Source organism: Haemaphysalis longicornis, unplaced genomic scaffold (genome assembly GCF_048455015.1).
Source record: "Haemaphysalis longicornis isolate Haplotype H1 unplaced genomic scaffold, Haemaphysalis longicornis Haplotype H1 scaffold_3, whole genome shotgun sequence".
Taxonomy (NCBI): Eukaryota; Metazoa; Arthropoda; class Arachnida; order Ixodida; family Ixodidae; genus Haemaphysalis; species Haemaphysalis longicornis.
In genome coordinates, this window is record NW_027526335.1 from 162,914,642 (window position 1) to 162,986,730 (window position 72,089).

General features: G+C 46.1%; 1 protein-coding gene across 1 annotated transcript; it reads right to left on the reverse strand.

Annotated features, from left to right (window-relative positions):
- Positions 1-11,812: 11,812 nt before the first annotated feature.
- LOC144175509 (beta-hexosaminidase subunit beta-like) lies at positions 11,813-48,420 on the reverse strand. The gene is made up of 12 exons (XM_077704588.1): positions 48,022-48,420; positions 45,364-45,479; positions 44,449-44,559; positions 42,281-42,382; positions 36,643-36,751; positions 32,946-33,153; positions 29,564-29,650; positions 24,717-24,789; positions 22,658-22,835; positions 19,549-19,639; positions 14,259-14,363; positions 11,813-12,065 (listed from the first exon to the last, which is right to left on the reverse strand). Exons 1-12 carry the CDS (start codon positions 48,239-48,241, stop codon positions 12,002-12,004), a joined length of 1,464 nt encoding a protein of 487 aa, XP_077560714.1. The 5' UTR covers positions 48,242-48,420; the 3' UTR covers positions 11,813-12,001.
- Between the last annotated feature and the right edge of the window lie 23,669 nt (positions 48,421-72,089).

Sequence of the window (72,089 nt, forward strand, 5' to 3'; positions counted from 1 at the left end):
CTTTCGGTGCTCTGCCAAAACGTCACTGGTAGATACAAATGTTATCCAGTCGGTTGTCAGGATGACAAATAAATGGCATTATCACGCAAAGATCTGCAAGGCAACATTTTAGTAGCCTCGATAACTGTACGCACAAACAATCTGCTGTAAAAAACTGCCATCATGGTGTTTGCCGAGGGGCACACCCAGACAAACGCTGACCTTATTTGGGACTTGGAGTATCATTGCAATGCTACCTACATTCCTCCAGATTGAACCCCGCAGTTAGCCTTATTCAATTTATTTTTCCCGCTACACTGCGGACACTATATAACAACACGCTGTCAGAAACGTGACCTCAAATTTTCTCACAGAACAAATTTCACATTTTTAGACTTCACGAGCACGAACGCGTTCGCTCTCATTTTTATTGGATCCATAAGGTCGTGTGAAAATTGGTCAATGTCCCTTAGACAACGCATGCAACGATAAACCTCTATAATTTACCACTTCACTTGCCCTCACAGCATGGTAAACTCTTTCTCGACTCTCGACTCCAACAGCCATCCTCCTCCGATGAAATCCAGATTGTTTTCAGCAACTCTGTTGGCCTCCGATGTCTGCGGGAAAAACAAATGTAGTGTTTTTTTCACTGAATCGCGGTAAGCATCCAAGAGGAAGAAAGATACCGTGAAATCCAGAAGAAAAATTTTATTCTTCCTGGTTTGACGTGGTCAATCTAAACTTGATTTTCCGGGTAAAAGCAGGGGCTGTTTTGACTTGGCACGGCATAATCCCATGCAGACGTTTTCTGTAAAGCCTACAGCCAGGGTGGCGCGACTTCGAGAGACAGGCTGTTAACGCATGGGTTTACTTTTTTTGTTGCAGAAGTTTGCTATTCAGCATAACGGGACATAAAATGAACAGGTACACTCTGGATTCCCGAAGGAATTGGAGCAGGGGGACATGATTGGTAACTTGTATCCACGCCATTAAATCTGGTGGACGTCTGGGGCGCGGGCCGCAGGTGGCGATGTGCACAAAGCGTAGGCTTCGCAGACCAGAGCAACTCCACTCCAGGTGCTCTGCTGTGGTCTCGTCAACAGGAGACGGGAAAAAGGGGCACATTGAATATTGAGGTGGCCAGGACCTCGTCACAGCTGGCGTGAGGGCAACTCCCAGGCGAAAACGTCTGAGCAGGACCTCATCTCGGCAAGAAAACCGGCCAGAGAGATACGTACCGCGCGGACGTAGGAGAGCACGCGCAGTGCGCCGTAGGCGTTCTTTTCGATGCAAAGCCTCTCTTAGTCGACCCTCCGTCATCCGGCGTCCACACCTCTCCTCCTACACTATAAAAAAAGAAATAGCGGCGCCCGGTTTCGATCTCACGACTCTCTGTCAGCAACGGGAGGTACGTGGCGCTCTTCCCACTGCGCTACAAAACCGGGACAGGAGCAAGTGCTACGAACGCGCCTTTTCTCCTTGACTCGTTCAAACTACGTCAAGAAGCTACTGATACAACGAAGGCACGTGAAGATGAACGTCAACGAAAACGACGAACTGAAAACTTTAGAGGAGGATGTTGAATTTCCAATTGGAAAGCTGTGGCAGGATGCGCCACGCGCCATCCAGCTCATCCAGAGAAGAGGACGGAGAGGACAGGCAGCGGGGTAGGAGCGTGAGCACGCAATAAAGAAAGACGAGAACCAGGAGGTATCCGATCAGGTAACGCCGGTGTCGGTCTCTTCGCTGTCTCTACATTTCTATGCATTTCTCTGACTCTACATGGGGGTTCACACTACGTTCCCATTCGTGCTGCGATAAATGAAACAACATAACGGCAACTGGAACCTACACAGAACGCCTATAATGCTTCGCATCCTCCTCACGGTACTCCACGGGAAGATGGTGTAATTTTTTTCACTGCCAAGACGAACACCGTTTGACGAAGGTGCAAAAGGAGCTGGATATTGCACACGCACGGGGTGTGTTCCGGCATCTGCAGCCTACATTGCGGGATGGCTGTTCCGTTAGGGCCATGACGCGCGCACCTACATGGGTAAGTGTCCACTATGTTCTGAGTTTCCAGCAGACGTTCGTTGAACGTAAATGTTTTACGAAGCCCTCGTACAGCTGCGGACGAATCAGTGAAAATTGTACACTGTGGTGAAGCGTAGTTGATTATCAACGATGTGTGTAGTAGAGCATCCCACACTGCAAGCAGTTCTGCTTGCGTTGATGGCCACTTCTCCGTTGTATGTAAGTGAAGCTCACTGGATCGGTGCCCACAGTCGGACAAAGCAGAGCGGTATGAAGTGAGGTATCGGAAGCACTGTCGTCGACAAACATCAGCGTAGAGGAAGGGCTAGTAATGTCCATATAAGGTGGAGTCGGAGCACCAACTGTTCGGGAGTGAATACGGGCAACAGGTCGTGTATCCGTTAATTGGTGGAACTTCCATGGGTGCCGTATGTTGGTGCTTGATAGTGGTGGGACTGGTGAACTAGTAATGTATGCTGCAAGAGCGGCGGAATCTGGGTCAAGGGCCTCTTTTTGGAGGCGGGCTTGTCGACACTGATGCACTAGCTCATCAAATGTGTTGAGTTGTGCTTCCTGTTGCAGAATAGGGACGGGGGTGAGGGCTGGAAGACCAGTTATAGCTGGCATAGCCAAATTGTTTATTGATTCGAGCAGTGCCCAGTCTGACTTTGTAAGAAAATGCAATTGAGCTTCATAAGCAATGCGAGGCTAAAGAATGGCTCGACAAGCATGCGGGCCATCTTGGAAGCCGCACCGCCGGCTTTTTGAGACATGCGACGGAACAGATGCAACGATTTTGAAGCTTGATGCTTTGCAGAGCGAATTCAAGGTTTTGCAGAACCGGTGGCCGTAATATCCAAGCCCAACATGCGTAGGGTAGATGCTGTTGGTATAGGCGCGCCTTGAACATAAATACAGATAGGGGAGGTTGCCAAGGTCCGACGGCCTCATGCGTTCGCCACGGTGAAAAGTGCTGTTTTGTTAGGAGAGAGTGTGAGGCCAAGATACCTGCAACAAGAATTGGTTTCATCTAGAGCTTGTTGCAGGCGGACACTTTGGACGTGAAGGTTGTAGTGAACAGACCATACAGTGATGTCGTCTGCATATATGATACTATAGATGTGTGGAACAGCACCAAGAGGCCAGGCAAGAGGTATCATTGCCATGTTAAAAAGCAAGGGGGCCAGGACAGATTCGTGAGGAACACCACGGCGGGGCTGTAAGAAACCTATGAGAGGTCCGTTGAGATGGATGGAGAGGGTGCGGTTTCGTAGGTAGGATGAAATGAAATTACATAGGCGGGATGGCAGGTGAAGTAGATGAAGTACCAGAATGAAGGCGGTGTGGCCAAGGTCATCGCACGCTTTGTGAACGTTCATGCCCACTAGAGAGCGAACACGGTGGGATCGGCGGCCAATAAGGATCATCTCGCAGAGGTGGCCCAGACCATCCTCTGCACCAAGGTGGGGACGAAATCCAATTTGGTATGTGTGATATAGATGATGCTCGTTGAACCATCACTGAAGGCGTGTGGCAATCATCCGTTCCAACAGCTTCCAAATCGTCGCCGTGAGTCCTCTTGGTCGGAGGTTGCGGATATCTGTACTCGGTTTACGGGGTTTTGGGATAGTGATAACATCCACTTGAAGCCAGACCGGGGGTTCGTACACTTGAGCCAAACCCGGTTTTACGTGAGTTTACTTGTTTGCATCAAATAAGTTAAAACGTTATTGGATCAAAGCTCGACAGAAACTCTAAAGCGCGAACCTAAAGAGCCGGACACGTTCTCTGAAATCTTTGTTCTACCGCTCGTAGGTTGATGGGATGGCACCGACGCTAGAACTTCCAGCGTCAGCGGTGGAGAGGCGGGTTTTAATCTGTAGTGTCGCGTCGACGACGGCCCGGAAGGGCGACGAGAACACGCGAGCTATTTGATTACAGAGTCACGCCAAAGGTAGTATTGTTTAAAATCACGTCGCATCTATACCCTAGAGTTAGCCTCCTTGTGGTAGAACCACAGACATCGAAACCGAAACTCCGGATACTAAATTCTTCCCCCTTTGAAACATTTTTTTGCAGTTCACTGGATGGAGCACTTCACCGCACAGTCACAGCAGACTCTGGTTCTGGCTAACACCTATTGCACTTCACGTTCACCACACGCACTCTGTACGTACGTACGGACACACACACACACACACACACACACACACGCGCACACACGCACACACACACACGCACACTCGCACAGGTAAACACGCGCGCACACACTCGCATGCACGCATGCACACAAACACACGCACACATGCACGCGCACGCACGCCCGCACACACACACACACACACACACACACACCCTTTTCTCCTTTTCTTTTTCTTCTTTTTTCTTTCCTTGGTGGACTGGAAATTGTAGTGTCGCGTCGGTGACGGCCGCGAAGGGCGACGAGAACAGACGTGCGCTAGAGTTGCAGAGTCAAGCCAAGGAGATTTTTTTTTCAGAATGACATTACATATATACCCCAGGGGTTATCCCCCTGGTAGTAGAACCACCGACATTGAAACCGAAACCCCGGATACTACCATATCCTATTGAATCAGATTTGTGCTTTTATTTGTTTACTGTTCGTAGCCGCCGGCCGATTTCTTGACCGAGCTCCGCTGCCAAGCACCACGCCTCGAGGAAGCGGGGGGCCCGAGGCATATTTGTCCTCGGTTTCACTGGCGTTGTTCAAGGAGCTAGAAAAGTCGGCTCTCTTGAATCCTAGAGAAGAGAATCAAGAAAAAAGGAAGATAAGATTACTGTCACTTCTTACAGGCAAATGTTTTCTCAGAGAAGAAATAAAATTGCGCAAGATTCAGAAGTAACATTGGTTTTTCTGCCCCGACAAGTTGTCCCGACTTTGTAGAAAAGTTAACACTGAAGCTTTCTAGGAGCGCAGGTGCAATATGCAGCACCGAGGAAAACTTTGTGCCATGTGTAAAAGCAATTGTGTTTCCCTGCATTTTCAATGATGTAACAAGGACCACGTCGGCTGCACAGAGCTGCAGTTCTATGCGAACAGAGCAGCGTTTCATATCGTCAATGTGGCCATTTGGGTTCACATTGCATCCGCTGCGGTTGCAGGCCGCGTGCGTGCACCCATACACGGTTATAGGCGGACAGATATGTGAAACCACCTCAGAAATTATTGAAACGGCGGAAATTCATAGAATGTGTGAACAGCGTATCAGCGTATATTTTGTATTCCTCCCAAGAACTCAAGTGCACTATCTATCGGCTCGTGTATAACTGAAATGTATGGCTCAGTGTACCAAGTGACAATATATTTCACAGGTATTTTTAGGGCTCCCTGATATTTTCTTGTTTTATAGTTAAGAATGCTAGTATATAGAAGCTGTGTTTTCTTAAATAAAAATTCAATTGATAGGCGCGTTCCCAACAATTTATATCCGTCCTTAACGATAAGTACCCACACCAGCTTTTTAAAAATTTCTCATTCTTTTCCGCGCCCCTCTAAGGAAGATTGAAACAGGAAGCTTAGGGTCTTATCACCTCGTCTTTGGACGCTTATACATCATCTTTCATAAAATTTACCCCCATGACAACTGCAGACTGTATCATGAGAGTCAACTTTCATGAATATCCATTATACGAGATACCTTCAAAAATTTTCTTATGCTGTCTTGTCGGCTGATGGATTGATCTTTTCCTCGTTGTAGAACACATTCTTCAACGCCACATTAAGAATTCTATCTTCTTCCCTGGTTTCCCCAGCGATGTGCGTGCACTGCCATCTCAGAAGCCCGCTGAAACCACCAAGTAAATCTAGTTTATTACACCATCATGTCTGTGTCTGCTCAGAAACTTTAATTTGCCATGTGCTGGGTTCCATTTCAAGCTGGGATTGCCTGCGATAAGGTGGCGGAAGAATCGACCGCGACTGCTGCTGTCCTTAAGAACACGGAGGACATAAAAATATTACGCCGCGCTGACCTCAAGCCCTACGTGAGACAACACTTTCGTAAAAATGACGAACAGAGTGAAGTGAACCGACAAACAAAAAACTACGCGTCGCAAAACCACGCCTGGGACCATACACAACTGTCGCGCACAACAAATTCACTGAAGGTGCCTCATACAGGTTCGTTCAAGAAACACATGCAACAACAACCCACCTTCTCACAGGATCCCCAATACCCCTGTGCAGCAGGTGCAGAGAGCGCACATCCGTAATGCAGATTCCAATAGAATGTAAGAAACATGACACAACACGATACAAACATTACGCAGAACTCTACCGGCAACACATTGCACCACACCTATCGTACTTTTTGGTAGATAATGGCATGTTTCCCATTAAACGGGTTTTTACACATCCATCAGAGGTTACATTTATACGACTTACCACACATATTCGCAACTCGATCCTTTACACCTACTGTGTTTTAAACTACGTATCACTGAACAAATATAGGGTTTACACTACTTGTATTTTCCTATTTTTGGCGCTGTATGCCCTCCACCGGCCTTGATTGGGTAAGTGTAATCATCATCATTCTAATACCTAAATCAGCCTAAATCACAGCCACAATTCGTACGTGTGTGGGTATGAAAATTTTGTTCAAGGGATAGTTGAACCCATCCCCGTCAAGCCTGTGCGTTCCCAGAACATTCCACCGCGTTATGCGTTTTTTTTTTTAAATTCGCAAAGTGTTATCTCTGTGTGGTGGAGCAAGTACGGAAGACAGAGAAAATGGGTCACATAGCGTCCCCAAGTAATCATATAAGCGGAACTCGCTCTGAAACGTTCACTTCAATAACCACTTTTCTACAGAAATCATAACATGAATCGGTACTTTATTGCCATGCTTTCCTACAAACTGCCATGTGCTTGCGCTATGACAAGATCCGTGTTTCGGTATGCCCAATTTTTGTAACCGTGAACCCAATATTTCATGTTCAATGCAGGGATGCTTTACTTTCTTGCGACCTTACCTCGAGTTGTCAACATTTTCAATTCTACTGAGAAACAAGTTCTGCTGTTTTTACGGTGAATGCTAGCAACCTTTTACAATGAATTTTTCCGTAAACGCGAAACGGTGTGCGTATTGCTAGAAACAGCTACGTAAAAAATCATTTTGATGTGCAAGATACAACCCCCTACTGAAGTCGTAGAAGTTTAAATTTTAAAGAAAACTTCCCACGTAGTCTAGGGGCTCGAGTACTGTTTTTTAATCATTCGAATCATAACACCTTCAGGTTTTGTTTCACGAAACGTACAAATGGAAATTTCTCACTATTTTTTACGTCACCTTCTGTTTTGACTACGTTCAAAAAACACTTGGCCGTCGGAAAGTAGTGATGCAGCTATTCACAAGGCTCATTATTCTGAATCAAGAGCAAGAAGTTAATGCGAATAAAAACTCCGTGCATTGTTACGACCTGACGCTCATTAAGTCGAGAACACTTTCTAACCTTTGAGATGTATGCCCACTACGTTCTCCCTTCCTTCCTACGCAGTTCTGCAGAACTGCCGCAGACATAGAATGAAATAATTGAGTAAATTTAAAAAACCGACGACAACTGAAAATAAAATGACACAGGAAACTGCAAATAATTCAAACAACTTCGAATAACCTCACACATTTGGGCAATAAGGTCGTGGTACCTAAGCTATTTTGCACACATGTTAAGAAATATACATCAAAACCTGGAGTATCAACTGATGCCCAGATACCTTTGCAAAGAGACTAAAATCAACCTGGAGCTGATCGGTCTCTGCCCACTGATAATGTATATAAGAGAATCAGAAATGATCCAGCAGGCCAATAAACGATACTGTTGAAGCGTTGCCTCCGAAACACTTGTAAATTTTAAGCAATTGATAATAAAAAAGTCGGTCACGGTTTTTCTGCAGCCCACCACAAGAAAAACTATACTTGAGGATTTGTGTAAGGTTACAAAACATTAGCCTTCGCAAAGGCTTTCTCTCATGCAATGCAGCCACTGCTAAAGCGCTCAAGCCTTGCAGCGATCGGCACAGCCATGTTCCCCTTCAAAGTCCCTTAGTTTCAATAAACTATTTTCATCAGACGGGCATCACTGTGCCTATTTTTATTGAAGAAAAACCTTTGTATGCAAGGCCTACTACGCCACCGTTCATTGTATAGCATATTTCCAGCACAACACATACACTCTATCTGTTGCTTACACCGCGCGAATTATTCTGTTCAACCTTGCGGCGTGCACTCCTGCTGTTCTAAATTTTAGCTATTCACTGGCAAACATGCAAGCATCTGCCGACTGCCTGACTACAACTAACGTCCTTACACAACTCCGGTACAGTTAACTGTTTCGACATGCGTCAGAACAGCAAGGTGTGTGGCTGACATATTCGATAGAAGCAAACCAAATCTTCGCAGTGAAAACGAACCTTGCCCGTTCAATCGAACCTTGCCTACACCGAATACACTGCTTCGAAACACGCGACACAAATCTAAATAATTAGCCGTCAGCTTTGCAAATGAAACAACGGATTTGGAAGCAGCCCATAACTCACCCAAAAATATTTTTAATGTTTTTATAGTCCAGCTTTGTTCAACTAAGACAAAAGACGACCCTGGGTAACGGGAATATCGCATACTTCAAGTGTCATGGTCCTGAAAGCTAAAGCAACCTGAAGTCCTCTTATAGCCGAGTCATAGCTAAAAGAAGTGAGAAAAGAACAGGCCCAGTCACCTCCAGCCACCACTCCTGACACGGCAGCAGCAACACCAACAAGAACGCCGTCCACTAGCAAACAAACGAACACAGTAGCCCAATGCTGAAAATTGTGCGAGAGATCTGGTTAATATTTTTATGCATCCCCTATCATCCATGGATTAGCCACTAAAACTAATTATTTTGAGCACTATCACAAAACGGAGCGCGGCGAGACAGCCCACCTGAAACCAGCCCTGTGGAAATAGCATGGTTACAGAACGGTTTCAACAACAGCTAGGTGGCTGAACGGCACGACATGTGAGCACAGGTAAGAAATGACGCGGCAGATAACTGCAGTTTTCTTCACCAACACTGTACGCTACGAAGAACGAAATCTGCGCAAAGACCTCAAACTGCAAAGTCATAACCTGATAATAGCATCAGCGTCCTATGTTACGTTCTTTGCTCTTTCGTCTGTGCTAAAACCTTGTAAATATCTTTCAGAAGCGGCCCACCTGCACCTGGCGTGTCTCACGATGATCTTTGGGTCAATTCAGCTTCACTGCAATGAGCAAATGCTCGATCTGAAGGGTACCTGGCCATGTGTGTCCCACGCATTTGAGAACAGTGCTCGCCAGGTGAGGTCCGGGAACTTGTCGGTCTGCTTGGCATGGTAGGCGAGGTGCATAAGACTGACTCAATGGAGGCAATGCGAGCACTTCGTTCACGAAAAACTATTCTATGCCTCGGTCATGGCGTCCAGTTCGCTGAAACACGCACAGCAGCAACGCCAACTTTACACAAGAGCCTCAAGAAAAAATGCTTCCCGTAGTCGGAACAGAAACTGGGTCACTCGCGTTATGAAGCCTACGTCTATCCGATGCGCCAGTCATATACCATGAAGCGGTTTTAACTGCAGCAGTATGATAACGTCTACTTTCTACTTTCTTCCTTCCGTTTTTCTTTTTCGTATTGTGCTTATGGCGTTCACGCCTCTGTGCGTATTTTCTCTATTTCTGTCCTAATAAACATTCAGCTGTTAGTCAGCGCTCGTACCGTGTCTTTCTGCTCCTTGTCTCGTTCCCTGCGCTGTATATCATGAAGCAGTTTTAATTTTAATGCAAACCTTCTTCTCTATAGTGATGGCGACAGTCCACACCGAAACACATTCCAGGAAAGCCAACGTTCTCTCATGGTGGTCATCGTCATGGGTGAAGAAAAAATAGTTTAGACGTGTATTGCTCCCCAGTCGAAAGCCATTTCTTCATAGTCCGAAGTCCAAAATCGGAATCGTTACGCCCAGCATGCTCAGCAGAGAAGTCAACTTCCACAATAAGTTTCCATAAAACTACGTAAAGAGCATGTAAAGTCAACACTTTATGCTTGTGCAATCACCCCTATTGGATACGTTCCAACAATTCAAGTCCATCATCATCATCATCATCATGATCATTGTCGTCATCGCCTTCGTCGCCATCTTCATCAGCGCACGTAGAAAAGTCGGCTTTGGCGTTACACGCAGGTATAGATATCCTGCATCGCGATTACGAGTCGGCGCACCAGCTGCTGCCGCCTTGGGACGACGACAACAAACGAATACCACACGATTTTGGACATTGATTTGACACGGTTTGCGGGGGGATTCGTCTTTCAACCAATTTTTTCGTTAGATCGAGGGGCTTTGATTTTTTTAACCTGCGCCAAAGACTCCACAAAAAGGCGCTTTCGCTTTTCTACAGCCAGGGCAGCCGGGATTGAATTCACGTCCTTGGGCTGAGCTACGAAGGTACTAGAACTTGTTCCATAGGTCATGCACGTTCACATTATGTGGCGAAGAAGGACAACCAGGTATATTTAGAGTAAAATATAGTTGGTGCGTAGGACAGGAAATTAAAATGGCCACTTGTCTGCTTGTTTGATTGGAAAAGTCGGAAAAATTCTTCCCTCGTACGCAACTCCACCGTGTGTGTGCAACACCATGTTCATCCCCCCACTTTCAGCTCTGTTCATGGTAAATAGATTGAAGGTTCAATATTTACGTTCAGAGTCTTCGCACGCAATTGTTTATGACCTTTTGTTTTTGTGGTTCTTGGAACTATTCATACCACTATCTTTTATAATTGTTTGCTTGTGCCGCGCATGTTTCCTGATGCGCACAGTTTTTATTCCGTGATTTTATTTCCGATCCAATCTCTGTCAAGTTCTTCTTTGCTTCTACTTTGCATCGTTTTGCAGAGTGCGCAGTTTTAAGCACTTGGTTTTTTATTGCCTTCTCTTAAAGCTAACCCAGTGTTTATTTTCAAATAAAAAACGGTGACATCTTCGGTTATCAACTTATATAATTTGCGTAAAATATTGAGTGGCGTGTTTTGTGCTTCTTAGTGTTGACATGTATGATCCATGGTCGCAGTTTTGGAAGGTCTGAACCGGCTTGCATACGTATACTACCTGTCCAGGCATTGTTGAACTCTCTTGTGTCCCGGCGGTTCGCTCTTAGGTACACCAAGAGCGGCTGCCATCTTCAACAGGACGCGGGTCAATTACAGTGTTGAAGAGAGGCCATATAAAACGAAACACTAAAACGAAAATACGGACTCGAGCAGTCGTAAGAACCGCAAAAACAAAACGTCCGAACATGTGTAGCGAAAGCTGTGTGATCCTTTGAAAAGTCTGTACAAGTGAGCAAACTGGATCGCATTTCTGTATGGGAGGTGCTACACGAGAGGTGAAGATCATGACGGATCAGAGGGAAAGAGTTAAGAGTGCGACCTGGCAGGCGTAGCCGAATGCTGTCAGCCTTCGACAACATTTACCACGAAGCAAGCAAATAGGTGGCCACTACCTGGCTGCTTTGCTCCAATGTGTGTTTGCAGGGCCTATCCTCGGAGACACAAGCAATCAAAAAAACGCTCTTTGATGCTTTATCCGCGATGTCACTGTTCCTCTTGGCGACGAACTCACAGTCAACACGACATGCGAAGACCCCTGAATCATCGCCAATACGCAAGTACAGAATATTTATTAAATATGTATCACTACACACCGTCAAATGATTGAAAGCTTTGGCGAGGATTGCGGGTGAAATGGCGGGGGAAATGAATTCGTGCGGTACGTACACACTCCACGGCGCAAGAACCTGTCCTTTACAACGGGGAGGCTCAACGTCACTACAGGATGGTGCAGCAAGGGATATAAAAATAAACTTATAAAAATATTAATTGAAGGCGATGTAACGAGTCAAGGTAAAAATTGTTGGAGAATGCGAGTTCCGTCTTGAGGATTAAGCCACAAAGTCGCACTCGCAGTAGCCTGGTCCTGTGAGAGGCCGTACTTCAAGGCCGCGCCTGCGAAGGAAAATATACAGCTTCAGTGCTGCGCAAATGACACTTCAAACACATATTTGCTTTTTTACGCCATAAGAACTAATTTCACATAAGTACCAAATAAGTATTTAGGGATGTCGCAATGACTCGTGATCAGTATAGAACTCATACAGGACGATTACAGTGGATTCCTTCACATCGCAGCCTCTATACCTTCAAGGGGTGATGGAAACAAAATGCAAGTTTATTTATGCGAACGCTTTGGTGTTTTATAGTCCCCACAGCGCTTGTGCGGCTGCAAACGATGCCTTATTCAATGAGAACTTAAGGAATTGAAGTTAAATTTTTGGTTCTCCCACCAAATCGTGCGTCTCGTGACGTCTCCGGTGACGTAACAAGCACAGGTTTTCAAGCGACCGTTAGTGCGCGGTTTATACTTATAAGTGCGCGGTTTATACTTTAAGCTTATGCGCCCTGCCTGGCTTGCATTGGCTTTTGCCGGCCTCAGCCAATTTCCAAGATGCACATATTAGGTGATGTATTCTAGGGCTGGAAACGACCTAGAGAGTAGCATGGCCATTCCCTTTTTTCCTAATCATATACCTCATCTTACGGACGTTTACGTTCAACGTTGCATCACCATAGTTAAAACAAGGCAGTTTTTCGATTGAACCAAGCTTCTGTTTTGTCTGCATGGCCCTTTTAAAGGAGAAGAGGTGAGCATGCCGAAAAAGGGCGGCAATTGAAACCCCTGCCTTTTATGGGAGAAAAGCTCATTTTTTATCATACTTCCCCTCGACCAACAGTGGCATTGCCACCACTTGTCACTAACACGAGGAAGATGTTTCTGATTACATTTGAATATGAGGGCTGTTTCTCTTGAGGCATACGTACTTTCAAAGTTTCTCCGCGTCGCGTTGCATACAAATGTTCCGCTCGGTCTTTTTTGTGACGCAAAGTTCCGCGAAGGTTTGTCCCCCCGCAGTAGAACAGTACGGAATAATTTAAACGGTTTAATGTGCGGGAAGATCAAGGCGCACGATGTTTATCGACTTTACATGAAAAGCACCCAGGGTTTCAGGGAATAAAATAAGCGGTGTTGTGGATAGTAGCGAATGTCTTTACCGACTGGGCCAACCTGGGATATGCGTCAGAAGGGCGTGCCAAACTAATCTTTAACTTCAATGTGATTGCCCCCCCCCCCCCCCCCGATCATTTTGTATGAAAACATGGTACGTAAGATATAAGGAACACCTTCACAGTTATGCACACACAAACAAGCATATGATTATCTTTACACGTTCACGCACGCAAGCAACACTCGTATCGTCATTATCCCCCCCATCCGCCTGCTGTTCGGCTTCCGGACAAAGTCATTTTTTCCCGATTTCTTACCAGTATCAACAAAACCCATTTCTTGTATTCCACAATCTTTATGCTTATTACCCCTATCAAGTTACCTGTCTTTCCCAAGCGTTGTAGGTGTAAAGTGTATGAGTAGCCGTTCCTCTACTCCAGTCGTCCACATTGTTTTCATCGGTACGATATAGCCGGCCTCATTTTACTTTCTCCCAACCAGATACCGGCCATTAATGAATTAGTTCAGCTTATTTCACGTTAGTTACTTTAATTTACAAATATTAGTTCACTTTATTTGAGATACAGGCTTACCTCAAACAACACTGCACCTCACCCCCCGACGCAAGTTTTAATTTCAGGTGATCAGTAAATCCCGTTCACCCCTACGCCCTACTCCTCCAAAACAAAAAGACGCGCAATTCAGCCCTACATATTCCCCTCTCTCTCATAGAGGCACGCTTTGCTCCTTCTTTCCATGAGATAGAGAAAATTACCCTATCAGGATCGGTAACACTGTCGACGTGTCGTGCCGAATGTGGGTGCAAAGGAACACGTTTTTATCTAAACAACATATTATGTCTTCTGTATCTCACCGTCATTTACTGATGTTTGTTCTTCCCGACAGTTTCACACGGTGCTTGGCAAGCCCGGTGCTTGGCAAGCCCTTTACACCCTAACTGACGCCATCCAGGGACAACAAGTCAGGTAGCTATAAAAGAGTCCAAAAAGTTCCGAAAACCAGTAAAAGCCCCTCCACATGAACACAAAAGAATTACATATCTTCTAAATTGGAAGAGTACCGACTCAATACGATCTAAATCCAGAAATACTGAATCAACTGAATAAACAGCTCACTTCAGCATCCTGCACCGATGTTTGTCCAATCTGATTCTTGCCGTGTCGACGTCGGTGTGCTCTTTCAGGCTCCAAAGTCTCTCAGCCGCCAGAGATGCCGCAGGCCTGGTGGAAAACAATAAATACCCCGTTAACGAGCATTATTAGTTTATTTTATCCTACTGGTTGTGCGGCCGTGAAGCCGCAGAGAAATGTTTAAAAATTCGGTGGCAGCTTTCCTGGTTTTCCTGAATGAGCCCAAGTGGATTCCCTATTACATATCTTTTTTAGCAAAACTTCTCGGGTTTTTTTCCACATCCTGAGTATTTTTACTGGAATGGGTGCACGTGTGAGGTTTCATTTGCGCGACAAAGATCAGGTAGGAAAAAAACACCGCATAACCTATATATAGCCATTGTCATTGCGATGCTATTAGGCTTTTACGTGTTCTGAAGCAAATATGCTTCAACCTGAATTTTCCTCACCCACCCGCATCCCCCCTCTTCGTTTCTGCACTTTTTTCTGCATAGCCGCGTCTACACCCAACTCGGCCCTTCAAACCGGACCAGTAGTTCCTTTTGTGAAGCTACGAAAATGACCTGCAAGACTCATGACAAATTTCGTTCTTCTCTCCCTCATGCAGTCTTCTCCACTAATCTTTCCTCGCCGCGATCCCACTAAGAAAGTGAAACACATTTTGTACCGGTCATCCGCACACGCACAATCCTTCATACCCCGCACTATCATTGATTGGAACGATTTACCCTCACACATAGCTATAAAAACTGATGTAACCACGTTCAAATAATTAATTTGCACTACAGTGACGTGCTGATAAAATTGTTGTGTTTTCTTTTTTCGCTGTGTATTTTTGATACTTTCGATGCTTTGTAAGTTGTTGCTTGCTCTTCGTGTTTTTATGTACGTTGTTGTTTTATTTTTATCACTTTTTGGTTCTTTCGCTTTCACGTGCAACGATGCGCTGCATTGCTTTGTTGCGTGGTAAAGCAAAAAAAACTTCTGGTTGCTGTTTATCCCTTTATCTCTTTCCTTTATGTATGCTGTACCTGAATGTACATCATGTACTCTGGTTGTTTTTCGAAGCCCCCCCCCCCCATGTAATACTCTTCTTTGAGGGCCTTTGGGGGTATTGTAAATAAATAAATAAATACTCTCAACTGCTCTAACCAACCGAGTTCACATTTTACAGTAAAAGACTTTACCACTACCCTTCCACTCTCTCCACAGTCTTCGGTTTGATCATTAAATTGCTCTTTTTTTTCGCTGTTTTTCTCATGCCCCATCGCTACTTTCCCTTGTCGAGTTCAATATAAAATTTATGCTGTGCAGCGGAAGAATGGTTCCACAAATCCTTAAAAACTATTCTGCTGCTTTTGTGCCAACCTAAGGGTTGACGAGTTGAATTCTCTTTACCAATCCCCATCCAGTTGTGTAGTCCCAACCTCCATTTTAGTCGACCTGAATGTTAAATTGTGACATCTGCTTCCTTCTACCTACCCATTCCCGCCTATGCAGTCACAGCCTTCATGCCTCCAGTAACCCTCTTTTTTAGTAAGATATAATGGAAGCCTACTGCAGAAACGGCGACAAACATGTCGCCATACTATGAAAACCGCATACGACAAAATGTAACAGCAACAAAAATCAAGGTTCAATCTCACAAAAATTGGAAACAGTAATATTTACGATAGTAGGCACCAGTGTATTCCTACTCAGCCAAACAATCATCACTTCGCTAGCCACTTCCATTAGCTTGAAGCGGAATGCCATTGTGTCTCATAATTCCGATCCAGATTATGGTCCAACTCTTCAAGAGGGAAAATTTAATGCCATTCCAGTTAAGGCTTCACATTACGCCTATTGTCTTTCCGCCAAACTAACAATGAAAGTGGAGGCGGGAGCTACCGAACGCTGCCTCCCGTAGTAGTACGGTCATGCTGCTGTTCATAACTCTACGAGATCTTACCAACCAGAAATCAAGAGACACTGTAAGCTCATTGGGACCATTGGGAAGCCTAAGGCGAGGCAGATCAAAGGAATTACCTGACGTCCTGACGCACCTCCATCTGGAAGTATTCTTTCTATGCCCTTTGACAGCACAGCTCACAGCAGGATTCGGCCTCGTTGTGTCGCACAAGATCGTCTCACTAGATAAGGTATCAAAGTACCGCCACTGAAGCACACAAGTTAACCGCTGCCATTTCGGTGTGTATCAGTGTTGCGAGATTGCCGCTGCTACTGCCTGTCTGCTCAATTCGACCCGGTCGTTTGTTAACAACCCTACCGAAGATGCAGAGAACCGCATCTCTGGACTCACTTCTGATTCTAAAATGCTCTTACATGCGTTATCTTTGATGCGTATTCAAAACCACGTCAGGCGCGCGTAGCCGCCGAGCAGGAAGGGAAAGCTAAGCCTACTAGAAATGACCGACTAAAACGCAAAAAGAACAACATCGTGGCTTCCATGAGCTCTCGCTGTGAACAAAAATGTCACGTGATGCGAATTGACCAATAATCATGGCGGCGGCATGGAACAATAAGAGAAAAGAGTGCCAATACTCTTAAACCTTGTTTACTGATAGTAGAAGATATCCTGGAGCTTATGCAGACGGATGCAGCCTTCAGTCATAGGAGGCCATAGAAAGACTTTTGTGAAGAGTCGACCAAATAAGTTATCTTGGAATTGACAAAGCGCAGACTTGCATGACACCCTTCCTACTTGCTAATTTCAGGTATCTATACTGTATCCTTCAAGGCGAAGGTTTACACGGCAAGGGTTATGTTCACTTTTTCTGGGGATTTGCAAAAAACCTTATCGCAAAACCAAATGCTCATGACAGCGTGGCTGCAACACTTCCTTTATCATATTTTTCGCAACACAAAAATGCGACGATTGGCCGCTAAGATGACGACAGCATTAGTGAGAGCTTTATTTACATGTAAATTCTCGGTGGCCTTGTTAACGCTCAAAGTTCCTCTCTGCTATAAACACATGCGCAACTATGCAAAGACTACGTCTAGATGAAGCTGCTGTAACTCTTCTCCATCACAACTTTCTTAACCAAACTTATAGCAAATTTCGTCGGCAGGAGAAGGTAGAACTGCATACTGGAAGATAAATGCCGCGCTACATGTATTAAAAGTCTAAAAAATTCATACTACGATATATTTGTTTCAACGTATCGGATTATTTCAGGAATGCTTTTCAGACAGAGAAAAAAGTATTCTGAGATACAAATAAAGCCCACAGCCACAGAAACACTTCATTGCCGCAGCGTAATCTACTAAAAATGTATTTGTTAGGTTATCGAAGTCAAATACATGACATAAAATTGAATCAGTGATACCAGCCGGCCATCAAAACAAATTTATAGATGTATTTCCAATGCGAGGAAGCGGCAATTACTGAACCTGACTACATGAGGCTTCTCATTTAGCTGTGCAGCATGTGTGCATCATTCTGTTTCACAGCTTTCTGGGCGTTTTATGCTGCGACGGTTTGATTTGGAGAGCGCGTTCACTCTAATAAGCCATTCCTAGTACGAGAAACTTCGTCATCACTGACCTAACGGAAACATTGAGGCAGTAACGTTTCTTTTGAATAGTTAGCTCTTTCTCTTGGTCTGAACACGCAGTTTTTATTCCTCCAATGCGACCGCGATATGCTTCAAAAGCCTGCAGGAAATTTTTATAAGCCAAATCCGCCATGCTCGAAGCGCAGAAATTTTGTCACGAGGAATCGCGAACTACACAAGAAAACGATTTCCACAAAGTAATGTGCCTTGTTCCGGCGTTCGCTACTTCCTTACTCAAAGTGAAACAGCGAGTAAATGAAAGGTGGAGAGGAGGGGACCGGTAGACAATACCCCGTAGCCCATCTCTCGCGTGTCAAATAGCTATGGTCGACAATCGCGTCAGGAGTGTGACTCGAAAGCGCACGATGTTTCCCAAACTTGCTGAATTTTTTATACAACACTGGAGCAAATGGCGACGAAATGCATTGTAAATGTACCTTCCTCGCAGATACCAGCGACGCAGTTCGAGGAAACCCAATTCAGTCCGAGTACGCCCACACATCATATACGGGAAGGCTTCTGTGCAAAGCCATTCATCTTTCCAGCGCTTTGACTCACTTTATAGAATGCGGAGACATGCATCCCGTCGGCACGTAGGCCGACTCTTTCTTTTCTTCGTGTGACTGACCGAAATCATCACGCACACATCTGTCTTAGGGACACAATTATATGCGCGGCCGCTTAATCCGCGCCTTCTTAACGTAAATTTGCCTGCCGCTGTAAGAAATCCATGGGCTGCAAAATTAAAGACACTTGTACCGTACAAGGCGAGTAGTCTCCGCAGCTTCGAATTCAAAGGTGTGGCAGTTGAGCATAAGCAAATTTTTAAATATTACTGTGCGCATAATACAACTCCCTTCCCGCCACTCCGACCACCAAACTGGTATGAACTTAAGACGGCAAAATGCCGGAAACAATTTCACTTTGAGCACTGAGATGACGGTATTATCAAATGCGGGGAAAAGATGGGATTGAGCTAGAGAGAAACTGGCGGGCATTGATATTGCAGATTCGGCGAACCGGTAGGCGTTATGTCTTGTCTGATATTTCAGTGACTTCAAACGCTGCTTGGCAATCACGGAAATGCCAGGCCTCTCCAGAGCCTACTACACTCAATTTAGAGCCGGCCCCTCGATTGCATAATGGTTGTACGGTGGCTATGTGACTCGTCACGGTCGGGCGAAAAGACCGCCGCAGCGATATAGCTGCAGTTGGGACCTTCATATGGTTGTTGGTTGCTGTTGACGTTCATACTTAATCAATTATTTTATGTGGCAATACTTTCGTAGAAAAGGAAGACGTAGTATGTCCTTTTCTCTCTATTCTTGCACAGCAACATGGCGCACAGGCTGATAAGACGTCAGTGGCTGAAGTATATAAAAGACGCTTCTTAATAAACGAAGAACTTTTGGGGCATCGGCTTCTTCAGTTTGGCCTCATTCTCTCACTCGCATCACTGTTCCCACAAAGAACACGCGACAGTCATGTTCCTGATCGTATGTCCTACAAGTTCAACTCTGTTTAGGAAATCCTCGTCCCCAATCTGCTAATGGCGTATGTAGCGAGAGGTTGTGAGGTGCTGCTACGGGCGCTTTTTTTTTGGCGACTCATCTATGAGAAGAATTATAGGTTTCTTTTGAATTGCAACTAGGACCTGATTATGCAATTACACCAAAAAAGTTCAAGAATCATTTTTGCCTGAGGCAAAAACTCACCAGGTTTGTGACATGATGTTAGTGCGGTCGACCTGTTGCCCCCACACGCATACTTCACCTCCAATCACAAGTGCTTTTTGGTGGTCTGTACCTGTGGCAAAAAGGGTAATTTTAATTTACGTCCATTTTTTACGATGCAAAAAAAAAACAAGACATTCATTCTATGCGGAAACCCCACCTGCACAGGAAAGGGGAAAGTTGTTAGAATTGTGTAGATGTTTCAAACTGTTGCATTGTGATTGCATTCAAAAGATTTGACAAGACAGTAGTAATACAAAAGCTCTACAGCTTTGTCATGTTGAAACTTGCGGTTTATGGCGGCAACAAATCGTAGCCGTAACCATCACCACGTGGTTTACAAAATGACCTTCAAATGTTTTGTACATCGCCGTGTTTAGACTTCACATACCTTCGTATATTGATTGGCAGCAAAAAGAAAAGTGACCACCTTCTGTGACGTCTAACACCTACGTGGAGCAATGATACAAGGAAGATTGATGGTTTGGGGGTTTATTATCCGGAGCTACGCCTGTGAGGTGATGCGCGCAGTAGTGGATGGCTGTGGCCTAGTTTTGACCGCCTTAAGGTCGTTAACGAGCGTCGAAGTCTTAAACAAGAAGAAATGATTCAGATTCCCGTCGCTGAATGTTGCTAATTGGGTTTCTGTGTAAACATATTGCTGCTCATCTTCTAAATACAAATCTTATAGGACATTTGCCATCTGGAGATTAAACTTCATTTAGATCGCTCAACAGCAGACGGCCATGTCAGCTTGGGCAGTCATACTATCCGAAAAGCACTGCTGCTATTAACGCTCAAATTAATGCAATTGTGAATCGATATGGCATTTCACGGACGAATACCTCTTTCTGTCGTCTCTATGTGCCCCATTGAGAACTAGATTCGAAGTTTTTAAACTCTTTCAGAAATGCTGTACACTGCCTCTTGTCTATTTGTTTTTGTCTAGCTTAAAACAGACACCCTTTCCCCTATATTCACCGTTATATTATCGGATGTCTTTGCGCTCCTCAAGGTGAAGAGACGCAACCAATATTTGCATCACAGTCACCAGCGAGTACAAGTCACCTCGCCTCTTCTGACAACGCATGGCTGCATGTATTGTACTAAATGCCCCATCACGTCACGCGTGTTTTCGAACAAATGTGACATGTCGGATTGTAAATTCCTGTATATATGCGCGATGAGAGACTACAAACATGTAAACACCACCATTTTTTATGGATTACCATGTGATGTAAAGTGACTATGCCGAATTTACTGAGAGTTCGTTAGCTAAAGAATGAAAGCCCATGCCCCAAATTATGTACGCGCGCCTACTTGTCTCGTTCCGATGTAATACTGTATGATTACGAATAGTCACAAATTAGTTTGCTTGCATCTTGCCAAATAAGAATCCCGGATAAGCAGTACTATTATTGCTCAAAAATTCTACTTTACCGGTGTATTTGGGCGGCATTCACTATAATCACACACAGCATTGCTTTCATTCAGAAACTCTGCCTGCACTCGTAAAGTCAGAAAAAGCTAAACGTTCTTCGCTTTGTAGTGGAAACAGAATTTCGATTATATTTGACGCGAGTATTGACGCGAAAGGCAGCTACAGGCCTGTCAACTGCCGGACGACACTAAACGGTGTTCTTCGATATAACGTGGCGCCGCGTTCAACTGTTTTCGTTTATGTCGCCACCATTTGAATCGGTCCGCTGTGACCGCGCTTTGCAAACAGTAGAGCAAAGAAAAGCAACTTTACTTTGAAAGTCACACTTTTGAATGAGGGAGTGTTGTGCTCAACAGAAAATCGTTCTATTCACTCGCACAACGTTTAAGCGCAGAAGAAACCGCTATATAGTTTATTAGTCAGGGCACTTCCTTCTCGGGGCCACAAAAGTTAGCTGTGGGGCATGTGGGGCATTATAAATACGGTAAACAATTGCTTGTGAACCGCGCAGATATTTTGAACATTTTAATAGCCGGGACTGAGTAAACTTCTACCGCGGCTCGTTCATTGTGTACTAAATATTAGTTCTGCCCAGGTAAAAACCAGAAGAATTGTGCGCCAACAGAGGAAATTGCCCTGATGAACATGCCGCTCTGTGTAGTGGGGAGGCGTTGCACAAATGTTTATCGGCGATGCGCACACGACCGTCCCCCAGCTAACACCTACGTTCTATGTCTATAACTGACGCCCAAATCTTCAACTTCATGTGCTATAACGAAATATTAACGGCAATGATATAAAATTAACGTTACTAGCAGTCGCTATGGCCATGGTCGTCATACCGATCACAGCGTATCACGCAGTACTTGTCAACTAGTGAATAATGAACCAATCTATTGCAGTTTTTTTACATTGACTACACCAAAACCAGGCTGCAACTGTTGTGTTCCCTTGAGGAATGGGGATCACAGCAGAGCCTTACTGATACGATTGACCTGTTGTTCCTTTTTTTTTCACATTCAACACTATCACAAGCAGCACTCTTGTATCTATGTTTTGCTTATGTCCGCTAGGATTCTTCTCGGAACCCTCGGTATCCACTCTCTCATTGGTGTATACCTATTATTTTTGCTGTTATAGGGGCAAGTTGTCATGCTTTGAGTATGTCTACTTTATTTTTCTCTTCCAGGATAGCGTCTTCCCCGTTAAGTTAAGCGTGATTCGCGTTCCTAAATTTATGATAAACTCTACCGCTCAGTGTATTCAACAGAAGAAACATTTTCGGGGAATAGTGCTTTTTACATGCATGAGATAAGACGGGCATTACTAGCAGCCGAAACATAAGAGCCATTCTTATTAAGGCTAACTTGCCTCTTTTAATGAAATGGTGGGGTAGGTCGTATCATGCGCAGCATGACGTCTTGGGAAGCAATACCGGCTGTGCCGGCATCCTCTCCGAATAACCAGTCTATTTCGCAGGACGCGTGCAACAAGTACGAAAAGCGAAGTCTGCTGGCCCTCCCTTTTACGTGACGCTAGATCGCTCAAGTGCTTTGGTTGATTCTACACAGTGTTAATTGTTTGCGTGGAATTACGATTGTGGGAAGCCATACAGGTATCCCTAGTGCCTAGAAAGCAAGAAGAGCATACCGGGGAAGTCCTCTGGATCGCAGAGGTATAGCTTTTCCCAGTTTCCCACGTAGTAGAAGGCCTGTAGGTCCCAGCATGCAGAGGCCACCACACGGTGACCCCTGGCGGTGATTGTGCGCAGCAGCGCGGTATGCTTCCTGTCCGGCCGCCAGAGCTGCACGATGGCGTCCTGGGGAAGCTACGAGCACGAGCAAGCACGAAAGAAGGAAGTGTCTGACATGGTCATGCCACTCAACTTCGCTTTTTAAATCGATACTCCTACTCATAGACGTTGGTCAGCATCTGAGTATGTTACCCCATCGCGCCAGCATCCCTATCAGGAACAGCAGCAGCCTTTTTTCAAAATCCATCAGCTTCCTGTCTCATGGCAGCAAGTGGCTAGTCGTACTGTTCCTGGTATTTAGGAGTGTAGTATATCTTCCGATCGAACTAACAAAAGAGTGGTAGGTCACTCCGGCATTCACTATGTAATTACCGAAAGCGCGAGTATAAACTAGATCGCGCTCTGCTCCTCATGAGAGGAAGCGCTCATAAACATTCTAAGGAACGCCTAAAACAATAGGATTAGCGCCCTATTTAGCTTTCAAGAAATTTCTGCTTTTTCGAGCAATTGTAGTATCTTTTTTAGAGTAGCGCATTGTTCTCGGCGTACTGAATACCGAAGTATTCAACAATACAACAACCGTGTATTTTGGGTCTGGCGTAAAACTTCCTGTAAAAAGGTGACAGGTCATGATAATCAGCAACCGAAAAGTGAGCTTGCTGCCGCACAGAATAAGAGCGTTCTGAGTAGGAGAAGGAAACTACAACAGTAGGAATGCTGGGGTTTATTAAAAAAGGGTAATGGGTAAGGCGAAAATGACACTACAAAAACTGAAATAAAGGAACCGAAGAGAGCTATACAGGAAACGAGGAGCAGATTATTTGCAGTCAGACTTAACAATCAGAAGATACGAGGGTGTAAAGGGAAGGAAAGCCGGTAATTTGTGAAGCAAGGCGGGTGCAGTGGACATAGGAGGCTGGAGGAGGCTGAAGGAGTGAATGGTAATGAGAGGACGTACAATTACAGGTAATTGGAAGAGTACAAGGTGAGGGTCGCAAAAGTGCGACAGAGAGGAGGAATGGATCGAAGGGGAATAACAGGGGAAGAGTGCGAGAGGCAGGTAGGGGAAATGCAGATTTGTGCACTTCACCCACCCATGAGACTTCGTAGGCGGCTATAGCAGAGGGGCAATTCTTCCTGAAACTCCCGCATATTCCTCTCTCGCTATCAAACCTACCCATGTTGTCATAACTCCCCCGCTACCCTTGCTGATTTACCTCATCGCCTATTTTACATCCCGGCAGATCATCTATCCGGCTCGTATCCCTCGCCATCTCTTTCCATCGCCACCTGGCTCGACTGGCTAACTCGGAAGATGAAGACGCACGTCGAGGAGTGACCCCCCAGGCGTTCGACATGCGGCCTATTGGTGCGGCCCAATAAAAATTTTTCCATACTGCTATACTATCAGTAATAAACACTTAGCCTTAATACTATACAAACAACAATTTTATAGGCCACAAGGAGGTCTAAAGGGTGATTTGGAAATTAATAGGAATACATTTTTTGAGTTAACATTACACATTTGTGAATGCACCGCGACAGTCAAATTAAGTTTCATTTATCTTGTTTTACATGCGCTGTATTGTTGGAGGTGTCGAAGCCAGGAATCTGCGATCACCGGATTCCTTCCAGTTTTTACTCCTTCGCCAATCATCCCTTTCAACATCACCGCAGCCACAAGTGATGCTGTAGGTCTAACAAAAAGAGCAGATTATGCTCTGTCACGTGCATATATGAGCGTGTTTCTGCAATATATTCTAACGTAACCGAAAGAATGCCACCATCATCCTCAATAATATTAAGCTTGCGTAGCCGAAGTCATTGCAGCTTTGTTTAAATTATTGGACAATGCACTGCACCGTTTCAGCATCTCTGGATAAATGCAGGCGCTGCACAATATTGTACAGTGACGAGGTGGTTTCAAAGAACAACGCAAGTTAAGAGCACACTCACCCGAACTTTGCTTGTAAATACTTCTTGCCAGACAACGGGGCTCTTTCTTAGTTTGCCAGCAATTTTGAGCAATCTGGAAAAAAATAATGCAGCACTATATGAAACCGTCGGCTTAAACCTCTATGCAAGCAACCTTTTAAACTACACCATAAACGCAGGCATGATAAACGATAAACCAAGCAAAAATTCAAGCGTAGTATTTAAACCATCACCGAAAATTTAGTCTCCAACCTAGCTAAACAATGCGAAGTGTTCATAAATCTCGCGACAAAACCGAGCTTCCAGGTAGCTGCATTAGAAGATTGGTTGGGGAAACTACTGTCATGCCCTCCTTCCAAAGAATCTTCAAATCTTACGTCAGGCCTTCCACCTTCCAAACCACAAATCATGGCAACTCCTATAGTTATACCATTTGGCAGTGGAATTGTCGTGGGCACTGACGTAAGCATGGCAACCTACAATAAACCGTTGATAATCAAAATCTCGGTCTTTCACAGATGTCTTGTGCCTTAAGAAGAAAAGTAAAGTATCGTTGCCGGCTGAACAATTCAGATATAAATCCTTCCACGACTCACAACCCAATCCTACCAAAACAACTATTTTGGTTCATCGCAACATCTCTGTTGTAGAACACACCCTCTAAAGCGAAATAGGGAGCGTTGTGTGGAAATTGTCCCCTCAAAAAAGCGTCCTTGGTCTCTTTATTCTTAACGTTTACAGCAGCCCTCCTCTGCAAAGTAATCGATTTCACCAGTCACTTTTTAAAAAAAGGTGTTGTTTCACGAAAACATGCAATCATCGTAACATGTGACTTTAATGCGCACCTTCCAGCGTGGGGCTAACGAAAGGGCCCTACCGAAGTCACATCATTGTGGGAAGCAGCACAACCGGAACAAATGCATACCCAACAAGGCTTGGCAACAGTCTTAGCGTCAGCACTACCCCAGACCTCAGCTTCAGTAGACATGTGAACCCTCAACCGAGTTGGGTAAACAACAAACAGCATCTAGCAGTGCCCATAAATAGTGCGCATCGCAGTACCCTTTAAAAACGTATCCTGACAGGTCAAATCTTCCAACACCATCAATTAGGACGCCTGTAGATGTTCCAAACAATCTCCTTGTCTCGCTAGGGAAGGCGTTTCTAAGTGCACGGACTGTCTGCTTAATCGCGTTAAATTGGCAACACGGTAATCATAAATTCATGCGAATCTCCTTCAACCAGACTGACGCCACGCTCCTACATAGCAAGCTAAAATTCGCATTCTAAAACACCTCTCCCAAAAAACACAACCGGAACCTTCGAAGATGACTCATCCAAATAAAAAAGCGACGAAATATTTTCTTAAATTTGTGGCCTAAATTTGGTGGGCCACATGCGGGAATAAAAATACAATTTCAATTAGAAAAAAACATCGAAAATCCTCCGCCATCTAATTGACTTCACAACCACTAATACAGCACAATTCCAACTCATAGTGCACCTCTTAAAAACAGCGTACGTCAAGAGCAAGATCTTCTAAACTGCATCACCAGAAAATATGTGCAAAGGGGTGCACCTAACCAACACTGCTCATCCACAGGCAAATTCAATGATGAATTGGATACCCCCTAATAAAGACAATGTGAGGGAGGCCGTAGAGTCGCTGAACAACAGATCGCCCTCTGGACCACATTTTGTAAGCCCCAATTTTTACGTAACCCGGACACATTTATCAGTGGAGGATGTCACGCGACTCTTCAAGGCGTGCTGCGAGTCTCTTTCTACCTCGGGACTGTAGGGTACCGCCAAAACGGCCCATATTTACAAAGCCAGCAAACTACCACATTTAAATCACCTTCGCGCCATTTTCTTGACATCGTGCTTGCGTAGACTCTTCAAACATGCTATCCTTTACAGACTAAATACTCTTGACGAACAGACACATTTCTTTCAACCCTCTATGTTTGGCTCTCACTAATTTGTCCACATAGGATTATATTAATTACCCGCCTTTTCTTCTGTGCGGACAACCAAGGCTCTCCTCGGGTTATACATTAAACGAGCATTCGAGCTTATCACCCATTCGGCTATTCTCACTGGTTTAACAAACTGGCATTTGGTAGAGCAGACTTACACCTATTTTTGTTCTTTTCTAGTAGACAGAACACTTACTCTAAACCTCGGCGGCACTAAAACGTCTTCCATCAGTTTAGGAAGCGCTGGAACTCCACAGGGTCCAGTGCTATCACCCTTTCTTTTCAGTATCGCCACGAAATTCCTTCATCCTTTACTATAAACCCTACCTGAGTTAAATCGTTTCTTTTACGCTGAGGACATCACACTATAAATCTCCAGGGGGAGGATGGACACATTCAAGACTAACTTCAAACATCTACAAAATAATTGAAAGATACACATCTAGCCGCGAACTCTCCCGCTCGCAACAAAAGTCCGAGCTTTTCGTTTTTAGGCCCACCACACATGACACCCCCAAAATCTCGATTACCACTTAATGAGCCACCATCCTCCCTACCTTCTACGCCATCAGGGTGCTTGGTCTGCACCTGCGAAGCAAAGGACACAACTGGACACCATCCGTGAACTCGAACGTGGCTTATACCAAACTACCGGACTAATACCTCGAACAGCTTTGAAGCACCAGTATGTCAGGAAGGGCAACCTCATTTGACTCATTCAAGCTGTTGTCCTGTACCAAATAGCATACTCGACCTCCTTCGGAATCATGAAACTAAGCCAACGAATTATAATTGATGGCATGATACCCAAATCTTTCAGGGTTGCCATCGTACTCCCTCCAAAAACATCCAATAACTCCCTCCTTGAACTGGGTGTCCAAAACTCCCTCACCGAGATAGTGGAAGCTCAACTACTTCCGTGATTAGAAAGTCTAAGAGTCACACGGGTCGGCACTTGACTACCTCCTTAGGCATTTCACAACACAGCTCCAACTATCAGCGATTGGTAGACATTTCACTCTTTATCCACCAGATGCTCCGAGTCAAACTTTTCTCGCTATACTGCATCCCATCCACAGTGAGGGTCACAGACTGGCTCGCACGAAAGCCCTTGAATGGGCGTGCAGGTCAGGCTGCCCCCCGTGACCCAAACCCCCAAGTCCAAGCAGACATAGCACGCTTGGCTCACGGCACCGTACCTCTGCTCCGAATGTTCCCTGCTCCCAGAATAATGACGGCTAAGACGTCTCCAGCCTCCTCACCCCAGCTGTGGCCAAATGAAGTTATTCTCACTGTCTGTGTCAGCATTAAACGTTAACGCAGCCTTTGTTCATAGTTTTCAATCAAAGTCGTTTAGGGGACACATTGAAAACTCGTTAATTTTAATATCAGTGATACCAATTTATGGATTACTCGAACTTTACGGTTTAGTCCCGTCCAGCCTCTGTAGAAGTATGTGCATAAAAAGGGCATTAATTCGAACGCGAGTGGCGTGCGGCACAAATAATGTGAACTTCAAGTCACCCCGCCGGCAGCTTGGTACCTAATAAGCGGCCGGTGGAACACACCCGCTGCCTACACACGAGTCGGTGTCGCCTCTGGAAGGCAGAGAAGAACGTAGAAAAATGTAATTCGGGTAAAACCATGTCTAAAGCTTCCATTCGGTGCACTTTAAGAGAATTTTTTGTGGACAACGCCGCAGTTGGCACCACTTCAGAGGGTGGTAGTGCCGACAGATGGCACCCTTTTTGATGCCATCGGTAGCATAGAACTTGCCATTGCCAGTGACTACGAGAACAAGTTCCCACAAAGCACCAGTGTGGGCAGTGCTCGGAAGGAATGGCAGGATGCAAAACCGCCCGCCTGTCCTTCACTTTTGGAGTACACGTGTAAAGGAAGCCTTCCGCTACATTCTCTCGTTAGAGCAAGAAGTGTTGGTTTTCGCTTACAAGGATAAAAGGCAGGCTTCAAGGCTTCAATCACGGATTTTCCTCATCAATGCGTGGCTGGCTTGCTTTGATGCTCCCAATAACACTATACAGCTTCTGTTATTCACTTTCGTTAGATCAAGCTTTCGTTAATAGAAAGTGGGGAGGCATTCCCTTGCAATACAATTTAACGAGCTTTTACTGTACATAGTAATCAACACGTTGATGCACAACCGTGGCGCAAGGAAGGCCTGTTAATGTAATTCAGGAGCACTCGCGCCATTAAAATTATCTTCATTTCAAACGAAATCATAAATTATTCTTTGCAAAAACTACTATTCGCATCGATCAGATCTGGGAAACCCCTGGCGGACCGCTATCCTATCTTGAATCGTTCAACTTCAGACATCTGCGCTTGCAGTATTTCGGTGTACTTTCACAAAAACACTCCCTAATTTGTTGGCATTCTTGGGTAGTAACGCAGGTTTCGGACACTGTGTGCCTCAGTTTTCACGCAGTGGGGCACGAATTTGACGATCAAACTGACTAGGGTTGGTAGCGGGGGATAGGGGCATGTGTAACAACTACAGAAAGGAGAGGACGAAAAGAGGGTAAGGTAAACACGCAATTTTACCTCGGAACAAGAGAGGTTTGAGGGAGTGGCGGGTCGGTGAGAGTTACCTAATGGCTGGAGAAAGGTTGAGTATAGGGTAGTGTGGGTAATTGAGTGAACTGCACCACGGCAATAATGCTAATCCCTTCATCTCACCGACCGCCATCGGAGACAAGTTCAGCCCTTTTTTGTAGACTCTACCTAGGCTATCTTTAGAGCTGCTGCAACAAAGTAACTTTCCTTATAATGCCAAACGCAATGTGGGACAACTTTTCCGCAATCAGTCCTTGCGTCTCGTTTCTCTTCTTCTACGGACTCTACAAGTTAAAATCAAAGAGGTCACTTTACCTGTCAAAGTAAAGCCTGAGGAGGGCGTCATAATTCCTTGATATATTCATCGTCTTCATGGTCTTCCCAGGTTTCATGTCAAGCTTCCTGTGTGACAAAGAAAATAGACGAACATCATAACACCACAAAGAGTTGGTATTCACTTTCACTGTGTTTTGTCTGGTACGAAGGCAATAATAAAAACACTGAAGTTAGAACAGAAATTAGTACATCCAAAATCAGCAATAGTTAACTGCAGCATTTTTCGTTAAAATACTTTCGCTCTTATTAATTCGCGGAATAACAAAGTTATAGTAAGACACGGTAGGCTATTTTAAAACCTTGTAAGAGAACGCCTACGTGTCAGACGTGGTGATGCTTCAATGACCGCAGCAGAGAACACAGAAGCAATCCACACAACGGTTCGACGAGATGGCTGGGGTTACACCGCAAGCAATATAATTGGCACCATAAGTGTGAAACTATAGCCCAACTGAAAAACAGCTCACGCGCGAGGCAATAAAGGCCCAGTTGGCAGTAGCGCCCGGTGTGCAGGGTTGCGGAGCACAACAAAAAGCGTAAAGAAAAAAACGAAAAAGAACGTTTTTTTTTTTTTTTTTTTGGACGGAACGCAAACGAAAAAAAATGTTATTTTTAAGGGCGAAGCACCTTAGGACCTCTTTGTCCGGGACTTGGTGTCCGTGTACACAGTGTTGCGCACGCGCGAGGAGCACTGAATTGGATTGGATTGAATTATATTGGATAGGATTGGATTAGATTGGATTAAGGTGATTATATCGGATTGGATTGGATTGGTATTGTGTATACTGTACGCACGCGTTCTCACTCATTTACATGCGCTAGTGGGCAATACGGCGGGTGATTTAAGGTTGGAATAATCCCCAATGCTTCGCCCACTCGTCATGATTCACTTCGCGGAGATGCGTGAATTTTTTTCATTCAGGAGCAAAACCGAAAAAATACCGTTTTGGTTTTCGGTTTCAGGGAAAAATCAAGGTTTTTCAGAATCTATTGCAACTTCCATTAAGCGAAATACGAACTTCTGGTTTGTTTGCTGGCATTAAATTGCTTTCTCCTCGCTGGCGCCTATCTCCGTCAGCAAGCTTGCTGCCTGCTTCTATATCCTCTCCCTCTGTCTCGATGCTCAGTGCTGAGCTCTACGTGTCATTGCCTCGTGCAGTTAGGGGCGATGCAGACGCGACACACTATTTCATTAATTTAAATACAGCTACGTATGCCATACGGCGTCGTTATAGTTTTTCTTCTTCATAAATAAACACGCATATTCTAAAACACGACATAATAACCCAGAAAAAGATGTCTGGAGGGATTACAGCCCCATACCAATAGCAGAAAAAACAGCGTATTTGGGCGGCACACCCAATGGAAACTACAAGTCGTGTTGCGCGTGTACCCAAGCGCTGCCAGAGCGCTTGGAACATTCCTTAACGAGCGGAAAGAACAGTGTTAGAAAAAAAAACGCTTCGCATGCGAATGTGCACCACGAATATTCACTCAGTTTTTTGCTGTCAACCCTTCGCCATCATGCGTACGTGGGGGGTTAAAGTACTGGCGTTGATTCGTCGCTACCTCCTCTCATACAATCTGTCTTCTGATTAAACAAAGAGAAAACGTGCGCGGAGTTTTGGAGTGTCCCATGAGACGGAGCGTTTTAAACTGCTGAAAAAGTACTATTAGTAACAAAGCTCACAGAAAAATTTTGAATTCCCTAAAAATTTATTCATAAAAGTTTTTATGTCCTGGTGCCAGACAAAGGCGGCATACTCAAAAATTGAGCGTATGCTCGGAGCATGCTTTTTTTCTGGAGGCATGGAGTGTACGCACCTAAAAATTATGATGCCCCAAAACAAATTGCGCTCGAAGAATTTCCATCTACGACAGCACCTCAATCAAATTTGGGTGCCTTGTTGAGGTCTGCCAGCATTTTGTTTCTATGGAGCAGTGCGCAAACTTCAAGCGTCATTAGCAATTGGGTCATTAAAAGATGAACGACAAAGAGTTGTTAGTTGTCCTCAAGTTCTTTTTTATCTGCACTTGAGCTATTCAGCGGAAATTAAAAAAAATAATAATCAGCATCGCTCAATGTTTCTGACACGCTCTCATAATTTTCAGGGCTGGTCAACACGAGTGCAGCAGTCTAATGTATTTTTTTGCGCGCAGACACGAGCCGTTGTAAATCGTTACGAACCATTATTTTTTTTTCCGTTCCGGAGCTGAACTTAAAGGGACATTTTATTTATGGAACGAAACCGAAATTGGAATAAAAACTATTTATTCCCACACCCTGGCCATGCGTGTCTAGTAGCTTTGTCCTTGTTTGTATGAGGGCTAGCAATCTCTTGCAATTGAAATTAAACACGGCAACACTGTTCTTTATAAATCATCTCCATCTGCTTTGACTCTTGCAGCATCACCTTAATGCCAACTAGAAAGAGCTCCTTCGGCATCCTATTGGGATAGCGGTAACCTGGCCATTTTCAGAACTCGGCATCCGTACTAGGCGGTTATTATACACCGCCACTAGCCACGCTTTCCCATGAGGGACTTACACTTTTAGCAAGGTGTAGAAAATTGGCGCAAAGTGGGCCGTGAATAAAGTTGACTACGGAACAAGCAGCGTAGCCTCTACTCCTTGAAGTCTGATTTCTGCGTAGGCAGCCTTCTTTACATTTACTTGTGATTGCTAAGCAAGGTAGGCTCTCGCGTTCCACCAGCAGCAAGTTTGGGCTGCGCTTGGGCCGTAGGGCAAAACAATTCAGCGAAAATAACGTTGAAACAAGGCCTACCACTTGTGGTGAGGTATCTTCCTTTATATTGTTTCCTATCTACGGTGAGGGACAGGTCAGCGTCTGTTCCGCGATTATTTTATTAACATTACCAGCGGCTTCCTCCAATGCTTGTTTAAAAATACGCTTAGTCGAGGTCTACTGCTCTTATGCTTTCTTCGTTAATAAGCACAAGTTTCTCACTAGAGCGGAATATTGACAATCACAGCACGAAATGTCCCTATACATACCGCATTCTTTCTGCATTTCATGCGTCCCTTTACAGCGCCAAGTTTGGTGATAGAGAAACGATTTCGTATAACCCGTGTTCGCAAACACCGTCCTGCGACAATACTATGTCGTTCCTGGCGAGCTGCAAAAAAGCGTTTACCTGCCTACTCCGATTTCTGTCACTGACACTCTATGCTGGCGCCGCTAGCAGCCACACCAAAGACAACACCTAAGCAGCAAACGCCACGTTCGCACAACTTTATCCGTGGTAAATCACACTGTACCTATGAATCGCGAGATGGATTTCCTCGTGTTACGCAACCACAGCAGGAGTGATGTACACACGAAGGATGCATCGAACTCACCCGCAGACCAGCTTAGGCAGGTCTCCCCCGAGGTGGATGTACTCATCCGGAAAGATGCGCGCCACTTCCGCCAGAAGGCGCGCGAGGAAGGTAAACGTGGCGGTTTTGCTGGGGTTTAGAAGACCAGCTTTACGAACGCTGTGCCCAACCTTTTCCTCGCACTTCGCAACCAGGCCCGGAAACGCCTTGCCCCAAGATTTGGTGTGGCCTGCCAACAAATGCAGCTGATTTACAATGGGCTCCTGTATAGAAAGGGCTATGACAGTCTAATTCACCTTGCAGAAAAACTTTTCACTATTCAAACAAGAATGTAACAGCGCACCGTTATGTTACTATAATGTTACTACAGCGCAAGAATGTTTCAGCGTACATACCGTATTTTTGCGCGTATAACCCTCACCAAAAATGCGAAAATTTGAGCGGCAAAGTATGCGGATAACACGCGAGGTATTTCCTGCAATGCAGCTTCACGGCATCGCGCGGTGTGGCGTGAAGCTCTTCTGCAGTAACCCTGACTAATACTTCCGTAGCTACAGCGAGAGTCGTGACACTGAGTGAATTTTGATCTTCGCCTTGCAGTTGGTGTATTTGACTTGCTAAATATACGCTTTTTCTGTCTACATAGTATGTGATGTGTTGTTCGAGCAGTAGCTTTGGTGCAGCCTTTCCTGTATCAAATGCGTGGCAATACGCGAGGATTCTTTAAATTTATTTTCCGGCGGGCTAAAACAGGGTGTGCAGATTATATGCAAGGGCGGGTTATATGCGCGAAAACACGGTAGGTCACGGTCCGCTGTAAGTTAGAGCTGTGTCGTTGAGTAAGGCAAAGCGTCAATTTATGAGGTTGACAGAATACCACATGCAATCAAAGTACGGAACAGAAGGTTATTGTGACTTCATCAGTCGCCCCAAGTCTCCGCGAGTTCTACGCTTTGTATGCACGCGCACGCACGTGTGCGTGCGTGTTCGTCTGTGTGTTTGTGTGTGCCTACACGTGTAGGCACACACATGTGTACCTACACGTGTGTGTGTGGGGGGGGGGGGTGAAATGTTGGTGAAAAGGAACATTATAAATTGCTGTCTCTCTGCTATTTCTGACGTGCCAGCGCACACAGTCTAGAAGCTTCGAAGCTCAAGTGTCACGCCTTCAGTTTGTACGTTACCCTTCGTTCTTCATCAGCAGCGTCTGCGAATCACTTTTCAAAAAACTAAGCGAGCATCTAACAAAAAAGAACCGCAGAAACATAAAAGTAACAAACCGCACGACATGCCTTACATCCACAGAGGGTCGTACAGCAATAAAGCGTAGCCAGCCGGTACAACCTTAAAATAGTTTTTAAGCCCTGTGTAAGTTAGCAAAACTGCGCCCAAGAGAGCGTGTGAAAAAAGACACGAAATACGCTACATGAAATGCGTTACAAGCATAGTCTGCAAACTTCCTTTGACCTGCAAAAGAGTATACATCGGTCAAACTGGACGCAGTTTTAATGAGCGGGCACGGGAGCACACTCTTTCTATAAAAATAAATCATGGGGGAAGGTGGGTGGGCGACTCGCATCACATTGTAAAACCTGCGGCTCCGTTCCCAAGCATGGAGATACCAAATTCCTTCCACGAGCTAAAGATCAAATAGAGAGTGAAATTATTGAAGCCTACAGAATTAATGACTATAGAGAAGATTGCGTCAGCACGCCCTTGGTAAGCCTCCTACCCACTGAGTTAACCATCTTAGGTGATGTTTAAAATAACTTCGGTATTTTAAGCACTTTTAGGCTTTTGTTAGATGTTGGCAAAACAACTTCTGTGTTCATCACCACTTCCATTCTCCAATTTCAGCCCTGTTATTATTCTATGTTAGATGCGACTGCATCTCATTCACTCGCCTTGTCCCTCCATACGGCGTTGTCCGTCCACACTCCTCCTCCTGCACTACAAAAAAATAATACTTCGCGGCGCCCGGTTTCGATCCCACGACCCTGTGGGCGGAACGCAAGGTACATGGTGCTCTTCGCACTGCGCCACAAAACCGAGACAGAATCAAATGCTACGAACGCGCCTTATATCCTTGACTCATTCAAACTACGTCAAGATGCTACTGATACAACGCATGATGGGGCAATGATTAACACTTGCAATAAAAGGAAAGAAGCTCCCACTTACAGCAACAATGATGGAGTAAAGGTCGTTGCGACAGCGAAGCCCCAAGCATACCACTTAGAGAGATTGACCAAGATTGGCCAATAAAACATAATAATAATCATAAAACATAATAATCATACGCGTTCCCGACACGTTTCACGCGATTTCAGAATCAATCCAACGGAAACACCAAGTGAACCCCACGATGCGTCGCATCTACACAGGGTTCCCCTCGCGGGAAGGTGGGCGCAATTTTTTATCGTTTTCATGTCTTTTGGCTCTGATTTAATGTTTTTAGTCTTTCATCCTGTGTTTTATGTTTGACACGTGTTAATGCTAAAAAGCTTGCGTGGTATCGAATTTTGATTCCTTTTAGCGTCTCATAAGTCTTGGAAACGCGAGCTGTGTTGTTCAGCACTTCGATTGTTCCGCCCGCGTTATCATGTTGTAAATTTATTCACAGTGTTTTGCCCTTTTGGCTCTGACTTTATTTGTTCATTTTTTATTTCAAGTGCGACACGTGTTGATTCTGGAAGACATTTACACAGTCTAGTGGTATCTGTTATCTGGTACATACAGATTTGTTAACCCGTTTTATCGAATTGTTTTGTTTGTTGCATTTGACATGCGATTCTTCTGACGCCGGATCGGGTGGTGCGGCTGATGATAGAAGAGAGGGTTAAACCGGTTAGAGGTATATATGTGTGTTATTTCATGCAAAATAAAGATGCAAGTTGCGCTCGTCTTCTTGTCTTCTCTTCGTCCTCGTCTTTTGCGGAAACATTTTCTTTGTACGTCGTATACTTTCCTACTCCCCATCTTTCTCCCTGCCCCCAATACACCACCCCACATAAGACCCCCAAACTCCTCCCTTTTTTATCCTATCCATCGTTTCACGTAACCACGTTTTATCACGTGACATATGGGTGCGCCAAGAATAATTTGTTGGCCTGAGCTAGTGGCAATAAAGTTCATTGTCTGTACAATAAAGTTAATTGTCTGTCTGTCTGTCTGAGCTAGTGTTCATCTGACCCCTGACCCCAGTGACCAACCGTAGTACAGCGAGTGGGTAGCCAGTGCACAACGATTGCCTGTGAGTCATTCGGCTACCAGTAAACTTTCTGTTTTATTTAGGTGACAGGCCTACAGACAGGCAAGCGAAAATATCCGCATTTAGCATGCCAAAGAAAGTGGGCGGTCCGTAAAACGACAAAATCAGCTCACTCTTTTTCGGCGCTTTTTACATTAGCAGTAGATAACAAGTGGTCGATAATTGCACGTTTTCTCTATTCCTCTTTGGTCTTCAGTTTACTTGGCGCCCAGAACACTTATTTGCGCACCTGTAAGTTTTCGCTTTAACGTCTTTTTTTGAGTTCACGGTCTCCAGGAATATCCTGACAGTACTTGGGGCTGCGAAGCGTGAGCGTACACCGGCTCCACCTTATATGGATCACAGTGTAGTTACCCTGCTACAACGCTCACGTTGCGACACGAGTTTTAAATTTCAGAGTCGCATGCAGCAAATGTTCCATCCCGTACGGAAGCGAGCGCAGCTTACCTGGGGAGTCAAATTCGGGCACTACGCGTATTCCACGGTCCGCTGCCTCTCTGACGACCCGAGCCACATCCGAAGCACGGTACACGTGCGTCTTTGGATTAAAGGCGCCCTGCAGAAACAGCTGGGCTGACCAACGAAAGACTCCTAGAAGTAACTTTTAGTCAAATAATTGTTCGCACGATTCCCAGTTGCACTAATTTCATAACTTTTACGAACACATATTTTGAGTTTTGCCGGGCTTTACGAAACAGTTTGCGCCGCAAACATTGCGGGCGATCTTGTTCACTACCCAACGTCAGGCGTTAACTGCAAGTGCTACGACGAAATACGCCAACAATGCGTCTACGGCGGCCTTATAGATATTTGTTTGCCGAGATTTTATGCTCTACGGGTTTCGCGCCGCAAATTGAGAAATTTGCGGCGCGAAATTGATGTGCGCGAAATTGCCATTGATGTGTATTAATAAATTAATATGCGAAACGCACTGAAGACCGCAGTCACCTTATTTTCTCCCTAATCGCCGCTGAATAAGTGCCTTGACGGCGCACTTACGTTTATTTCCGTGATACGTCTATCGTTAGTTCCCGTAGTTGCGATTTGTCATCCATCCCTGTGACCTACCCGCCCGGGAAAGATTTTGTTTCTCGTCAGCTGCAGCGACACGCCGGAGGCACCCCCTACTACAGTGGCCCTGCGTCTTTGCGCCACCTTTTCATGAGTGGTTGTCTAGGGCGCCATCGGAGATGGTGTTAATGTTTTGGATTATGATGGCATTTAAGACGCTAAGGGCACGGCGCCCATACGTCACCCTTTCAGATGAGTATATCCTGATAGCAAGGGTGCTCTCCACTGTGCACTTCGGTGATGCCTCCATTAAAGACTTTGGTGAGGTAAACCGAACAACAGAAGGCTACAGGACCACCACGAGAGTTGCAATCGAGTTAGGGAGGCAGCACTTCGTTGGGTGCGGCCAGAATTTTTTATGCTGGTTTTCTCCTATGCTAGAAACAAACGAGAACATAGTGATACCATTGTGGTCTTTGCAAATAAAGGCACGGCCACACTACATTCTGGGTACAGCAAAAGGGCGGACGTGCGCATTAAGTTGCATCACTGCGTTACTCTGGTGCTTAGTCGACATACCCGAATATGTGTGATTGTAGGCTCCATGCTTTCCATTATTACCTTAAAATGTTATTTTATGATGCGTCCGTCACCGTCTATTTTTCTTCTAGTATTGCCCCGCGCTGGTTGCACTAAATGCTTTCAATAGTTTCACGCCTTTATGTACAAGTTATAGAAAATCCAGTGGTCTCACCACCCATCAGCTGTCGAGTCGTGGCCAATGGTAGTGACTCCATTGTACGAAGATGCGAAAAGCAGGGGGGGGGGGGGGGGGGGGGGTCGTGATAGTGCGATAATTGGCAAATCTTTTAAGGAGTGCGTTTAATGTACTTACTTGAAACGCAGAAACCTTAAGTTGATTTTTTTGGCCAAAGCCATTCCACGCATGAAACACGATAGCTTAGGTTTTTTGTTGAACACATACATTACTCGTGTTTCCAGTGTTGTATAACCCAACCACATCTGCAATACCGTGGACGACCTATGAGCCATTTCACTTTCACAGTTGAGTAAAAGGCAACCATTTATCTCGGAGACTGAAATAAATTTCAGGAATATAGGAATTTTAAAAAATTTAGGAATTTAAACTGTATTGCGTGAAGACGTGATTTTTTCATAGGCATAACGGGCAATCAGTCAAGAAATGTATCCTGTTCTATTGATTGTACTAGTGACAGGTATTACAGAAAAACGTTTTATGTATATTGTTCAACTTGCGATTCTGGGTATCATAAATGTACGATTTTTTTTATTTTTTTACTTTACCTATTTTTTCTCTCTCTATTGCTGAATGTTATTGCTAAGCACGCATATTTATTGGAACGTGTCCTTTGTTGTGAACTCCATAGCGTCAGGAGCTCTCGTCAGGCACTCAATGCCTTTAGCTCCTGCTCCGTCAGCAGGCATTTTAACACCGTCTGCTGGACAATAAAGTCTTCTTCTTCAAGTGTGAAAGTAAAATAGGTCTTGCAGTCAGTCCTGCGGTGTTGGGTGTCGGCCGTTTCCATAGAACTGTAGACATCAGCCCGAACGTGGAACTACTCGGCCTAAAGTTTATCATTTTCTCACTCACCTTCAATGAAATGCGCCATTTGATAGCAGAATGTAGCATCAGGGTACATTCTGTGCACATACTCTGAGCGAACTTCAAGCGTGCAGAATTGCGTCAATGAATATGCGTGAAGATAGATACTAACTTTACATCCCTGTCTTGCCCTTTAAGAATACATCTAAGCACCAGAAAGGGAAAGCGTCCCCGTAAAAATAATCGAAGTTTTAACAGTACTTCACAGTTACAACTGCTTTGTCAGCAAATCAATGGAAAAAAAATTGGGTGGCACTTACGATACTCCTTTACGCGAATTTTGAGCGCAGCTGTTTACCTGGTTCGACTTTACAAAATTTGTTAAAGCGAAGACTTTCACACAGACATCACGTATGCGCGTCGACGGTAAGCCTCTGTGTAGGGAGGGCGAAGTGCACAGTCTTCTCGGTGACCCGCCGTGGTGGCTCAGTGGCTAAGGCGTTGCGCTGCTGAGCACGAGGTCGCGGGTTCGATTCCTGACCGCGGCGGCCGCTTTTCTGATGGAGGCGAAAAGCAAAAATGCCCGTGTGTACGAGATTTCGGCGCACGATAAAGATCCCCAGGTGGTCAAAATTAATCCGGAGCCCTCCACTACGGCGCGCCTTATCGCCTGCGTTGCGTCGGCGCGTTAAACCCTACAATCAATCAATCAACAGTCTTCTGGGTGACGTAGCAGAGCTGCTGTTTAGGAGGAACGCACCTCTGGATACTGGCGTCGGCGGCGCTAACCCTCTTACTGGGCAGCTCGCTTAGTTGAAGGGGCAGACGAAGCGCTTCCTTCCTTTCGGGGAGTGATCGCGACACGGGCAAGAGCGCACCGGTGCGCGCTACTCGGGAGTTTTAGCTGACCGTCTTTCACGGTCTGCTCCGCTTCGATAGCAAGCGGAAGCGCCATTGCGCATGCGTGGCGCGCTTGGCCGCGAACGGCATTGGCTCCGGTTGCGCTGAGCGGGCCGCCGATACCGGAGCGGAGCGTCGAAAACGGTCAGCTAAAACTAGAGAGTTTTAGCTGACCGTTTTTGACGCTCCGCTATGCTCCCGACGGCCCGCTAAGTACAACCGGAGCGTCAGCGGCAGAAAGGCTTTTAGCTAAGCGATAACCGTATATCCGTCGACGGGGAATGATTCGCGTCACCGATCGTGCCCTGGGGGTGTTCAAACCAAAACGTCATCGCAAACTTAAAGATACGAATTGGAATTTCGTCGCTCAAGTAATGTAAACTACCGTTTTTAGTGTCTTATTTCACCTTTTCATTACTATGTAGTTGCTCAGAGTTACTGGATATAGACAGTTGCGAAACTCCCCATAGGCCCCATGTATCGAAAGCCGGTCTTCGATTGCCCCCCTGCGCCGGGGCAAGCACGGGGCAAGTTGACTAGCCTGTCGTCTGTCGGCAGGACGTTGAAGCAGTACTCAAGTGCTTGCGGCTGCTGCCGTAAGTCATAAAAAGAAAAGCCGCAAAAACACAAGTAAATTTTACGTAATTGTTGTGATTTAATTTAAAAAGCAATCTTTGTTTTACAAAAGAATTTTGAATAATAAGAGTTTAGTGAAGTTCCGTTTTTATCTCCTAGGTGCCGCGCGCGTCGACTTGCCCCTCAGCTTCCACGGAGTGGGGGGGCTAGCGCCGCCCGGATTCTGAAGCGGAGTTTCGCAACTGTCTTTATTGAGTAACTCTGGTAGTTGCTTACATGGTGTAATGGTTCTAAATTATTTTAAAGAAGCCGATAAACTTTGGAATAGCCAAGACAAGGCGGTCTTTTTCGGCGCTGCATAGAAGCAGCCCCGCGCTTCGGTCGGCGTTTTTCGCTTCCGTTGTAAAGATCTTTGAGGTGTGTGGCACCACTGCCTATTCGGAAGAGCTTTCGCGATTTCGTCGCTGGCGTTTCAACTAAAGAAACGGAGTTGGCGGGAGCGCGCTCGCTCAGCGGGGCAGCCATGTTGATATTCCGCACGGTAACGTAAGCTGCCGCGACGGTCCGCTAAGAGGCCCCGGTTAGCGGAGCGGGGCCCCGCTCCGGTATCGACGCTAGCGGCCTTGCGTGCCACGCACGCGCAATGCCGCTCCCGCTAGCTATCGGAGCGTGTGGATGCGTGGTACGCTAGCGCGCTACCGGGGATACCGGAGAGGGGCCCCGCTCCACTAACAGGGGCCTCTTAGCGGACCGTCGCGGCAGCTTACGTTACCGTGCGGAATATCAACATGGCTGCCCCCGCAATGCGAGCGCGCTCCGGCGAACTTCGTTTCTTCAGTTGAAACACGACCGACGAAGCCGCGAAAGTGCTTCCGAATAGGCAGTGGTGCCACACACCTCAAAGATCTTTAGAACGGAAGCGAAAAACGTCGACCGAAGCGCGGGGCTGCGTCTATGCAGCGCCGAGAAAGACAGCCTTGGCTTGGCTATTCCAAAGTTTATCGGCTTGTTTATTGATATTTAGAAAAATTATACCGTGTCAGTGACTACATAATACAAAAAAAGGTTACATGAGGGCAAGAAACACGTTATTTTGCTTTGTTTGGGTGACCAAATACAAATTCTTATGTTTCCTTTAGGTTGAAGTTTTGGTTTACAGGCGCACGCGAAACGACCAGTCACGCGAATCATTCCCCGTCGAGGGAGATACGGTTATCGCTTAGCTAAAAGCCTTTCGGCTGCTGACGCTCCGGTTGTACTGAGCGGGACGTCGGGAGCATAGCGGAGAGTCAAAAACGGTCAGCTAAATCTCTCTACTGTCTACTATCTCGTAGCGGGTCGCGGCCGTAGAGCACGTCTTGCGCGCACCCTCGGCGCACCACATTTTTCCTCAACCTATCGCCATACTCTCGGTTTCCGCTTTCCTCCTTCGTCTATCGTCGGTCTCCTCCTCGATCTCTGTTCCAACGCGGCCAATGGTGAGAGATGCAGTGAAACTATTGGATCGGGTGTTTAGGAGCTGCACTCAATATTGCCTCAAGCACTATGCACGCAGGCTGCATTGGACACCAAGACGTGGGTCTTATGTACCCGCTAAACCAAAAACTCCCCCGTTTGGTATGATTCGGTCGCAAATGCCAGAGGTTTTACTCTACAGTTGTAAATAAAACTTACGTAAACGAAAATAACTCTTAAATCCAATTTTCAATGCTGTCGAGATATGACCGTCACTAATCTCACAGCAGCAAATGACGGGATAAAATTAATCAAACAACAAATACGCTGCTTGAAATATAGCTGTAGATGCAACTGTCGATTTTATAAACACGCAAATTTGCCCCAACCGAGAAAGGATGTATGTAACTGTCCGGACTCATATGGATCTTTGCTATAGATTGTCCTTGAAGGTTTACCTCACAGAGAATCCAAGAGTGCTAGAAACGGGCACGTGCTTCTTATTCTACGTAGATTTCTATGACTGCTAATTGAGAAAATGCAGAGCAGTGCACATACCCTCTCACTGATGTTGGGGAAGGCTCGGCTGACGAACGAGAAGGACTGGTCGTCCACGATGTGCCAGTGCAGCACGTTCATCTTGTTGTACGCCATGGCATCCTGGACGCCGAAAAAAGCCGCTAACATTGCCTGAACGGTTGCAGTGTCTCTCTGAACGTATGTCCTAACCAGTATGCCAACCAAAAAGAATATCGGTTGAGTTATAGTTAGGGTTCAGGAACATTTAATTCATTCCGGTTCATTTCCGGTTTGACTACATTCAAACCCGACCCATTTCACAAACCGGTTCGAAATTCGAACCGGTTCGCAAACTGGTTCGAATAGAGACGAAACAGCAGAACAATCAGAGAGAATGAGCACTGGACAAATGGAACAGCACGAGACGGGCCTTCCTTCCCGCATGTGCGATATACAGTTAAACACCTCTATAACGAACGTTTCTATTACGAAATTGCCTGTAGAACGAAGCATGTCATGTGGCCTGGTCAGATTCCTGTGTTTCTCATGTATTCTGAACAGCACTACAGCGAAGATCTCCACAGTGAGTTTGCCTATTTAAGGAAGCAATTCATGCGTTTCCAATGGTTGTTTGTTGTTTGATAACGAATACGCCAAGCTGCACGCGCGGTAATGCCCAGCTGATAAGTGTAGCGACGACCATGAGTCATAACGTTCAGCCATGGAGCTGTAGGAATCGATAACCAGTACAGTGCGAGTTCCGGCGCGGCAGCGGTTGTGACGCCCGACGATTACGGTTCTGAGGACGACCATGTCCTTTTTTCCTCTTACCCGACAACTGACGATATCGTGGAGACCATCAGTCACAAAGAAAGAGACGCTACAAATGTAGGACAGTTGCAAGTTCGGCGAGTTAATAGGGGTTCTTAACTAATCCCAGCACGAAAGACGGGACAGACAAGAATAAGCGCCTGTCCTATGGTTATTATTCTGTCTGCCCCGTCTATCGCGCTGGGATTAGTTATGAACTCCCCTTTTGCTCTCAATTTACGCAATATCGCTCTGAAAGAAGCAGTCATCCCAATGACATGTACAGACGGTGATCGGAGAATAAAACGCCGCTGCGTTTCCTCGGCCCACATTTTTCGAGAGTGAGCTCGATACAGGGGGCATCGATTTAAAATGGTCAGGGTCCTTTAACTGATGAACAACTTGCTGAGAAGCCAAGCGTTATGACTTCACGCGAAGTCATAACGCAAATCACCGGAAACGGAAATCATCGGTACGGGCCATCGAGCTCGTGTGGGTCCCGCCTCACTCGCAGGAGGGAGGCAACATACTCGCCGAACACTATACCCGAGAAAAAAATTAAATAAAAAAAATGTCAACCCAGGCCGAGGGCGAGGCAGAGCTACCGCACCCCGTGACCAGTTACAAAGACATCACCGAAAGGCAAAGAATTGGCTGATGTAGGCTTCTCCGTCCGCATCCGCAACTTACCCAAAGGCAGCGAATGATCGCGCGACGCATGCAAGGGGGGTGGCTAGCGCATGCCGTGGGGTCACTAGCGCTAGCACAAGATGTTCCCAACAGAGCATGACCTTATGCCTGTTTTGCAGAGGATCCGAAGTTACTTTAGCACCTATCCTTGCCGAGTGCACTAAACTCAAGAACCCCCTACAATCCCTACCCCACAGCCTCCCCACCCCCAACCCCTAGAGCGATGGGAGACTTTCTTGTCAAGCCCCGACCTAACGACGGAGCTCGCGCTGGTGGCTAGGAGCCAGGAGCTGCTGGACACATATGGGGCCTGAGAAGAAGGTACCACACCATCTGGTTCCTGCGTGCACAATCCCTTACTAAGGGCTCAGTAAAAGTTGATTCTCTCTTTCTACCACATCAACATCGCTTAGGGCGACTTTGAGTTTTGAAGTGGTTGCTCCCTAACAAACTTTGCTTCTTTCGGCGTGTGGGTGGTCTAAAGTGGTTCCACCAGGTCTTATCGAAGATTTCAGGCAAAGCCAAACAGATTTTCCAGCAATCGGTTCACGACGGAGCAGTGGATAGCTTGGAGGTATGTGCACACTGGGGAAGCTTGCTAAAGGTAAACTTTTTTCATGTCAAAGTCGAACAGCTCAAATGCCCACAATACCCTAACCTGCAGATGCTCGTTTGCGTCACTGAACAATATAAGGGGAGTTACTTGCCAGCATCTCGATGATTGTGACAACCGGGAGGAAATGGCGCCCGGTGTCGATAAGCAGACCACGATGTGGAAACCTCGGTGCGTCTTCTACGACTGTCTCGTTGACCGAGAACTGCAGCCAATTTCCCATGTCATAAAGATCAATTTGATGTCAGGTTACGGCGAACAGTGTATTGTTGTTACACTAGTAGTTCATAGCTTGCTTACGCCTCTGCCAGGAAGGAATGTTAGGCTCGTCCTTCGAATTCTCTGCAGCGACATCACTTTAGAAGATACCTGTATCTCGGAGATTATATTTTCTTTGGTAACCCCTTAACAAAGCACACGTCCAGACAAAATGACAGGGGCCAAGACAAGCCCTTTAGAAAAAACATGATGTTCGGCAATTTTATCATGTCACATGCTTTAGTAAAAACCAGTTTTAATTTACAGGTACATGTATTTGGTATCTAATGGAAAGAATTTGCTTTCTTGCAAAATGGCGTGTTAGCCCCGATCTCAGTGCCCCATTGACGAGCAGCCGCCGAAGCACCGTGCCCTATGTCAGAAGAGGGCATTTTTCCGTAAGCTTTTGTTCTAATTCCCATAGTGCAGATGCATTCCAGTAATTTAAAACTTGCCTCGCTCATCTCAACCTCTGTTGTTATTTAGTGAGCAAACGACGGGGCAATGTACGACTCCTGCGGGCATAGTTTTGTGGCATATTCTGTTCCCAAATCTCTAGCAGGACTCACTGAAAGTCTTTTGAATCCCATGTCATATACGAAAACACTTTTGTAGGGTTGTTGCAAGGTTTTTACACATCTATACCGACAACGGTATGCCTAAAGTTTGAATTATCGTATCACGGGCGCCTACTTTCGTTTGGCATATAAGCTCCCCCTGACAGCTGCCAAATAGGAAAGCTAGAGCTTACGTGAGTGGCGTTGTAGCGCTGTACAAGCTGGCTGAAAGACTCCAGGCCTCGAATGACGCCCCAGGCGGAGCGGGCAGTCAACGTTGAGGGGCCTGAAGATGTCAACACGAGGCGATCTGCATGCATAATAAAGGCAATTGTCGGCAAGGGTAGTATCCTAGCGAGAATAGCTCCGGCAGTCCCAATGTCGCGCAACACAGCGAAAGAAATGCGTATTTGTGCAGCGACCCTTCTTTCCGAAGAAGCACACAACGCGCCATACAGCAAGGTTTGAACACCTAAGTGTGCAGGTGCACTGTGAAGTTTAAATACATACGATAGACGGGAAGAACAAGTACAGACGAGGTGAACTTCAGGCTGTTACCTGCTCGCAATGCTCTATATCAACCCTCCTCTCCAGGTAATGAAACGTTAAGTTGGAACTTCAGCTGGTATGTTAATGTTCTTCCCGTACGTTGAACGTCTTAGTGCCTTGCTCCGCACTTTTCTGCTCAAGAATTCATTCTACAATTCAGGTGCGTCGTGTGCATGGCAGGTATTTTTAAAGTAAACCTCTTCCTCATTACGAGGCCTCCTCAAAAGGTTGAAACCAAGAGTTAGGCGCAAGCCCGCCTGGTCAGTAAAACACAAAACAGCAATTAATACCTGACAGTTTCCAATCTCGAAAGAGAGCAAACATAAAAAACCGACCACGTGTCTGGTTGCTTAGCTGCAAGCTACCCATAACATGACAGCTTTAACACGACCCTGCACCCTAACTCCCTTTGATCCCTTCTCTTACAAAACTGTCACCCTTTTTCCATATCCTCTCACTCTCCATATGAAGACCACAGCAGAAGTAGCTTCGCTAATCAAGTAGGGTTATCACGTGAAGTTGCCTCCACACGGTCTTTGTGTTTCTATTAGAGTCATAACGCGTTTCCTCTAGGTTAAAACCACGTGTTTCTGATTGCGTGGTTGGTGCAATTGGGTTGATATAGTAGCTAGCATTTTAGGGTAACTTAGTTCTAAAACGAAGCCCTAAATGGTGGAATAAACGAGCAACCCAGCGTCGACGTGCAGTCTATAACCAAAGAACAATTCCGATGCCACTACAGAAGTAAAACTCCATTTTAGGCAACGTTACGTGGAAAGCCAAAGATGCAGCTGTGTGTGTGAGTTCTGTGTTTCGTGGCAATCAAGCATGCTTCCTCAAGTTGTCGCACAACGGCACCATAGCCACAAATATTCTCCTTAGAAAAGTATTCTCTACTTATCTTAGAGCAGTAGAAATACTCTACTTAGAGATGTAGAGAATATTCTCATTAGAACTTCACGAGGCACTCAGGGGCCTTTAATTGAAGATCAACGCGTTCTCATTCACAACTTCAAAGAAGTGCGTAAGGCGCTTGGGTGTCTTTTGGGTGGAGAAGTGAGGTCATTAGAATAGGCGTCACAAGTCGTTATGCCTAGCTCACATTTGCGCGTTTTTATGTTGTAAAATTTTAACTTTAATTGTAAGCTTGTCAGTTTACTAATACCGGGGAAATTTTCAACCTTTACGCATCGTTTTCGGAATTCCATCGCGGTAATGCAGTTTTATATAGTTTAAATGGTGAGTTGGAGTGAAAGGTCACGTTTGGTTCAAGTCATACGCTGACTTGAAAAGCAAGGAGCTCATTCAAATTAAAATACAGGTTCGACGTAATTCCACCCCGCGAATTTAGATGCCTTGCAGAGCAGCGAAATTGCTGTCTCTTAGTAACAACGGCAATGCGCGTTTTATTCTCGCTATGACATAAGCCGATAAACATACTCAGAAGTGCATACCCAGTATCGGATAATGTTCCATCATTTCTTGTACGCCACCGCTGAACTGGATTGGTATCGCACAATTGTTTCCAGGATAAAACGCACCAATCAGTCGTTTTATGGCCCCATCACATCAACATTTAAATCACAGATTACCGCAATGTGGCGGTGCCATCGCAACTAACCCGCAGCCCAGGGACACTCAGGAGACATTTAGGCACTTTTTTCTTCCCTGAGCGTGAAGGCAGTACTGTCCAATAAACGCCTGCGACGTTTTAGTTTACTCAAGAGTTCTCCAAGGCCGCACTCCGTTTGCTGATCGAGACGACTTATTTCACACTCCTCTTTTGCTTAGCATTTATAATTGCTTCGATTTGTCTCCTACACAATGCTCCACTGCTCGTTCCCTTTTGCAACTACTCAGTTGAAGCGCGCAGTGTGAAACCTCTGACGGTTGAGAACGTCTCGCGCTTTAGCGCTTTAAAGACTCATGGAGGCAAGAAGGTTTGATATCGGGCCGCGGGAAAATGTAAGGAAACGTAGCACAATACCGCTCAGCCATAAAGTAAATGTTGACGAAGCTATCGCGTTAGAAGCAATATGCAAAAACATGACATGAGGGCATACTCCAGGTTCTCACGCAGTATGCCCTCATCGAGTGCCGACAGAAAGACATTCAGACACACAGACAGACAGACAGTAGCTGGGAGAATAGGCAAACTAGCATGATGAAACAAAGTATCTCACCCCGTTTTATTTGTTCCAGCATGTTGTCACGTTTTGTGCTTGGTTCTATCGCACACCAGAAAGGCAAACTTTTTCGGGTTTGATATAGACCAAAAAAGAATACCATATTTAAAAACTCACAGGTCTCGTCCATATCAGCGTGCGGCATGTCCTCGCACCTGTTGGTGAGCTTTATGTTCAGAGCACCCATCCATGCTCCTGTAGCCGACGCGGGAGTCTTGGTAGTGCCGCGCTTTGCCAAGCCGATCCTCGTCAGGTGCCGGAGTCTAGCTGGCCAGGCGTCATTTGAGTGATGTGCTACACACCCTCCAAAGATCAAACGATCCCGGTACCGTTCCATCGCTCTTTCAACGACCGGGCATCCCGTCTCTACGTTCGAGTGTTCCGGTGGCGGCTGTAGGCTGGACCGCTTTACCGACACTTTAAGGGTGAACTGGAAACTTTTCGGGTCTAGGAAGACAGCGGAGGGCCTGGTCCTGATTCTTGTAGGAAGAGGCCATATGGGCCCTCGGCCAGGTTGTACCTGCGCGTCGCACAGCAGTCAAGTTGCCGTCTGCGTGCAGTTTGGATACTCACAACAGCCCACCTTCACTGATAATTGCCTTAGGACTACGTGGGCTATATGATGCCAAAACCTATAGGGCCGTCCATCTTACAGTCACCTGAAATAGCGACCGGGCATTTTATATGGCACATCAAAACTTGTGACATCTAAAATACCTGGTGCTTAAGCTGAGCCTTGGAAGGCCAAAATGATACCGAGAAAACGCTGTAGATTCGAATAACAAAATTTAGTGTGTATCTTGTGGATCGCGCAGCTTTCAAATTGTCCAGTAAAATGTATTCCAGAGTGCAGCATTTCAAGGCCTCTCGAAGAGATGCAGACGTGTTCAATTCATGAGACGTTTACCACGTGGCCTAATTATTAGGCTTCAATGACGCGCTTCCATTCTACAGGGGCAATGTAATAGTCGCTCTCTGTTGGTCCTAAGTCAGCCTTGGTTCCTCGTGAATCTCGACAATAGAAATCCTATTGGAACAGATAAGTAAGCAACACTTTCTCGCTATCAGTTTGAGCACTGCTGTTTTGTGGAAGTTAGCTGTTGCTGATTTACGTGATGCCTGTACGAATGCTAGTACATGAAGCAAGTGAAATGTCGATAGGAATGGTCAACTACTCACAACAATTATCAAAACTCATTATATTTTTTTACTTTATATTTTCCTTCTTGCATTACCTAGTATATCTCTTTTAACCTCCTCTTCATTGTTAATGTCTCCTTATGTTAAGGTGGCGACGGTGGGGGTGGTGGTGGTGGTGGCTGAATGCAGTGCATTCACCTTTTAAATAGAGAAGGAGAAATGGGGGTCAGAAGGCCCAGACCCCGATTCAGGGAAGTGCGAGTGCCTGAACTCGCCCGCTACTTTGCAGACAAACCGGAGCTCGTCCCGGAGTCAATGCCTGTAGAGCTGTAGAGGGTCAGCCTCCGAGGCCTCAGTGGTGAAGTAGGGGAAGGGTCATGATACTATTTGCGGCGGCATGACCTTGTGCTTGAAGAAGGTGGTTTTTTCCCAATAGAAATTTTCAAAAGTTCAGAGGCTGGAACAGATCCCGTCTCGCGGCTTGGACGGCGATCCCGAAACAGACGGAGAATGACTGCGGGTTTGGGGTCTTATAAGAGGATGTGCAGGTGAGGGGCTCGGTGTCCATTCACCGAGACCTACAGTTCCGTCATCTCCGTGTGACTTCTTATTGGGGTAACTTCCTAAACAAGAGCCTATTTCTCTGGTGTTTTCTAAATAAGCATACGTTTTGCGACTTCTTTTATACGTGTCTATTTTTAGATCAATTTATCTCTAGTGCGGTAAGTCTACCACACCGCAGAAGTTCATCTGGGAGGAATTCGCAGCAACTCGACCAGCTGGAACTTAAGCGGCAACGGAATTGGCAGCGGTCTTCCATGATTTTCGTGCCCATTCATGCTTCTCTTACGTACCCTTCTGAAGTTTCCGCTCTTCGTCCACCAAACGAGCGACATGCGTCCGTCCCATAGGGGCGTTAACTGCTAGCTTGTGGACACACGTCGGTGTCCCTTTCGCTGGCCAGTCGTACGCATCTCAATGTCTGTGCAACACGCCAACCCAGACCCAAACCGCTCGATCGCGGAAGACAGCTGACTGGGTGCAGTGAGCCATGAGACTGGCACCGTGAAATCTCCAACCACCCCAACAGGTATGTCATCTGTATTGTGTGATGCCAACTTGCGTGTTGCGTGATGCCCTTTACCCCTAACGCATGCACGCCTGATCCGGCAACGGTGTATAGGCGCCTAAATAGGCGTGAAATACACTGGTTAATAGAGAGAGAAAGGCTTCATAGGCGACCAGACTAAGATTTATTGTTCTTCCAGCAGAAGAACTATGACCAGCTGGTCAAAGAGGGTCGCTGCCGCGAGAATGTTGCTCGGAATGGCGTTCAAGCTAAAGAATAACGTGCTCACGCTGGCGTTCGACCAGGGCAAGTTGCTTTCAACCGGCAGGGGTGCGCAACTAGTGGGCGAGGGGGAATTTGAAGAGGCAACGGCCGCGGCTGCATTCTCGGCGGTGGCTGGGGCTTTCGCGCGTCTTTATACTTATTCGCCCTCCTGTGCATTCTCCACAATCATGTGACAACGGCGCTACGGCCGCTGTCAGCCGACTGCGCTGCTTGCGAAAGAGGCATCAGGAGTGGCGAAAGGAATAGGTGTTGTGATAACCGTTGTAGAAGAGTGGTTGGCGGTGGCGAGGAACAGCCCAGGAGCGGCGCCGAGTGAATCTGCTTCACCTTAATAAAAACTTGGAGGGGCGGGAGGGTGGCACACTTACTGCTTTGCAATAAAAATGCACCTAAGAATGCACAAAAGGTAGCCTCAGTATTCAGCGTAATGCACACTGTAGCACCAAAAGCTCTCAGCAAGTTAGTGTTCACTTCAGCGGACAGGCAAAAGAATCAAGTTTGAAATACAAAGTTAACTACAAGGAAAAAAGGTAAAAAGAAGGCTGAAAAGGGCGCCGGTAGCAGTGATCACTAAAAGCAAGTTCATTCTTCTTAAAAATAGAGAAGGGACATCAACAACATGCGGTAGGCCACACTTGCAGGCACCTCAACAACCTAACCACCACCGTCCTCGTCTAGTCTTGTGCTCCAGTGTCACCAGCGCTGAGTACGAAGCGGCGAGGGTTCCTTCGTATATAACCGAACACCAAACAATCCGTGCATCCGTCTTAAAGACTGGAGAAGCGCAGAAGATGCAAGAAGTTCTATGTTCAAGAGAAAGTCTACTGCAAGACAAATGCCATCTGTAAAACATGCAATGTGTGTTTGTGCTTTACAACAGCCAGAAACTCTTTCGCCCAGTGGCACGCCAATTTTGGGAATTAATTTTTCCTTGTCTGGTAGCTTAGAGAAACGGCTCTTGTTATTTTGTTACTGTTGGACATGGTGGGGTGAACTGTTTTTCTAAATTACACCATTCAAAATATTTTTTTTTGTCTAGAGAAGTCATCTTACGATGTTCTGGTGCCGTGTGCAACAGTATACTTTCAGAGTTAAGTTTTTTTTGTCTTGAGCCACAACGCCGCGGAAATTCTCCATATATGTACGGTTCAATAGCCCATTTCTTTCTCTTCTTACTCATATTTAATGTGTTTATGTTTATGGGAAACTGGTACAATAAGTAGATAAAACTGTGCCACCTGGTCGAACAAGGCCATTTCTACTGGGCAGGAAAGAAAAAACTGTAACTCGTATACTTTTTGGGCTAGGGCATTGAAAATTATCTGTAATGTACAGGACTGGTACGCAAACAGTTTGTATATTTCAGAATATTTTTCATTTTTACTTCTTTTATGTAGTGAGCACATCATTACAAATTTTCTATGAAAATTTCAATAAATGTTGTCTTTTAAGATTTTTTTCACATATTACGTTCTGATTTTAGTTTTTAAAACTGACACATTTCATAAGTATGTTTACTTGGCTTTCTACTGATATATATCTTTACACTATAACCATTATATTACTTATTACAGAAAATACTTACTAGAACCTATGAAAAAACGCCTATTTTCCCACAGTAACGAAAGAGTTACATGGAGCCCTCACTTCCGGTGTTGCAACCGGGCACTCTGCATCTCCCCGCGCAGCCCTCCTCGCATTCTTAATTGCTACATACTGACGAAAACTAAAATTGCATATCACAATGCGAAGCGGGCGAGGACTGCTTCGCTGTTGCTTTTTACTGCTTTTACGTAGTGAACAAAACATTAGGCATACGTTTTCTCCTGTTGTGCGCCCAATCGCGCATCAATTGTAGCAGGTCATCAAGACATGGTCGCTTGGGTTTCAAGAATTTTAAAGATATCATTTAAGATACTTGATTCACTCAGAATGGCGCAACGTAACCCAATTAGGCAAACACTATATTTAAGTGACTCACTTTATACACACACATCCAGCGCCCTAATTTGGTCACGCCTTAAAAAGCCAAGTGGACACAATATTACGCAGACCTTAGGGAGCACTCACTTTTTTGAACTTGTTAACCACTCTCGTGGTATGGCGTTTTCCTGCGAGGAAATGTTGCAAGATGAAATGAGTGCGCAGTATTTTGTGCTACTGATGCCTATCAAGTTCATTTTGTACTTACTAGCGTAGAATTATGAACCCTTGATCACACATTAACTTAGAGGAAATGCACTGTTTCTCTTTTATCTTTTCCTACGGCAAGCAACATTTAAGGACCTAGCCGGCTGATTTATGGCGTTTCTTCCACGGAAAAGTAAAATAAGCCATTTTCGGGGCGGTTCGTCTTCTGCTTCTCATAATCATTTATTTCTGTTAATGTAGGGGGGGGGGGGAATCTTACTGCCGGCCTGCACGTGGCCCCCCTGCCGGCGGACTGGGCTGTGTCGGTCGGTTTCGGCTGTCCTGCTTTGGTCCGTCGCAATGGCAGGAGTAAGTGGTGTGCCAGGCCCACTGTATTGGGTATTCAACGCCCATGGGAGCTTGAGCAACTCCCAGGCACTATGAGGGCAAGTGCCTTCCAAGAACACCGATGCGTGATGCGGACGCAGGCCCGGACAGCCTGGGTGGCTACCGAGGTTGGTGCTTGGAATGGTAATTCGAACAAAATTTGCGGTCGCAAATTTCTGTGGATCAACTATGATTCTCTTTGGCCGGGAGCGGTAACGCGGCCCTGTAATCCAGTGTGGTGGAGGCCGGGGGGTCAATGTTGCGAAGTGCAACTGCACCAAGCGGTACAGTTTGTGTTATAGTGGCGCACGGTTGCTGAAGCAATGTGAGTGCTACTACGAGGCCGGGGGAGTGGCGAGCCCCTGTAACCGCAGCTAGGAAGGGGCCTATAAACACGAACCGATCTGCTCGTCGAGGGAGGTGACGAGCCCTTGTAACCCAAGTCATAGGGGTACATGCGGTACAGTTCGTTTTATCGTGCCATGCTGAAGCATGGGTACACACAATGAGGCCGGGGGTGTAGCGAACCTCTGTAACCGGAGCATGGAAGGGGCCTTTAATGCGAACTGGTCTGCGGACCGAGGGAACTTGATGAGCCCTTGTAACCTTCAGTCTTGGGGGCGAGAGTGCAGAGCCACTGGGAGTTCCTCAGAGGATCCCTTGTATCCCGAAAGATGGTGTTTGTGGTGCAACTATGACTCTCTTGGCTAGGGGAAGTAGCGAGCCCCTGTAATCCAGTGTGGGATGAGGCCAAAGGCTGGGGGTGGTAACGCGCCCCTGTAATCCAGCGTGAGAGGAAGCCAGCGGGTCAATGTTGCGACGTAATCACTGCGCTCAAGCGGTACAGTTCGCACGTAGTGTTGGCGTACCATTGCTGAAGCATTGGGTAGACCACTACCGAGCGGGGGGCGTGCACACCCCTGTAACCATAGCTTGGGGCTCGTTCTGTTGAACTTGCGAACTGGTCTGCAGGCCGGGGGTTGTGACAAACCCTCGTAACCTCATGTCATAGGGGCCAGAGCGTGGAAGTACGGTAATTCTACGGGACCTCCTCGAGGAATCGGGGAGGCCGCACAATCCCTGCCCAGGGAGCGTGCAAAACGGCCGCCACTGCGGAGGTTCCTGGTACAACTGGAATCAGGTCCTACGCGGAGGTCGGGCGGTCGGGTGTCCACCCGGCACTTGGCAATGCGGTTGAAGTAGGAAGGCGTGTCGAGATCGATCAACTATGACTTTTTTTGGCCGGAGAAGTAACACATCCCTGTAATCCAGCGTGAGAGGAGGCCGGTGAGTCAAGTTGCAAAGTAGCAAGTGCTGGTCAGCGTACAGTCGTTTGTAGTTGGCAGTACGATTATAGTCGGGAAACCACTACGGGCTGGGGGAGTGGCGACCCTTGCAACCGCATGCTTTGGCGGGGCCAGCGACCCCGTCGGGGGTCGCTGGCCCCGCCAAAGCATGCGGGGGGAGTGACAGACCCCTGTAACCAAACGTCAATGGGGGCTAGATGTTGTACAGTCCGTATGGGGCCGGGGGGGGGGGGTCGCGCCCCCTGTAACCTTGCTGCGAGGGGCCTATAGACTGATCTTCTCTAGCTGCGGCGCAGGCGACCCTCGTCACCCAAAAGCCGCGGGACGTGCTACCACGAGCTACTTGGCGTCCCGCACGGGGAAAACGAGGAAAGGTGAGGTTAGTACACCGACCGGGAAAACTCTCCTGGCTTAGTAACGGCTAGTAGGCCCGGACCGATCTCCTCTGCTGAGCCGCACACCCCAGCGGCAAGGCCACAAGGCTCTTGTTCCATTGAGCGAAAGAGTAGGCACAGAGGAGGACATAAGTAAAGGGCTCTCATAAACGCCCCCGTGGGAGCCTTGCGAACGTGGATTTCAGTTAACGTTCGCATACAAACTTCCGGTGTCCGGAGACCGTGAAAAGCAGCTGTTGCAAGTACCCGTGTATAGTGGGAAGCCTCACTGGTGATTCGTGAGTATCTGGTGCGGGACAGTTCATCAAGGACGTTAGTACGCATCGGCCGCCGAGCTGGCGACCGTCGCCACTAAATAGGGTACTTCCTGTCTCCGAGAGTTGGGGCCCAGTTATCGGACCCTATGGGTGAGCGGTAACCCATGGCAGGGACCGCATATTTGGCAATTGGCACTGTCTGATGCCCTCGCTGAGCAATCAGTCTTGGAAGAGAGTCAGACAAATGGATTAGAGCAAAATTGCTTCCCTCATTCCCACCCTTCTTCCCATAACCCATCCCGATGTCCAAGTTCCCGTTCCCAGCAACCCACCCTATCCGGCTTTTTCCTATGGGGGACAAGAGGGGTCCCCCCGGGCTCGTCCCCCTGGCGGTGGGTCGCAAGAAAGCTTTTTCCCGTTAATTTCTCTCCACCTTCGGGTGAACAAAATTCTCTTTGCCGGTTGGCTCTATTTTTGTACTGTTGCAATTGGGTATAACCGGTTGTACTACGGTGGTACCGGGGAGCTATTGAAAGCTCCATTTACTCGATGTTAATGTAGGCATGCCTTCCTTATTCGCCTTTTGCCATCAATAATGGGACTTTTATGGAATTATTTCACTAGTACAAGAATATTTAAACTATGAACCCAGTGATCAGATCAACCCTCGGTGCCACAGCTGGACAGTCAGGTGGAAATGTATAAGTTTTTGTGGGCACAGTACTAAAACTACCGCCTCGGGCTCGCCTTAAGCCCCAGCCATGTAGGGGTAGAAAGTATCGCCAACCGCGCAATGCAGAACAGGCACATCAACATGCGCTCATTGACCGCTTCTTTTGTATAGTACACGATAGTATAGAAATCGCATTTACTGCTCAGCGACGCTTGCGCTCTGAACCCGCCATGCAATAGAACGCTCCTGAACCGGCGTTTTGGGCTTGAAGATGCAGAGCGCCGGCTTTACCGCTCGATAATCCATTTCTTGCTCTTGCTATAAAGAATGCCTGAGGCCCTTCCCCCTTACGGCCCATACCCAGGCAGGGGATCGGGGAAATTTGCAATTTTCATTAGGCTACTCGAGATGCTGAGGGTGTTCCTTGTGTGTGCAAAACTTTCTAATCACCACTACCTAGATGACAATACCACAACGGCAGTAGTGGCCAAGTATTTTTCCACGTACTATGGGGATGTGCCATTTCCAGCTTGTCTGTTACCTTGATATACCACATGGTATATGGTCGCATGCTTTGTCCTCGGTGTCTTTTTGTTTTCATTGTAGTGGTTGGTCACCTGAAAACTCGTCATACTTTGGCTACACTCGTTGCTGAACTCACAGTAGTAAATTTCTCGGTGCCCTCATGGTTTTCTTTGTGTATCGGGGAGTGGGAGGACAACCACATCGTTGCAACACTTGCATTTTGTTGCTGACCTTGCTGTAACTCCTCGTTTCAAAGCAATGTACACAGCTTCGTTGACGACAAACACCAGTAAACGCCATTCAGGAGCTGGCATATGTTGAACGTCTTAAGCAATGACGGCAATTAAAATTTTTGTCATGCCAACAATTAGGGGAAGAAACTTGCTGCCCAATACGTCGCACCCTTTGTGATTGGCCTTGGCCTGCACCGTAGCACTTCTTGTCAGACTCTGTGGCGGCAAGTAGCTATGTGAATACTTTTGCCTTGAGGTACGTGACACAAAGAGGACCGTGCGTGGTGTAGTGCGACTGAGACCTCTGTTCTGCGTAGCAATAATTGCGAGGAGTTGTTGAGATGCGGGAGTTTTGAGTTCTTGCCTACACTGGTAGACGACAAGGGTAGCAATGAACTTAGCGTCGATTCTGGTGAGGTTGCGATGACGATCGGAAATAGGCAAACCAGAAGCGGAGCGTGAAACGAATCGCGCCTTCATCGAAAAAACTGTGAAGCCCCGTGTTTTAAATTCTTGTATTTGTAAAAAACATTTCCCGATGAATGTACCCACCACAAAGACAACGAATACTACCGGAGCATTTTTAGTTTACAGCTGTTTTCGGTCGCGTAAGGCTCCGAGAAAGTAAACGGTTGTTGAAGCCATCAGTATACAGATGAGACCAGAATGCTAATTAATAACCAAGAAATTATAGCCGTTCGACACAATGTTAAAGCTGCCGGAAGTGCAGAGCAGTGGTTCGTCATAATGAGGGGCAGCGCCGTTATCCGCTCACTGCTGACATCAAATGCATTCCAATTTCCCGCATTCGCAGTGCTCGCGCGCCCCCTACCTGAAGCTGCACCAGCAGGAGTCTGTTGTTTTTGTGTTAGTTTCAATTTCGTATGCTGGTGCTGTTTTTGCGTCATTCCTAACGCGGAAATTTTTTCTTGTACGGCTGGTGCCTTTCTGCGTCATTTCGAACGCGCCATTTTTTCTTGCGCGGCTGGAACCTTTCTGCGGCATTTCGAACGCGCCGTTCTTTTCTTGTGCGGCTGGAGCCTTTCTTCGGCATTTCGAACACGGGATTTTTTTCTTTCGAGGCCGCTTTTTCGTTTACTATCGTAAAAAGCAACCCAACGAGCGTTCCTAACTGAATTAAAGCGGTGGCTTCTGGTTATGTACACAGATTCTGCCTGAAATGTATCTGAAGTTTCCTTTGCGCTAAACAATGGCGTGATGTATGACAAGCGCCTGCGATTCGAACGGTTATGCCCAGGGCAACCTCGTGGTTTTTCGAAGCCTCAGCGTGACTCTCTGACACCGGAACAGAAGGCTCTACTTGGGTCCGTTATCTAGCTGCACCGCGTGATTCTGGCAGTCGCATCGACCGTTAGCGAACTAAGACGACAAGGCGAGCCCATAAAAAAACTCAATGGGTGTGCGATATAGGCGTGGCTCTATTCCTCAGATCCATACTTCAAAGGCATTTTGCACCGTTATTGTAAGAACCTGAGCATTAGGCGAGATATGTCGCATCATTGCAGTGAAAGTACTGAGAAGTGATGAGATGATATGCGGTATGTGTGTGCTCAACTTCAATACCTCGGCCACCGCGCAGCTTTCGAATGACGTCTTTTTTTTTTTTGCTTTGTGAAATACTGCGTTGTCGTTTTTTCTATTCAAATGTTTCTCAATACGGCACCATCATTTAGGTAATATTTGGGCGAAAAAATTAGGAAGAGGAAAAGACGCCGGAAAAACTCTGCCTACAACTGGTACCCTTTGGAAGAAACGCTTCAAATTACTAGTAACAGCGACAGACATGGACGTGCACTCAAGGAACAACTTTGTTTCATCGGTGAAAAAACAACGCCTACCGTGTTTTTTCGAAGTCCGGCTCTTGTGTTGGATTCTCTTGATTCCCGCATGAGTTGCTCGATGAACGCGGGGACGAGATGGTGCTGCTGCGGGTGGCAAAACTTTCACAGAATATAAAAAATGACTAAAAGGCGGAGTCACAGCTTTTTACCAAATTTGGTAAATTTACCACATTTAGAAGGAACGCAAAAGTTGAATAGTTGAGATATTCTCATGTTTCGATTAAAAAGCTGTTTTCACCGAACCTGGTAAGAGATTTTAGGCCTTTATGTCACCAACAACCGCTACACATTGTACCGCACACTTCTCTTACAAGTGAGGTGAGCAAGAAAAATTACACTGAATGCAAATTTGGGGGAGCAGCGATGCAGGTGCAGAATTAAGTAGAAAAAAATTCAGTGGTAATAGAGTATGAAACGCTTCCGTTTTGCTTTATTAGAACCAGACTTTATAAAATAATGGTATTGCGCGTGCGTGCTTCCGTGCGTGCGTGCGTGCGTGCGCCTGTGCGTGTGCGCGTGCGCGTGCGCGTGCGCGTGCGCGTGTGTGCTGTGCGTGTATGTGTGTGTTGCTTGTGCGTGCGTATGTTGCGTGTTGCGTGTTGCTTGCGTGCTTGCGTTCTTCTGTTAATACAACTGTTGGAATTAGCGCGTTGTGCATGTCGACCCGCTTGTGCCTGTTGTCCAAGCACTCCAATTCTTCGTCGAACCATCTTGGTTCCTGGCCGCAGGAACGAAACCGTTTAAGTACATCGAGAAGTAATATTTAAAGCAAATTATGTTCCCTGATATCAGCAATATCTTTTTCAAGTTGAAATATCTCACATGAAGCGTGACAAATGCATTACAACCACCAAAAATGGTACCTTATTAGCTGAGCTTTCATCTGTGCTGGGGATGTTACTCATGATCGGCACACGTGCCCACGAGAGGCTCAGTTGCACAAAGTTGTTGAAAGTATTTTAGGGCCAAATGTTCGTAAAAGTGCGGACGCGACAAGGGGGAGGCAAGTTATGAGTAGTGCGTGTATTTAAGCAATAAATCTGTGGCCTACCACGCCTGCCCAAACTTCTGCCGCAGCAGACTCAAAACAACTCTCGAGTGAACACAACCTACGTTTGAACCTGCAGAGTTTACGTACCTGCAATCATGTCTTTATTGTCAGTGTGGTGGTCTTTTCCTGCGAACAAGAGAATTTCGCCGCCTTTCGTACCTCTTTTTTAGGCTATATCCGTTCTGTTGCTAATAGCTGTATTTGTTATTATTTTAGTTTATACGTTTATTTATTCCTTTTTGTTTATTTAGTTATGAACAGCGAAGGCCTTTCAATAGACGGCAGCGCATCCCGTGGGCTTTAGGTGGACGATTACTTAAAAACGTTCCTGCAATCCCGTCCGTGTTTTCAGTGTGAACCTCCTTTCCTGAATACAGGAGTAGATCACTGTCGTTACAACTTTTTCACACATATTGATTGCTAAATTTAATATTCTTGCAATCATTATTTACTGAATTCTTTAGATTCATGTATTTATAACCATAAAAGGTTTTTCAATAGTTGAAAAGGCAAATTTAAAATATTCATGGTTTAACGCGCTGAGTTTACACTTGGTCTACGATACACGTCGTGGATGGCTACGGATTACATTTAACACCGGGTAGTGTTTTACGTACGCTGAAATCCCGACACGCTATCGTGTGCACGTTAGCCTCATTCGGAAAAAGCAGCTGTACTTCGAAAAGCGAAGCGTAGAAGCAAAATCCGTGTCTCTAGATTTTGGAGCAGGCCAGGAATGTTCAGGTGGCTAAAGTAATTAAGGATCTTGCAGCGCAGTTCCAGCATTTAAGGCCAAAATATTGACAAATGCGTTTCATTCGTTTGACTAATTATTTATTCGATGCAACTCACCGAGTGAAAGTGAAAATTTTCGCCACAACTACAAAATAACCCCAAACGACTCTACAGGGATAGGTATTATGTAACGTGGCACATAGAAGGGAACACTCGTTCAAGCAGCTATTACCTACTTTTGCTCTTTATAATACGACCGGAACGAGGAGGAGGGGGAATTACACCAATTGTATACGTCAATAAATTCCGAGTTATGTCTAGTCATTGCAGCATTGACGGGCTAGTCAACCCAACATCACTACAAAACAAAAACGCAACCAAAGACGAAAGACAAGGACGCACATAGACCCGCACCGTGTCCGTGTGCCGCCTTTCTCTCATCTGCGGTTGCTATATTTATTGCTCAGTTAGGTTGTATAGAGTAAACATTAGCGACAGTATTTCTTCGCAGAGCTAACATAGCATATATACTCTAGGTAAAAGAAACAGAAATACCAGCGAGGTTTTAAAAATTTGGCTCTAATCTACGCTGTGAAGGTGGCTGGAAAGCTAAGCTGTGAACGACCCCCACAATTCCACATGGGACGTCACTTGGATTCACACACAGGGATCTGGAAAGTGTGAAACAAGACATTCTGCCAGCCGTTACGCGGAATTTGCGGGGGCGCCGTTCCCAACGCAGCAGCATCGGCCACGGCAGGGCGGCTCGAGCGGCGGCCGCCTCCGCTGTGGAGCGACCGTGCTTCGGAAGAAAGAAAACGGAGAGCAGCGTGTTTCGAAGGGTGAGACAGCGAAACCTAGCCATCCAGATGTGCTATCTCAGGGCTACACCACCGCGCGACAGAAGCGCAGACACCGAAACAATCCGGCATGTGAACTTGTTGATTCCCATTTGTACAAATTTCAGCTAAATAGTTTCCTACGTTTCGGAATTGCGAGACAGCTGACGGAAATATTTTAAGTGCTATTTATCAGAACCAGTTGCTCCATTCGTCTTTTGTAATACCTGCTAAAACACAACCGAATCGGTATTCAGCAATTTAGAAAAGGCAGTCCCATTCGTGACAAGCAGTGCGTAAAAGGGAGGGTTTCTCAGCGGCCACATGTCTAAGTAGTCTCTACATTTGGTTTTGCCGCCCGGCAGATCAATCTTTAACGTATCTTTGCCGTACGACCGCTTAATTCCGGCGGGTCCGGGTTACCAATGAGGGGCTGTCGATCAAGTTAATGAATCTGTGCGAAGTAAGCGCGCAATGGACGCGAAACTTCACCAAAACAGCCCCAACACTGCCGGTAAAGCAGGCTACAAAGCCAACGGAAGGGTCCCGCTGACGTGCCGGCCGGAGTGAGCACGGGGAACGCTGATTACTAGCGCCGTATCGCCACGCCACCTACACTGCGCTGTGCAACAGAAAAGAGCCCTCCACCTCCCCAGCCACGTTGAGAGTTATTTGTCCCGCACGCCACGAAAGAACTATTGGCTGGTAGAGTTAGAAAGCTTTTGCCTTATAATTAAAGTCGGAAGTATAGAGTTTACATGAGCAACCATAATTATTACTAAGTGACTACCCGCGCGAAAAATTGCTGAGTAGTATCTGAAGCTGTTTCAGACAGCAAGATAGAAACCACAGTTTACGAAGCCAAAGGGAGTTTCAAGTATGCAGTAATTACTTGGCATGGTGACGCTGTCTCCTGAAAATAAAAAGCAGTGTATTCAATAAATAAAAGAACAAACGAAATTGCATAAATAAACAACGGTTAGATCTAGCACTATTATCATGTCGTTGAAGTACGCAGAGGTAGTTGATGAAGGTTCTGAAGCACAAAGAACGCAATTCTCATCAAAATAGGTGAAACATTTGCTAGTCAAAAGCTCATTTTTAGAGTACGCCAGCAATATCCGCAACGACGAAATAAATGATAAGCTCTAAACGCAGGCTAGCACTAAAAAACAATCGATGTATCTGCCGTGAACTGGCGATATCTACGGCGGACAAAGATGATTGTATATGACACAATCACGTTTTTCTTAGCATACGTCCTTCTACTCACGTCTCAAAGCAACCATACTTACTAATAAATCTCATATCTCGTACATCGCCACTTGTGTCTGCAAAAAATGACAGAAAAACTTCCGTAATGCGCCTACTGAGCGTCCTAAATGTTACTATGCTTCGTTATTCCTACTGCTAAAATATCTCACTGTCATCCCACAGTTTCCTTCTGGAACTGACCATCTCAGTTGGTACAACTATGCTGAACGGAATTTTCTTTTCCCGTACGTCACCACAGGAAAGCAAGCGGCATTTTCACCAAATTTATCGTAAGAACTCTTCCAGATTATAGAATTTTAAATTCATAGTTTATTTTTGTAGGACTTTTTCAACCGCTGAGGAAAGAGAAAGCATACATTGCCTTTCTGGTTTCAAACTACTGTACTACCCTTTCCTCAACTTAATGGTTTTAGACTGCAGGGTACTGCTGCAGCTGCCTCCAAAGATGGTGGAAATGGATGGCTTAACATAACTAAAGGTCTAACTGCAGATGGCTTTTTTTTACAAAAATATTTAAATATTGATCATGTCAGTGGAAGAATCAGTAATTTTCAGGTGGGGTTCTCAATTGTATCTAGAGGAATTGTATTGTGTGAATGATCAAATATATCCGTCGTGTGTCCTTCAGAATGACAACTTTTACGTTCTAAATCACAATGTTGCAGCAAGCAGCTTGTATCAGTTGCGGCGTCTCTTGTAAATCAACCACTCCTAATTATTTGTAACACCACCCAAATGTATAAATGGCTAGTGAACGTCGGGGGCAAGGGTTCCGTACAGGATCGCTAAAATATAATGGTGAAGTTTGTTAATCTACCGATTCACATACATAAAATAACATTCTCGTTCATCATATTCAGCGTGAACAATAAGACCAATGACCATCTTTAAAGCTAGTAATAACCCGGAAACAACACTCCAGTCTGTTTCTCTTACAGCATTGAGTCCAAGGTGATATTATGATTAACGCTGCGGAGAATACTGCGGTTTTTTCTGCACCCTTATCTCACTACCTGAACTTCCTTCTATAATTTTCCGGTTCCAAGTCTTCTTATGTGGGTACTGCCACAAATTAGGAAGACAGGCTAATGTATATGTAATATTATAAAAATAAAACATTCCGCACGATCTCAACCGCTAGTTATCGGTACTTCTACCCTCATAGGTTCTTTAGGAAGGCCTCATTTTAATGCGAATTGCGGGGAACATTTGGATGCAGAGCGTACGTTGCTTAAATGGTCGCTCCAGAACAATTATTTTCTAGTGTACTGTCACAACAAAAGCAAAAATCCGCACCTTACATTATCTGCTAGACACTAGTAGTGTGATACACGTCCCACTACAGTATCAATGGACCAGGCAATTCCGCCACATCTTCGTCCAGTTTTGCAGGAATCCGTGATTAGTTGCTTCGTAGCATAACACTACTTACCGTCGCCAGTGAATTCGTGTAGAGACGATGATGCACGCGTTGCTGTAGTAAGTAGAGAAAATGAGGTTAATATCAAGACATATAAAATACCTTTTTATGGCAATACGCGCGGATCTGGGCACACGTCGTAGTGTATATTTTGTGCGCGGGGCTAGGGACGTAAGCGGTGAACAGACATCTTCGTCTTCACCTCTGCCGAGCATTGTTGGCCACACCGTTATAACATAATATTTGCTCACCTTTAAAAAAGTGTTTGGTCTGCAATTTGTTAAACTACTTTTGTTTTGTTGCATTACACAGTTCAGACTGGGATAGCTCGGTACCAGAGGAAAGCACCTAAATCCGTTCTGCCTATGTGTATAATGTACTGGAATATTCTAGTGTACTGTACTGCCCACCGGCAAGATCACCTACCCCACCAGAGGGAAGGAGGCGGTTCCGAGCGACCCGCAAGGGCTTGCAACAGTAGGCTTGTATGATAGGCTGGGTTGCTTAGTGTACTCTTGCCGTTGTCATTGTGCGATGTCTACAGCTTGAAATTAACAATGCGCTATCACCTGTTTAGATGCTCGCTACATTATTCAAAGGGTTACAGGCAGCCCAACGCTTCCTTTGTGTAAAAACTAGTTAGACAATCACGAAAATGATAATTGTGGTAACGAGAGAACGCCTGCTTACCACTGCGCACGTGCCACTGCAGCTACAACGTCACTGCTTTTTGTAGAGTGGACATGCTTGCTTCAACAAAATATTTGTTTTACGAATTTTGTGTGAGCGGTGTATGCGTTCACGGGCACTGAATAGTCTAAATCTGCCGCAGTTGTGACCGGCAGATGCGTTCCTTATTTCAATACAAATGACTTTCCGTTAATTTCAGCATAGGGATTGTTCAGGTACCTAGGAAGTTTTTCATCGCTTCGGTCTTCTACATAGCACATGCACTAAAATCACTTCCGCACGCCTTTTTTCGACTTTACTACCTGTGCCCAGATGCTGAGTCAAATTACATTATGGAATAATGATCGTTAACTTGCCACCACATTTCAATTTTAACGCATTGCATTGCCTAATAAGCAATTTGCACATGATAATTGATGTGATCCACCCGTTGTTGCGCGGCCATACCATCACAACTCCGTAATGACTCCTTTTTCGCAAGGTACATTCGAAGTTGTATTTTAAAGCCATCACCGCCACTGGGTATGGGTAATTTCTCATACGTTCATAAGCAAATATGGACCCTTTAAAGCTAGATGGCCTTCTTGAAATACTCGACCTTCTGCCGAGGTCAATCCCCTTCCTGGGCATTGTGTTGCTGTAATCGCTTTGTGAATGTGAAAAGACATTCTGCCGAGATCAATTCTCCTCATGGATATTCGGTTGCTTTAATCGCTTCGTGGATGTGCGTGGTGTACGTGTAGGTTTTCGACTGTAGCAGCAACGAAATAGGATTATGGAGGTTCTGGCTCTAAGTGCAGCGAATTCTGCAAGCCAATGTGACTTTTTCTACTACGCGAAACAGGCCAGGAAATTGGTTTAAGACCCATTTATGCCCTCTAATTAGCGAAGAAAAATTGCTAAATGTTTTAAACATTGCGGCTGGTAGTTTGTAAGGAGAGTGTAGGAGAATTTTTGTGCGGGACATTGCATCACGCATGGTAACCAAAGAATTGTTTTTTGGTCTCTTCGGAAAAACAAAACGTTCTTGTAGCGAAAGCTGCGCTACGCTATCTCGGGCGCTCTTCGCGGGTTGACCAGTTTTGACCTTGAGATCCAGAGGTCAAACCAACCCCCTTCCGCAAGCTCCCAGCACGGAGCACCGGCCCGATGACGCGGAGAAATAGGCAGCAGGGAGAGATTGGATTATTCTGGGATGAAACCAGCACAAACCTAAATAAAAACGAATGAAGTGGAACGGAAGAACCGCCGCTGGTCTAAAGACTAGTTTAAGATCAAGAAGGGTGAATATAAGCACTCAACACAAAACAATAAAAAACACTGCGCGTCAGCAAAACAAGTTTATAAAAGCCACGATGATAATGCAGCTACATATACACCGGCTACAGTTAAGTCAAGGCCCACGCAGATATGCAATCTCTTCGGTATAAAGTCACATGCTTGCTTGGCTGACACACTTGTCTACTCTCTCTACTATATAGAACACTTCCATAATTTCGCGGGGACTTTGTTCCCGCTGCCTAAATAAAATGTCAGTGGGAGGTTGACATCCGCGGCATTTAGTACAATGTGAAGAAAGGTGGGATAGTGGGGGGAGCCTTTAATGACAGTTCGTGCTGTCTCAAATGCACGTTGATACAACTTCTGTTTCGATTTTTTTGTCTTTGTTTGGGTTCGCACTGGTTTCATCGAAGAATATGACTTTCCAACTAGTCAATATTGCAACACCTCTGGTGAGAGACAGACGCGGAGGAAACGGCGACATGATTGGGACCCGTGTCGCCGTTTGGTGGAGCGCCTGGAATGGAGCAGCGGCCCGATGGCGAGGAGAGATAGGCGAGGAGGGAACGGAGACGTTCGCGGAGCCCGTATCGCCACATGGCGGAGGAAGGCGAGGCGGCTGCCGCAGCAGCGATAGGCGCGCGCCACAAAGGGAGGCTGGAGGCCACGTGCGGCGCAGAGCCGGGAGCAATGAAGGAAGATGAACATCCAGCTGTGGTCGCTCGTACAGCGGCGAGGGTTGAAAACACCGTGATGCGAAAAAAGGTGATGAATAAGCAGTGTATTGATTGTAAACATGTGTGTATGTCGTTGCGAAACCACACTTTGACCACACCTCGACAATGAACCCAGCCAGGGCAGTGAAGCTTTCGGTATCAACTGTTGTAAATAAATGAGATGGGAGCAGGCAGAGGGCGATAGCTGGGGTAAAGAAGAAGACGAAGCTGCGCCCACTGCTTCGCTCACAGTTGGTTCCATCGCCTTACGAGAACGGGTGTCTGGGTCGGCCTTGCCTCTTGGATCCTCCACACGCTGGTGCCGAAACCCGGGATACGAGGCACGAGTGGACCTGACTTTGCAAGCGCAGCGGCTGCGAGGCTCGCGAGGCCTGCAACCTTCGCGCCAGTTGTTCCGGGAGGCCTTGCCCTCGACCGCTGCCCATAATGGCTCGTGCCCAAGCCGACCCTCGTTTTTCTACGCCACCCCTTCCATTGGAACGCCTGAAGCTGCGCCGCAGGCTCCTGCGAGAGAAAATCACAGGGCTCATTACGGCAATCGACGCCCTTCTCCTGGACCGCGCTCTGCACGTGACCGACCTTACCGCCAACATTTACCACTTCCACGACACGCCGAGCGAGATACGGGCCCTCGACGCTGCAATTCAAGGAAACCTGACCGGAGACAAGCTAAAGGAAGACGTTGCCGTATCCCAGCATTTTGACGACAAAATGCGCTCTTGTCACATGCGCGTGATGCTCCACCCGGTTGGCAAAGCCGCTGTGAATTCAGCCGCCGATGGCTACGTCCGAACCACCTGAAGGAGTGACAATCGAGAGCGCACGGGTGTTCCCAACGTACCGCAAAACACCTACTTTGTCGCTCTTCCGAGGGTTCAGCCAGAGACGCGCCAACAACAGCCCGAGCACACCATGCACGACGAACACGCAGCCAATAGCGGCTCATCCATTTGGATGGCGCTTGGTGACTCTGCTGTCAACGCCACTCACGGTGAGTCTCCTGTAACGCAACCGAGTACGATGGAAGCAGAGCACCTCACGCAGCGTCAAATAACTGTTCCGATCTGCCCTACAAATACCAGCCTCGCCGTCTTCCCCGACAGTGAGATCATGCTGCTTTCGAGCGACAAGAATGATACGGAGGGTCACGATAAGGCAGACGCGTTCCTGCCGTCCACTTCTGCAACCGATGACCATGCCGTCACCCCTTCTCGTGAGGCATATCCGCGTACGAAACAGATCAAGGAACTCAGTGATCCTGGGGAGAACAAGCACAGCGGGCTTCCTTGCGTGCTCGATTTGTTATCACCTGGCGACGCCACCCTCAGAATGCACTTAGACGATGCTCCTAAAGGTCAGGAAATGGCCCGTTTGAAATCGCGACGGGAGGAGGTGAATCGACGCCCACCATCCCGAAGGAAGATGAGTACCCACGCCTTGCGCCGTACTGTGGATAGCTGCGACCACGTACCAGCTATACACCAGGCATTTCAACGCGTCCGCAGATGCCTGCCCAGATCTATTCCTTCGCAAGTTTTGAAGCTCTGGCTGGCATACCGCTTCCGAATCTGGCACCTCCTCCGATGGTGTCCAATACGGCACAGTGCAGAATCCCTGTCACTTCGACCCCACAGATTGAGAACCAGAGATTCTGGCCAGCCCGCCAACAATATTTATGCTAGACTCCTTTGGTTTGTCGCAGCCGCTGTCATTTGCACACCGACCAACCACTTCAGCTTCAAAAACGTGCTCGTCATCAAGACGCACATCGAGCTACAACGACTCCTCGGAGTCCCTTATGACCCCGGCGGCTACCCCAAGTCCAACGGTGCGAAGCGCGTGATCCTGATGCAAAGGGAACATCACAGCAACTGGAGGACGCAACATCAGATGAGAACCATCGCTCAAAGTGCCGCCCGTGCGAACAGTCCGACATCATTTATTTTCGCCTTATCACTGGGACAATATTCAGGCGCCGCATCGGAAGGCTCAGCTTGAAATCCAGTCCTCGCCTTTCTGGCCGGGGGGGAGTGTGTTGTAAATAAATGAGATGGGAGCAGGCAGAGGGCGATAGCTGGGGTAAAGAAGAAGACGAAGCTGCGCCCACTGCTTCGCTCACAGTTGGTTCCATCGCCTTACGAGAACGGGTGTCTGGGTCGGCCTTGCCTCTTGGATCCTCCACATCAACTACTGTTAACCAAAGCTAAGCCACGTAAATTTTTTTTTTCATAACAAATGAGTGGTGCTATGAAGGGGCTGGCTGAAGCAACTGACTGCTTCGGTGCAAAACCAAATGCCTCAAAGCGAATGACTACACCGTTCAGTAATTTTGCAATCTTGCATCAACGAGTGCTTAAGGGGCCAAGAAGATAACATACACGTGCGGTTCTTTACAAGGACCGCTTTGTCCCTATAACAATTATACCAATTTTATCACAAACTTCGGTGAAATAATCCAGATATCAAAACAAATATCAAGCAGGCGGGACTCCCCAGCCACTTTCAGGCGCTTTCTCAATGACGTCAGAGTCTTGCGATATTGGCCGCCACAAACCTAAGCCACAGCCCTGCATCATGCCTGGACGACCTTCTAGTTGCGTTTGAGCGTATTATTGGAATGTTAACGGGCACCTCAAACACTGATAGCTGCTTTTAGATGCGACTGCATCTCATTCACTCGCCTTGTCCCTCCATACGGCGCTGTCCGTCCACACCCCTCCCCTTACACTATAAAAAAATAATAGTTAGCGGCGCCCGGTTTCGAACCCACGACCCCATGGGCGGAACGCGAGGTACATGGTGCTCTTCCCACTGCGCCACAAAACCGAGACAGAATCAAATGCTACGAACGCGCCTTATATCCTTGACTCATTCAAACTGCGTCAAGAAGCTACTGATACAACGCATGAGGGGGCAATGATTAACACTTGCAATAAAAGAACAGAAGCTCCCACTTACAGCAACAATGATCGAGTTGTCGTTGTCGTTGCGACAACGAAGCCCCAAGCATACCACTTAGAGAGATTGACCAAGATTGGCCAATAAAACATAATAATAATCATAAAACATGATAATCATACGCGTTCCCGACACGTTTCACGCGATTTCAGAATCAATCCAACAGAAACACCACGTGAACCCCACGATGCGTAGCATCTACACAGGGTTCCCCGCGCGGGGAGGTGGCCACAATTTTTTATTGTTTCCCTTTATTGCGCACCTGCTGCCTCTATTGCGTCTATGTTGATCTGGTGAACTATGAACATTGGCATTTTTCGAATAATTTATAGAAATCGCCAAATAAAAAAGTTAGTGTGCATAATAATAAAACAGAAAATCTAGCCCTTAGCGAGGGCTAGCTTTTTAGTTACACAAGGTTCAAGTTTGTCTACGTGGCCCTTTTATAGTTCCCAAACGCGCTTGGTGAATACCCCAACCAGGCGGCGCGGCAAATTTGTTCTGGTCTTGACAATACCAGGTGCTTCAACGCCTTTCTTCGTGTAGAGTAATGGCGCCATCGACTCTGCGTTGCACGAAAATTGCCACTCACCTATTCCGATGAGGCCGAGGACGAGAAAAACGGAGGACAGGGCGAGGACGAAATGCACGCGCCACCACTGGGGCTGCTTGTTTTCTGTGCTGGAGCCAGAATGTAATGTCATTAGAAAAGGGAACGCGTTGTGATGCCCCGAAAGGATGATTTGAAATACCCAATAAAAACCAGCTGCTAACGCTCTCATGAATGTTGGAGGAAAACGCAGGAGGAAACACAACCAAGACAATTTATGGACGCTTGAGTTAAACACAAAAACTATGCATGACAAACCACGCCTAGTGTTATTTACCCTCTATGCAGTCGGTGTTTCTGCTGGAGATTTCCTTTTACATCCAACGAAGGTATTTGGCTTTATATGCGTTTTTATTGCTGACTAAGGCTAAAAATTGATACAAAATGGAGAGACGAGCTAGTTGGTGAACAATTTCGATGAGTGAAACTTAAGCGCAAAAATTTTACAGGGACGAGAAAGGGAACGGCACAGGCGCTTACTATCAACTATCAATCAACTATCAATCAATGGGGGTGGTATAAATGTGTTTTCGTTTTCAATAAAACTTTCAGTTGATAGTAAGCGCCTGTGCCGTTCCCTTCCTCGTCCCTGTAAAATTTTTGCGCTGAAGTTTCACTCATGGAGATAAAAATTGATAGTTCAGACACATCTATATTTTTGTCGTATTCTATTAGAGTATGTTCCAACTGAGCATATTATTGCTATTCTTAATTTATGTTATAATTACTGTGTCGATGTTATTGAATATACTCATAAGACATTCACGTTAGCCGGTGGTACAATTACTGCTGAATAGTTACAGCTAGCCCAGAAAGTCACCACTCATTTTAAAAGCATTACAGTCGTTTCAGTTTCAAAACCTTCCCTCTTTTACACATGCCATTTGAAAGATCCACGGAGCGGGTAGCATTATTTCTCTAAATTCGGCAGTAGAGGCGACGTCTCACTGCCGCACTTTTTCTTGAAGTAACCCCCCCCCCCCCCCTTTTACACTTCGCGGAGACGGTGACCTACCAGCCATATGCACTTCTGCACGTCATTTTCAACAATCAAGTTTTTTCAGTAATACCTAACAATTTCATTCGAATGTCGGCAAAGAACTAATGGATCAAAAAAGGACGGCGCCTATACCACATTTAAACACGTGAAAGTAGACGCCAGCGCGGTTATTCTTTAAGTCCAACCAAACTTAAGACCGCATGGTTGCGGCTCATGCTTTGTAGTATAACGGGATATCGAAAACATTCGTTAGGCCATGACCTGAACAACCATCTTTCGTACGTAGCATTCACAGGTAGCCTGCTTTAAGGAACGATACCAGTCTTTGCAGAACACTTAGTCTTTGCAACCACACTTAGCAGAACATTATATGGTCTTTATATAAGACATTATATGGTCTTTTTGAAAAGTTAGCAGACCGATCTTATGAGCACAATAATTATGATATAGCCCAACTACACCTTTAATGAAACGGCCAGCACCATTTTTTTCTCTATAATGAAATGTTAATGAAAATACCATTAGCCCCCATGAGTGTTACATACAGAACATCTGTTGTAACCACCTGTTATACCGTGTAACGCAAATAACGCAAGTAAAGAAATTCCGTTTCGTTTTCATACCACTGCTTCATTCATCTGTTTTTAGGGGCAAAGCATCTTACGGGCTCGGCTTTCGGCGTCCCCTGTCGTCTCATTAGGTCACGGGGCTGACGCACCTGGGAACTCTTTTTTTAATACCTCGCGCTGGAACGTAAGGCTTACTAAAAGAACACACCAGGACAATGGTTTTCCAATGCCTCGTGCTAGAACGTTTCATCTCCATAGGAAAAAAAAATGCCTGCTAAAAGAACACACCTGTAGCCTCGTTTTCCAACGGCTCGTGCTAGAACGCAATGTGCAGCGGGTGACACAAAAACAACTTACGACCGCTCTTTCATTTATTTGCATAAATCTGGTTCAACGGAAGAGAGGGCACCACCGCATCAGCAGGCTCACGATTGCTCCACCCACCGGCGCTCCTCTTGCGCCCAATCAGCAGGCGCCGTGTGGCAAGAAAGAGAAAGCTTTGAATTCACTTATGCACTCCATGCTTCGCCCCTCCCCAGGATTCACGCAAAGGATATCACCGGGGATTTTTTTCGCCCTTCTATTTCAAACCAATATCAGTGCTTAGATAAACTCTGAGTAAAACGATCTATTCTTTTAGGTTTTGGCTGGGCTTCGAGGCCACCAGCGGTGACAGAGGGAGGGCTGTTTTCGGCAATGCCCATTCGCAAGGCTGACTAGAGTACCTAAATCAGGCTTAGCAAATAGACTTGGCCTA

What these genes read in the sequence shown, in the direction of transcription:
- LOC144175509 (XM_077704588.1), bottom strand. Translation starts at nt 48,241, where the DNA reads ATGGAACGGTACCGGGATCGTTTGATCTTTGGAGGGTGTGTAGCACAT. An exon ending in TCACAATCATCGAGATGCTG is followed by an intron (nt 42,383 to 44,448) that starts GCAAGTAACTCC and finishes TTCGGCGTCCAG; the next exon opens with GATGCCATGGCGTACAACAA. An exon ending in GCCCGAATTTGACTCCCCAG is followed by an intron (nt 33,154 to 36,642) that starts GTAAGCTGCGCT and finishes ATTTGTTGGCAG; the next exon opens with GCCACACCAAATCTTGGGGC.